General features: G+C 46.4%; 1 protein-coding gene across 1 annotated transcript; it reads left to right on the top strand.

Annotated features, from left to right (window-relative positions):
* The first annotated feature begins 11,072 nt into the window (after window positions 1–11,072).
* HK2 (hexokinase 2) lies at window positions 11,073–70,076 on the top strand. The gene is made up of 18 exons (XM_065891276.1): window positions 11,073–11,139; window positions 30,245–30,407; window positions 45,556–45,704; window positions 50,815–50,934; window positions 51,544–51,639; window positions 52,421–52,520; window positions 52,845–53,028; window positions 55,678–55,833; window positions 57,195–57,428; window positions 58,579–58,883; window positions 60,224–60,372; window positions 60,628–60,747; window positions 63,863–63,958; window positions 64,407–64,506; window positions 64,608–64,791; window positions 66,109–66,264; window positions 67,475–67,708; window positions 69,574–70,076. Exons 1-18 carry the CDS (start codon window positions 11,077–11,079, stop codon window positions 69,716–69,718), a joined length of 2,754 nt encoding a protein of 917 aa, XP_065747348.1. The 5' UTR covers window positions 11,073–11,076; the 3' UTR covers window positions 69,719–70,076.
* Window positions 70,077–71,302: the final 1,226 nt, after the last annotated feature.

Here is a 71,302-nt window from a genome sequence, read left to right as displayed (position 1 = left end):
TTCTCCTTTTTCATTTCTAATTCTATTGATTTGAGTCTTCTCCCTTTATTTCTTGATGAGTCTGGCTGATGGTTTATCAATTTTGTTTATCTTCTCAAAGAACCAGCTTTTACTTTTATTGATCTGTGCTATCGTTTCCCTCATTTCTTTTTCATTTATTTCTGATCTGATTTTTATGATTTCTTTCCTTCTGATAACTTTGGGGTTTTTTGTTCTTCTTTCTCCAATTGCTTTAGGTGCAAGGTTAGGTTGTTTATTCGAGATGTTTCCTGTTTCTTAAGGTAGGATTGTATTGCTATAAACTTCCCTCTTAGAACTGCTTTTACTGCATCCCATAGGTTTTGGGTCGTTGTGTTTCCATTGTCATTTGTTTCTAGGTATTTTTTGATTTCCTCTGTGATTTCTTCAGTGATCACTTTGTTATTAAGTAGTGTATTGTTTAGCCTCCATGTGTTTGTATTTTTTACAGATCTTTTCCTGTAATTGATATCTAGTCTCATAGCGTTGTGGTCAGAAAAGATACATGATACAATTTCAATTCTCTTAAATTTACCAAGGCTTGATTTGTGACCCAAGATATGACCTATCCTGGAGAATGTTCCATGAGCACTTGAGAAAAATGTGTATTCTGTTGTTTTTGGATGGAATGTCCTATAAATATCAATTAAGTCCATCTTGTTTAATGTATCATTTAAAGCTTGTGTTTCCTTATTTATTTTCATTTTGGATGATCTGTCTATTGGTGAAAGTGGGGTTTTAATATCCCCTGCTATGAATGTGTTACTGTTGATTTCCCCTTTTATGGCTGTTAGTATTTGCCTTATGTACTGAGGTGCTCCTATGTTGGGTGCATAAATATTTACAATTGCTATATCTTCTTCTTGGATTGATCCCTTGGTTATTATGTAGTGTCCTTCTTTGTCTCTTCTAATAGTCTTTATTTTAAAGTCTATTTTTTCTGATATGAGAATTGCTACTCCAGCTTTCTTTTGGTTTACATTTGCATGGAATATCTTTTTCCATCCCCTTATTTTCAGTCTGTATGTGTCTCTATGTCTGAAGTGGGTCTTCTGTAGACAGCGTATATATGGGTCTTGTTCTTGTATCCATTCAGGCAATCTGTGTCTTTTGGTGGGAGCGTTTAGTCCCTTTACATTTAAGGTAATGATTGATATGTATGTTCCTATTCCCATTTTCTTAATTGTTTTGGGTTCGTTATTGTAGGTCTTTTCCTTCTCTTGTGTTTCTTGCCTAGAGAAGTTCCTTTAGCAGTTGTTGTAAAGCTGGTTTGGTGGTGCTGAACTCTCTCAGGATTTGCTTGTCTGTAAAGGTTTTAATTTCTCCATCAAATCTGAATGAGATCCTTGCTGGGTAGAGTAATGTTGGTTGCAGGTTTTTCTCCTTCATCACTTTAAATATGTCCTGCCAGTCCCTTCTGGCTTGCAGAGTTTCTGCTAAAAGATCAGCTGTTAACCTTATGGGGATTTGCTTGTGTGTTATTTGTTGCTTTTCTCTTGCTGCTTTTAATATGTTTTCTTTGTATTTAATTTTTGACAATTTGATTAATATGTGTCTTGGAGTATTTCTCCTTGGATTTATCCTGTATGGGACTCTCTGTGCTTCTTGAACTTGATTACCTATTTCCTTTCCCATATTAGGGAAGTTTTCAACTATAATCTCTTCAAATATTTTCTCAGTCCCTTTCTATTTCTCTTCTTCTTCTGGGACCCCTATAATTCAAATGTTGGTGCATTTAATGTTGTCCCAGAAGTCTCTGAGACTGTCATCAGCTCTTTTCATTCTTTTTTCTTTATTCTGCTTTGCAGTAGTTATTTCCACTGTCTTATCTTCCAGGTCACTTATCCGTTCTTCTGCCTCATTTATTCTGCTATTGATCCCATCTAGAGTATTTTTAATTTCATTTATTGTGTTGTTCATCATTGCTTGTTTCATCTTTAGTTCTTCTAGGTCCTTGTTGAATGTTTCTTGCATTTTCTCTATTCTATTTCCAAGATTTTGGATTATCTTTACTATCATTATTCTGAATTCTTTTCCAGGTAGACTGCCTATTTCCTCTTCATTTGTTAGGTCTGGTGGGTTTTTATCCTGCTCCTCTATGTACTGTGTGTTTTTCTGTCTCCTCATTTTGTTTATCTTACTGTGTTTGGGGTCTCCTTTTTGCAGGCTGCAGATTCGTAGTTCCCGTTGTTTTTGGTGTCTGTCCCCAGTGGCTAAGGTTGGTTCAGTGGGTTGTGTAGGCTTCCTTGTGGAGGAGACTAATGCCTGTGTTCTGGTGGATGAGGCTGCATCTTGTCTTTCTGGTGGGCAGGTCCACGTCTGGTGGTGTGGTTTGGGGTGTCTGTGGACTTATTATGATTTTAGGCCGTCTCTCTGCTAATAGGTGGTGTTGTGTTCCTGTCTTGCTAGTTGTTTGGCATAGGGTGTCCAGCACTATAGCTTGCTGGTCGTTGAGTGAAGCTAGGTGCTGGTGTTGACATGGAGATCTCTGGGAGATTATCGCCATTTGATATTATGTGGAGCTCGGAGGTCTCTTGTGGACCAGTGTCCTGAAGTGGGCTCTCCCATCTCAGAGGCACAGCACTGAATCCTGGCTGAAGCACCAAGAGCCTTTCATCTACACGGCTCAGAATGAAAGGGAGAAAAAGTAGAAAGAAAGAAAGAAAGAAAGAAAGAAAGAACGAAAAAGAAAGAAAGAAAGGAGGGAGGGAGGAAGGAATGAAGGAAGGAAGGAGGGAAGGAAGGAAAGAAAGAAGATAACATAAAATAAAAGTAAGATAAAATAAAATAAAGTTATTTAAATAAATAATAATTATGAAGGAAAAAAATTTTTTAAGGAAAAAAACAAAAACCAAAAAATGGAAAGATAGAACCCTAGGACAAATGGTGGAAGCAAAGCTATACAGACAAAATCTCACACAGAAGCATACACATACACACTCACAAAAAGAGGAAAAGGGGAAGAAATCATAAATCTTGTTCTCAAAGTCCACCTCCTCAATTTGGGATGATTCGTTGTCTATTCATGTATTCCACACAGGCAGGGTACATCAGGTTGATTGTGGAGCGTTAATCCGCTGCTTCTGAGGCTGCTGGGAGGGATTTCCCTTTCTCTTCTTTGTTCTCACAGCTCCTGGGGCTTAGCTTTGGATTTGGCCCTGCCTCTGCGTGTAGGTCACCGGAGGGCATCTGTTCTTCACTCAGACAGGACGGGGTTAAAGGAGCAGCTGCTTCGGGGATTCTGGCTCACTCAGGCCGGGGGGATGGAGGGGTCCGGAGTGCGGGGCGAGCCTGCGGTGGCAGAGGCTGTCGTGATGTTTCACCAACCTGGGGCGCACCGTGCGTTCTCCCGGGGAAGTTGTCCCTGGATCCCGGGACCCTGGCAGTGGCAGGCTGCACAGGCTCCCCGGAAGGGGGTGTGCATAGTGACCTGTGCTCGCACACAGGCTTCTTGGTGGCGGCAGCAGCAGCCTTAGTGTCTCATGTCAGTCTCTGGGGTCCGTGCTTTTAGCTGTGGCTCGCGCCCGTCTCTGGAGCTCCTTTAAGGAGCGCTCTTAATCCCCTCTCCTCGCGCACCAGGAAACAAAGAGGGAAGAAAGTCTCTTGCCTCTTTGGCAGCTCCAGACTTTTCCCCGGACTCCCTCCCGGCTAGCTGTGATGCAGTAGCTCCCTTCAGACTGTGTTCACGCCGCCAACCCCAGTCCTCTCCCTGCACTCCGACCAAAGCCTGAGCCTCAGCTCCCAGCCCCGCTGGCCCCGGCGGCGGAGGAGAAAAGTTTCTTGGGCTGATGAGTGCCGGTTGGCACCGATCCTCTGTGTGTGAATCTCTCCGCTTTGCCCTCCGCACCCCTGTAGCTGTGCTCTCCTCCGTGGCTCCGAAGCTTTCCCCCTCCGCCACCCGCAGTCTCCGCCCACGAAGGGGCTTCCTAGTGTGTGGAAACCTATCTTTCTTCACGGCTCCCTCCCACTGGTGCAGGTCCTGTCCCTATCCTTTTGTCTCTGTTTATTCTTTTTTCTTTTACCCTACCCAGGTACGTGGGGACTTTCTTGCCTTTTGGGAGGTCTGAGGTCTTCTGCCAGCGTTCAGTAGGTGTTCTGTAGGAGTTGTTCCACTTGTAGATGTATTTCTTGTGTATCTGTGGGGAGGAAGGTGATCTCCGCGTCTTACTCTTCTGCCATCTTCCCCTCGTCTCTATTTGTTGTCTTTTTGATGGTAGCCATTCTGGTGGTGTGAGGTGATATCTCATTGTGGATTTGATTTGCATTTCCCTGATGATCAGTGATGTTGATCATCTTTTCATGTGTCTGTTAGCCTACTGTATGTCTTCTTTAGAAAAATGTCTTTTTAGGTCCTCTGCCCATTTTTTAATTGGATTGTTTGTTGAGTTGTGTGTGTTTTTGTATATTTTGGATATTAAGGCCTTATCAAATATATTGCTTGCAAATATATTCTCCCATTTAGTAGATGGCCTTTTCGTTCTGTTGATAGTTTCCTTCACTATGCAAAAGCTTTTTAGTTTGATGTAGTGTCATTTGTTTATTTTTGCTTTTGTTTCCCTTGCCTAAGGACACATAGCCAAAAAAAATATTGCCAAGACTGATGTCAAAGAGAGTACTGCCTGTGTTTTCTTCTAGGAATTTTATGGTCTTACACTTAAGTCTTGAATCCAGTTTGAGTTTTTGTATGTAGTGTGAGAAAGTGGTCCAGTCTGATTCTTTTGCATGTAGCTGTCCAGTTTTCCTAACATCATTTATTGAAGAGGCTGTCTTTTCTCCACTTTATATGCTTGCTTCCTTTGTCATAGATTAATTGACCATATAAGTGTGGGTTTATTTCTGGGCTTTCTATTATGTTCCATTGTTCTATGTGTATATTTTTGTGCCAGTACATACTGTTTTGATGACTGTAGCTTTGTGGTATAGTTTTAAATCAGGGCACGTGATACCTTCAGTTTTTTTCTTCTTTCTCAGGATCATTTTGGCTACTTGTGTTTCCCTACAAATTTTAGAATTTTTCATTTTGCGAAAAATGCCATTGGTATTTGATAGGGATTGCATTGAATCTGTGGATTGTCTTAAACTTTGCAATGCAGCACATTCAGTGACTGTTGGGTGTGGTGGATGTGTTGTCAAGCTTTGGGCCTGCCCAGCCCCTTTGAACACCCTCTTAATTTAGGACTTCTCCATGTTGTGACTCCTGACCCCATGGGCCTGTTTCCCCAGCTTTCCTTGCAGCTTGATCCTGGGCATGTGGCCCAGGCTCTGGCAACCAACTGTAAGATGTCAGTTCAGAAGCAAATACCATAAAGAAAGGAGTGCCGTGTAGAATGCCTTCTAGCAAGGATGATGAGAGACAGACATCTAACTGTCAAAGGTGTCTATGGCACGTCCTGGATGTAAAATCCTATGCCCAGAATCAGGAGCTGGGCAGAGATGTCTGAGCCCAGTGGCCACCACGGTAGCATTTTTACCAGTGGAATTTGATGGTATAACTTGCACAACATGCTTGGATGGCTAGCCTCTGAGTCTGAGTCTCTGGCCCTGCTGAAGATCCTGAAAGGGACTATACATTCTTCAGTAAACTCCTTTTCTGCTTAAACTAGCTTGAATGGGTTCAGTTTGCAACTGTGACAGATAAAATTAGATTGCTGTGTACACTGTGGCTTCTATTTTTCAATTTTAATTGCTTCTAAATGCCTCTTTTTCCCAATCCCTCAAATTCATACATTGAACTGTGAAACACAAGGGATTATGCAGATTATTAGTGCCCAGCATTAAAGACAATGCAATACAAGTAGTCCTAATATTTATATTCAGGGCAGGCCCACGCTCAGTCTTAAAATTCTCTATGAAATCCCATTACTTATAACATGTTGCAAACTTGATAAATTCTAATTAGAAAAAGGAATATTTGGCAAGTAGAGGTCTCTTGGCAAAGTGGCCTCTTCCCAGGGCAGCTCCCTGAAGCCTAACAGTCAGGCTCAGGTCAGTCCTATGTGAGGCAAGAGCCAGCCTTGTGTAAAAACAGACTATCCTGAACATAGCAAGGGTTTGTTTAATAAATATTTGCTGGGCTTCCCTGGTGGCGCAGTGGTTGAGGGTCCGCCTGCCGATGCAGGGGACACGGATTCGTGCCCTCGTCCGGGAGGATCCCACATGCTGCGGAGCTGCTAGGCTCGTGAGGCATGGCTGCTGAGCCTGCGCGTCCGGAGCCTGTGCTCCGCAACGGGAGAGGCCACAACAGTGAGAGGCCCGCGTACCACACACACAAAAAAATAATAAATAAATAAATAAATAAATGAATAAATAAATATTTGCTGATTGATTTCTCTCTTGGGGTTGTGGAATGTAAATTACATGGATGTGTTATTACTCTTCAACATTTGTGTGTGTCTCTCTCTGTGTGTGTATGTGTCTGTGAGAGAGAGAGAGAGAGAGAGAGATATCTAAGGATCTATAAATAATAAATTCCAGGCGTGGAGATTGGAGCCAGAAAAGTCAAAGATGTAAGTCTCAGCCTTGAGTGAGTAATACCTTTTAGTTTCCCATGTATAAGTTGGGGCTTATAACAATACGTACTCCAGCCACCTCCCAGGATTGGGAGTTTTGTAAGAGATAATATGAACTTAAATTACCTTGTGATTATAATCCGGTTCATGAAATGGGACCAAAGAGGGGAGTGGGGAAAAGGCTCTAAAATTAGTGTGTGGAGAAGCGATCATAGCTAACATGACCCACTGGGTTTGGTCCCATCTGCCTGCGGTCAACAGTTTGTAGCACTGGACTATTGGGTTTCCAAGTATTTCTAAGCAGTAGGTATCCTCCTTTTCCTCCCCCACTCCTAGCCAAAGCCATCAATTCCACCTCAGACTTTGAAACATCTAAACCTATAGCCTGACTTCCCTACCCACCCTTACCTTTGTTCAGGCCCTGGTCCTATCTTTCAGCTTCAGCCTCTTTCTGCCTCTGGTCTCTGATCTCCTTCCCCTGTATCCACATGGAGGGCAATTATTGCCCTAAAAAAGCAAATCAGATCACATCACTTCCCTAAGAATCTCTGTTGGATAGCTAAACCTATATATCTATGGTGTTTCTATATCTAAAGAGGGAAGCCCAGTTATGAGACTGTTGCAATCAGGTGAGAGATGTTGGGTGTATGAATTGTTATAAAAAATGTGAAAAATGGTTATCTCTAAGATTTTTTCTATTCATTTATCCAACAAATATTTATTGGTGCCATGTGACAGGCACCATTTTAGGCCCTGTGGATATGAGGAAACAGCATAGGTACAGATCCTGCCCTAAAGAATATACGGAAAATCAATAGGAAATCCGAGTTATGTGATAGTGACTTGGGGAACTCCTTGAGATAAACTGGTCAGGGGAAAGTCCTCTGAGGAGGTGATATTTTGCTTGAACGTCAATATGGAGGAAGAGACAGCTGGACACACTGGAGAAGAATATTTCAGAAAGAAGAAAAAGGAAGAGTTAAGGCCCTTGGGTGGGAAAGAGTTTGACATTTTCGAGGAAAACATACTAGTGTGAGTGCTAAGCAGTGTCCTGGGGAAAGTAGTGTAGAGTGGGGTGGACAGGGAGGCAGAGGCCATATCATAGAAAGACTTAGAGGCCATTGTCAGGAGTTTGAATTTTATTCTAAGTTTGGAAGACATTAAACTTGAGCCTGGGAGAGACACAGAATGGTTTATATTTTACAGGTCACTCTGGCCCCTGAGTAAAGAACTGACTATAGGGGTCAGGGTGGAGGTAGGCATGAATGGAAGCAGGGGGCAAGGTAGGACAATGTGGTATTGGCTCTGGCTGAGTTGCTGGTGGCTTGGCTAGGAGATGTCCAAGGACACAGAGAGAAGAGGTCAATTAATAGGATCTATTTTAGGGATCAAACTGACTGCTGATGGATTAACTGGATATGAAGGTGAGTGGTAGGAAGGAATCATGGATGATTTAGGGGGGATGGTGATACAATTTGCTGAGACAACCAGGAAAGGAATAGATTTGGGAAGAAAAGTTGAGTTCGGCTTTGGACATGTTAAGTGGGAGATGCTAGTCACTTCAGTGGGAGATGACAAATAAGTCTGGAACTCTGGGAGAGGTCCTCGCTGTAGATTTACATTTGTGAGTCATCGGCGTGTAAATGATATAACTGTCATGGGGCTGGCAGGGAACACCAGGGAGAGAGTGTAACTAGATCAGAGAAGAGGGTGAAGGACAGCCCTGGAATATGCCAGCATTTACCAGTAGTGAAAATGGGGGTTGAGGAACCTGGAGAGTGAGGTTAGAGGGAAACCAGGAGGGTTAGAGCTTCCCTGGCTTAGAAGAGGATGGTGTGTCCAGATGAGGGATTTGGTCAACTGTGCACAACATCCCTGAGAGGTGGAGTAAGACAAGCGTATAAAAGAGATAGGAATAGATAACCAACAAGGACCTACTGCTGTGTGGCACAGGGGACTATACTCAATATTTTGTAACAACCTATAAGGGAAAAGAATCTGAAAAAGAATACACACACACACACACACACACACACACACAAAACTGAATCACTGTGCCATACACCTGAAACTAACATGACATTGTAAATCAACTATACATCAAATAAAAAATTAAGTTAAATTAAAAAAGAAAAGAGATAGGAACAGAGGATTTGGCACTTTGTAGGTCATTATGGTGACTATGACCAAGGCAGTTTTGGACCCAAGCCTGATTGGAGTAAGGGAGGGAGGGGTGAGAATGTGTAGTTGGCAAGGGTACATAGCTTTCAAGAAGTTTTGCTGAGAGGCTAGATCATGGATGTTTATGTTTTTTTCTGTTTGTATATTCTCATTTTCCAACAATGAACATTTAATATTGTGTTTTATTATTATTATTATACATTGCAGATAGCACCCCACTGTTTATGAGAGAAGGAGAAACTCCTCAGGAGAACACTGCAAACCTTCACCTTCCCTCCCCTGCGACCTTTCCAACCCCAGGCTTGCTATTCTCCACAGTCACCAGTCTCCCATAGGCTGCACTCACTCTTGCTGGCTTCCACCATGTATAAAAGTCTGGTGCCAGCGTATGATCCAGCAATTCCACTCCTGGACATATACCCAGACAAAACTATAATTTGAAAATATACATGCACCCCGATGTTCATTGCAGCACTATTTACAATAGCCAAGACATGGAAAAAACCTAAATGTCCATCTATAGATGAATGGATAAAGAAGATATGGTATGTATATACAATGGAATACTACTCAGCCATAAAAATGAATGAAATAATGCCATTTGCAGCAACATGGGTAGACCTAGAGATTCTTGTGCTAAGTGAAGTAAGTCAGAAAGAGAAAGACAAATACATGATATCACTTACGTATGTAAGCTAAAATACGATACAAATGAACATATCTATGGAACAGAAACAGACTCAGATACAGAGAACAGACTTGTGGTGGCAGGTCGGGGGGAGGGGGGAAGGATTGGGAGTCTGGGGTTAGCAGATGCAAAGTATTATATATAGGATGCATAAACAACAAGGTCCTACTGTATAGCACAGGGAACTAGATTCAATACCCTGTGATGAACCATAATGGAAAAGAATATGAAAAAGAATATATAACTGCATCACTTTGCTGTACAGCAGAAATGAACACAGCATTGTAAATCAACTATACTTCAATAAAATTAGAAAAAAAAAAAAAAGGAAAAAAAGAAAACGTTTGATGCCGGGCATTAGCTGTGGCTGTGGCTCCTACTCCTCTCAGCATCCATAAGCCACCCCACCCCACACACGTCCAGGATCATTTGGTTATGCACTTCTCACCCACCCAGTTGCACCCACGCATCAGTCCCACAGCTGCAGACAAAGTTCTTTTCCTGCTTTTTACTTCCCGGCTCTTACAGTGGCAGGATGGGATAATAGGGAAAAGAATAGGGCCTCAAAGACGGACGTGGGTTTCTTCCCTTACCTGCCACTCGTTAACTGTGTGACCTTGGGCAAGTCTCTTTTAAGGGCTCCGTTTCCTCATCTGTAAAACAAGGTTAGTAAAACTCACGTCCATTCAGTTTTGTGATGCCTGGCATAAAGTAAGCAGCAGTTGCGGCGGCTCACTTTGCATCAGCATTGCGCGGAGCCACAATAGGTGAGAACTAAGATGCTTCAGAAATGTGACCCAGTAGCGGGGGCCCCTCACATGACCCCGAGATGCCAGACAGTGTTTCTCTCCCCGCCCAGGGCGTGTGCAAGTCAGGTGACCCGACTTTCCAGTCACCCCCACACTCCGGGTCTGTGATTATGCCCCCCCCCCCCCCCCCCCCCCCATAGCTGGGCCTGACGCGGCGGTGGCTCATGCGCCTTTCCGCCCCAGCCTGTTGCCACGGACCACACGTCTCATCCATGCTGCCTGGCCCCTCCCCCCGCCCCGGGTGCGCCCCTCCAGCTTGCCGGCTCGGGTGTCTGAGCGGCCGCGCCCGCGGGCCGTCCGCTCTGACTGGCTGCACCGCGGCGGCGGGCGGCCCGTGGGCACACACACCCTCCCCGTGCAGCCAATGGGCGTGCGTGCGTCACTGACCCGGCGGCCCGCGAGCCGGCAACCCCTCAATAAGCCACATTGTTGCACGAAACTCCAGCGCAGGAGTCCCGGACCGCCGCTAGCACCAGCGTGTCACCGAGCCGAGAAGATCCGCTGGCGAGAGCAGCGCGCGTGTGAGCCGGAGAGGTCCTGTCGCCCTAGTGGAGCCAAGCTGCTATTCTTCTCAAGTTGAGCCTTAGTGATTCTGTGGCTGAAGTTAGTACCTTGACAGTGGGGGCATCCCAGCACGTCGCTGGGAGTGATTCTTGGTCCTTCAGCAGTTGTGACTATCAAAACCTGTTTTTAGAGTCCCGAAACTCTCCAGCTGGGCGCGCCATCGTGTGCCTTCTTTGTGTACCTCCCGGACTCATCGCTCCCAACCGGGCCTCCAAGCCCGGACAAAGCGGTCAGACCGCGCCGCCCTCCTCCCCCGCAAGCGCTCCAGCCTCGGTTTCCCATCTCGGCGCTGTCGGGCCGCAGCAGGATGATCGCCTCGCATCTGCTCGCCTACTTCTTTACGGAGCTCAACCATGACCAAGTGCAGAAGGTAAGTAAGAACGGGCGGGGGCGGCTGGCTCGCCTGACAACATTGCTTTGTCCCCTGCCCTCTCTCCGGGGTCCCGGCCGGCTAGGACTCTCCTCTTAGACCCTGGCGGGGACCCGCTTCCTTCCCATTCCGGGCCGCGGACGCGGAAAATATCAGCGCGGCGGGGAAAGTCCTGGGCTGGAGGAGCCACGTCCGCTAAGCACGGGCAGACGTGTGCGCGCGTGCGAGGCTCCGGGGCTCGCGCACCGCGCGGCTCTCCCTCTCTGCGGCCCTGCGCGCGCTCGCGCTTTTTTTTTTTTGGAGGGGCGGGCCACCCGGCACGTAGTCTTTGACTGCTGGGCCCACGTGGGAGGAGCCCCCCTTTCGCTGCCTGAGTTCCGGCCAGAGCACGTGGGGAGAATCGTGGCGGGGGGGAGTGAGTTGGGGGAAGGCTCCGCTGCCGCGCGGGGTTGCCTGGGTTCCACCCGCGCTAAAGGACCACATTTTGGGGACCTACGATTCCCCCTAGCGTTCCTCACGGCCTTGCGGAGGTGGGCTTGGGGAGAAGACCAAGCGGGAAGAAGCTGTGAAAGGGTCAGAGAAACTCCGCCCGCCGCACCCCTTCCCCGGAACTGAGGCGCCCGGAACTGTGGCTCCGCGAGGGGCGTACGCCCCCCCCCCCCCACGCCCATTCCCAGCGCCTGCCTCGGTGCCGCCCTGCCTTGAGTACCCCATCTTCGGGCCCGCCCCCAAATGGGGGGTGGACTTTGGATGTTACTTCTGGTGTACCTAAAAGTTTCTCCGAGAGGACCAACACCCCCTTTTCCCCTCTTTGCCGTCTTCCTGGAGATTTTTGTCCTTCTGAAAACGAGCTTTTCCCTGTCGTGAGCCCTGACCTGTCTGCCCGCTTCTGTCTCAGCAGCACCCCGCCTAAGTCCGAGCTCTTGCTCGGGCCAGGTCTTTTACGTAAGACAAAGCCTCTGGCCCCGCCGGGGAGCCTCGCTCTCTGTGCCTCTGGGTATGGAGAGTGGGTGGGGCTAGGCTGGGCCCCAGGCGCTCTCTGGGGAGAATTGAGTTTCTGAAACGCTCGGGATTTCGGGATTGGCTCCTGGTCCTGGGCCTCAGCTAGGACTTGAGACGAGAGGGTGGGCTGGGGCGGGGGTGGAGGGTGTCCAGATCTGTGAGTCAATGACAGAGCGTTGCTCAATTACATACTTGAAATTTCTGTATCTCAATGGGAACACATTTTTGGGCAAATGTTTTGACGTTATCTTTATGTGGGGCGACCTGCTCATACTCCCATTCTGGAGATCCTGAGAGCACAGGAGAGGAAGGTGGGTTGCCATCACAGTGTTTTCAAAGCCGTGGCAGATGAACCCCAAAATACCATGACATTACTTAGCCTCAGACTGGAGTAGGGAGCAGAGGGCCGCTGGTTTAGTTGAGTTTTAGTCTGCTTGTAAGTGGCTGTTACTTTCTAACTCAATCCTGGGATAAGGCTCTGCTCTGCACTTTAATTCAGTTTATTTAAGAACGTGTCTGTGATCCGGCAGGACCTTGGCAACTTCGTTGGACTTCTTTGCCCAAGAAGTGAGTTAACCCTTGTGACAGTCATCTCTTGGCAAGTCCTAGAATACAAAGCTGGAGGACCATTAATTCAGGAGAGGTCTTCTCAGTTGGTTGAATATTACCCCAGGACATTTAAATTTACTCACCCCTTGTCCAGAGGAAGGAACCTAGGACCACAAATTTACCCTCCCCGAAACCAGAGGATGGAGGCTAGGACTGGAACCTTCCTGGCCTGGAATGGGGAGGGGTCATAGCTTTAGTCCCAAACTGGAAAGAGAATTAACCAGGGTATGTAGAAATGAGTTCTAATCTCTGTTTTGTGGTTTATTAACCACAGGACTCTGAGCAAGTCACTTTGCTTCTTTGGACCGCCAATTTCTTTTTGTAAAACAGGGATGACAACAGCAACCTCCTTCACTTTAGGGAGTTGTGATGATTAAGCACAGCAATGTGAAAAGGTCTTTCTTGTAGTCTTCTCTACATTTGCAGCCTGTCAAGTGTCTCAGGGACACTTGGGTGTATTTCCTCCAAATTACCAGTGGGGGCAGAATTGAGTCAGGCCTTAACTCAGCAGGTGTGGAAGCTGGGACTTGGCCTCCCAGTTTAGGTGAGCAAAGCTGCCTGTTTCCAGCAGCAGTTAGGAAATAGAGAATCAGAGAGAATATCATGGAAGGATCTTTTAAAGTTGCTACTAGAAGGAAGAATTAGGAGAGAAGGTTGAAGCTTTAGTTTTACAGTCTTTTGAAAAGGCCTTGATTTGAACTCTTCTGAAATCCCTATTATTTTACATAATCTGGGTTGTAGTCTGAGGCAGGGAAAGTTTAGGTTCACCTGCCCAAAACCAGCCCCATCAGGATCACTTGTCCCCTGATAGACAAGCCTAGTGTTTTGTGCTGATTGACACTTTGAAACTCAAGAGCAAACACATATAGCATTTACTGTGTACCAGGTGGTTTTAAGCTCTTTACATATGTTAGCTTATTAACATTCATAACAACCATGAAGTAGATACTGTTATCAGCATCCCTGTTTTACTGGTAAGGAGCCGAGGCACAGAGTGACTTGTTCAAGGTCACTAGCTTTTTTGTAAAGGCTGGAAATTGAAGCCATGCATTTGGGCTCCAGAGGCCCATGCTCTTGACCACACCCCCTGCCTCTGGGACCATCAGAAGACCCCATCCTGGCCCGTGTCTGTGTTCACTCTTGGATGCTGGCAGCACCCTCACCCAGCATGTCCAGAAATGCAGGTAGCTCTTCTCTTGGTCAGATTAGTGGCACCAGTACCCTCTGATTATTCTGACTGGGAGCCCTGGACCCATTTCACTGACTTTCCTTTCTGATTGCTTTACCTTGGTCAGCTGGTCTCTGGGTTACTTCAGAGGCCTCCTAGGGTTTGTTTCCAGTCTCTTTCTGGAGCCAGACTGGATCATTTCAGAAGACTGTGTACTATAACTTATATGTGGAATCTAATATGACACAAATGGACTTATTTATGAAACAGAAACAGACTCACAGACATAGAAAACAAACTAATGGTTACCAAAGGGGAAAGGGGGTGGGGGAAGAATACATTAGGAGTTTGGGATTAGCAGATACAAACTACTATATATAAAATAGATAAACAGGGGCTTCCCTGGTGACGCAGTGGTTGAGAGTCCGCCTGCCGATGCAGGGGACACGGGTTCGTGCCCCGGTCCGGGAAGATCCCACATGCCGCGGAGCGGCTGGTCCCGTGAGCCATGGCCGCTGAGCCTGCACGTCCCAGCCTGTGCTCCGCAACGGGAGAGGCCACAACAGTGAGAGGCCCGCATACCGCAAAAAAAAAAAAAAAAAAAGATAAACAATAAGGTCCTACTATATAGCACAGGGGACTATATTCAACATCCTGTAATAAACCATAATGGAAAAGAATATGAAAAAGAATATGTATATATATATATATATGTGTGTGTGTGTATAACTGAATCACTTTACTGTATACCAGAAACTAAGGCAACATTGTAAATCAAATATATTTCAAAAAAAAAAAAGACTGCATACTGATTGCTCCCTGACCCCACCCCCCACCTCAGCCTCATCTTCTCTATCTGCATTCCCGAAGACTTGAATCACCATTCCTCTAAATGTCACACCTGGTCACCATTCCATCATACACTGGAGTTGGTAGTTACAGGGCAGGGAGAATCCTAGCTGTTCACCTTTATAGCCAGTTTATGGCCACTGGTGAGGTGTTCAGTGAGCCCAAGAATGAAGGAGTGGACCTTCCTGGGAGAAGAAGCGGAGCAAGGGCTGCAGGAAGTGGAAGAGGGTGAGAGGCAGCTGGGGGGGGGGGTGCTGGTACTGGGTTGAAGGGGTGGGTATCCAAGGGTGGGGGGACCCTTGGAGGGAAAGACAGTGAGCTGTTCCCTCACCAAGGCCTGAGGCTTGGTGTGAGACTGATCCTGAGGGGAAAGGGAGGTGGGGAGAGAGAGGGGGAGAGAGAAAAAGGATGTTTACTGTCCTCCAGCAATCAAGGGTTTTTGTCCTGTCTGGAGAGTTAGAGGATTCTTTTAATTAATTGAGCTTTAAATAGTATACAAGATACAGGATTTTTGTCTCTTAAGCATGAGAATCAGGATTAACCGTGGAAGTGAAATGAAGTATACATGCCTTCCTTTAGCCATTAACCGATTATTTTAACACACACAGACTGGTGACATACAATCTTGGAATATAGATAGTTCACTTGGGCTCTTTACTACATTAGTGAGGGGTAGCTTTCAACTCTGGAGTTAATGAGAGGGGAGAATATCTTGGAAGCAGAAAGATTCAACAGAACCCCCAAGAGATAAGAGTTTAATGTTTTTTGAGAACCTACTGTGGGTATAGTTACTATGTGGGAAATTGAGACTAAGACACCTTTCAGCTGTCTGGTGAGATGAGGCTCTAGAAATAGATACTTTACATCCACTAAAGGGTCATGGCAGTCATTCTCATGGGATGCGGAATTAGGGACCTCAAGGGAATCTCAACTGATATTTTTTGAGCACCTACTATGTGCCATTAATCTTCAGATAGGGGATGAAAGTATGGGAGTAAAGTACTGATTAAAACCTTAGTAAGATTATTTTTGGCTGAGTTAACTGACATTGACAGGTACAATTTGCCTCATTTGTTCAACTTAGTATCTTAGTACCAAGTCCCTTTCCTGCTCCGAAGACAATTGATGGTAGCAGGAATATTTTGTAGCTTTTACTAATCATCCATTTGTTTTGTATTGTCAAATTTCTATTTCAGAGAGCGGCCAAGAAGCTCTTTTTTCTTTACCCCTGAATGAATTAAAATTCTCTCTGAGGCTCCTCAGACAAAGCCGACATTTTTTTTTTTTAACATCACTTTTCAAAGTTGAACTTTTCTAGCACCCTGAGGAGTTTGAGGGCAGCTAGGGACCCTTTTCCAGGGAGACTCAAAACAACACAAACCACAACAGTTTTCTCAAAATCTGGCAGCCGTAGTAAGGAGATCTGATGTACTAAAAGAGCTCAGGAACCCCAGAAAACTGGCTTCCTTTTTTCAGATACTTCCGGTTTAAAAGGTGGCTCTTGATAACTGGTTCCTCATTATCACTGTTGAGTTTTGAAGTCAGCAAGTTTGGTTTGTTTTCCAACACTGTGTGCCGTCTGTCTTTGACTTTCAAAAGTAGTGGGGGTGGAGGTGTGGCAAATCAAATCGCGGAGTTCGCTGGCTGCGACTTAACATCTCATACCATAGATCACAGGTAGCTGTTCCTGCTTACCTCTAAAGCAGGTCTCTCAACCTCGGTGCTATTGACATTTTGGGCTGGGTAATCTTGTGAGGGGCTACCCAGCCTATCATAAAGAGCAAGAGTTTTTACCCTACCCCAATTTACAGGGGCGAAGCCTGTGGTTTTTTGTTGTTGTTTGTTTTTAACTACTCCTTTAGAGCGGTGGTTTTCAACTATTAGTGATTTCATCCCCCAGGTGGACTTTGGTGGTGTCTGAAGACATTTTTGGTCATCACAGGCAGGTGGATGAAGATGTGTCATTGCATCTAGTAAGCAGAGGCAAGGGATAATGCTAAACATCCTACAATGCCCAGGACAGCCCCCCTGCCAAAAAAAAAAAAAAAGACTTTTCTGACCCCAGATATCTATAGGTTGAGAAACTGCATCAGAAGAACATGGTCTATCCCCCATTCCAGTATTATAGTGCATTGCTAATGGTCATACAGCTACTTAGTAGTAGCTGCAACTAGGACCATAGTTCTTAGCTCTCAGTGTGCCATGTCATGGGATAGTCATGGTGGGGAGTGGCCTTTTACAAAAGATGAATTTAAGGTGAGGTCTGCAGACCACAGTAGTTAGCAGATGTCCATGACCCCTGGCTGAAGTGTGGGTTACCTGAGTAACTTTTTCTGTTCTCAGCCAGAAAAATGTGGGCAAGGTAAGCACTCCAGGAAGCCAGTGGGAGAGAAGTTTGCTCAGCTGACTCCAGGAGAACCTCACCCTGGCTGTTGCTGGGGTTTCTCTGAAAGCCAGGCATTTTCCGGGCTTCTGAACAAGGCAGGCATGTGAGTTGGTGGAACTCCTATCTCAGGAAGCAGAGGGAAGGGGCCGTTGGTACCCACTGAGGGACAGTCCAGCAGTCACTGGGAGAGGCTGTGTGCTGAGAAGTAGAGCCAGGCTCACTGGGGTGGAATCCTGGCTCACCACAAACCAGCTGTGTGAACCTGGGCCAGTTATTTAACCTCTCTAGGCCTCAGTTTCTTCCACTTGTAAAATGGAGAGTGGATAACACCTTAATAGGGTCTTTGTAAGGATTTAAGAGAGAGTGAATATATGTGGAGTTCTTAGAGCTGTGCCTGCTACATAGTCAACACTTTATGTGTCAAATATTAGTACATAGAGATAGACACACTCTCAGATACCTGACTGCGCTATCCATCTGGGCAGAAGCAAAAGAGGCCCCGCTTCTTTTTTCCTAAGGACTTTTAGGGCATATGGTGGCCCACTTATATTCTCTGTCTTATGTTGGATTAGAGCAGAGGACAGGGCAGACAGAAGGATGGAAAGTTCCTAAAGCTGAGAAATAAGGAAGCTTCCTCACTGCTGCATACAACTTCTAAAACCTTCTCTTTTCTGGGCATAGGAGACCCATTTTTGAGCTCTTCCTCTAACTTGCTTTCCTTCTGGTCTTCTGGGAATACAGCATTCCCATTGGGTGGAGGGGGGAGTCTCTGGGTTGCCTGGGGCATTTTGGTACACCTCAGCTTGAAGCGTCCTCCTTGGGAAGTCATGAGAGACAAAGCTGCACTGAATAGTCACAGCATTTGTTCAACCCCTTTTCCCTGTAGAAGTCTAGTCCGCTCCCTGTCGGTACCTCCCCTGGAGGGCAGAATCACAGAGGCTCCAATGGCAGTTGCTGAGGCCACTTACGCTGAAATTGGCCAATGAGATGCTTGCCCACACTTCCTCACATCTGCCCCAGACTCTGGCTTCCCACTGGGGGAACCATTTGAGGTCCCTGTGCTGTTGAGTCACAGGACCGGGTCATGGTAGGTTTCAGTCCCACTGACCCCTGGAGTTTCAATGAAGGGAACAGTCATTCTCACATTTTCTGGCACATTGAATGGAGAGTCCCTGGCCATCTTGGTTCTCAGCAGAGAGCTCTTTGCCCCTCATGTGTAGACTCTGGGCTGTCTAGTGTGGCCCCTTCTGACACTGAGGTGCTTGGGGTTCTTGACAAAGCCGGAGAGGACCCTCAGTGTGGAACCCACACTCTACTCCCCCCATCCCTGTACAGCCTTTGTCTTGTCCAGACTTGGTTGGGAGTCTTGGCCTTGTTTCCATGGGAGCAGGAGCTAGACAATCTCCTTTTCCTTGAAGTGCCATGCTTTTTGCACTTTTGTCTGTGGATCTCTAAGCAATTCCTTAATAGTCCTTCCCTGGGAACCCTCGGTGCCCATCCTCCTCACCCAGCCTTCCTGCCTCTTCTCACCTTCAGCTCAGCATCCCTGCCCTGGAGGCCTGGAGATGGTCTATGTTCTTGGAAGGCCTTGTTCCCAACCTCTTCCTTCTGGCAACACCATATTGTCTGATAAAGGAATGAAACCAGATAAGCCATTGGACAGCTTTGATTTGGGCTGAGTAAGGGCATTTGAAGCTGTCACTTTTCCTTTTTCCCATTTGAGGGACAAAAGTTCCTCCTGCTTCCTCCCATATTTTCCTGTCTCAACCCCTTCTAATGAAGCCTTCCAGCCATGTCCCACCAGTCCTCTTTTCCCCTCAATTCCCAAAGGTCTTAAATTAACAAACATGTACACCACTCACGAAGTGCCGGGCTCTGTCTGTGAACTCTACTACAACTCAGGTCATCCTCAGGCAGCCCTCCAGGGTAGACATTATTATTACCTATTATTCAGAAGAAGACACCAAGGCACAGAAAGGGACAGTACCTTGCTCAAGGGCAAGCCAGAATTCAAACCCAGGCAGTATGATTCCAGAGCCCAGGCACTTAGCCCCAGTGTGGGGCTGCCTGGGGCAACTGGAGATAGCCAGTTGTCTTTCAGTTTCATGGGGTTATCAGTCCGGGGTCAGCTGGGAAGGGACCTTTGAGATCATCTCGTCCAAGCCCTTTATTTTGCAGTTGAGGAAACCAGGTGCCATGTACTAAGGGACCAGCCAAGAACCCAGTTTCTCCACCATTTCCTGAAAGGAAACCCAGATTCCTTTCAGCACCATTGGCATAGAATGGGCTCTTCTCATCATTCAGGTGTGGGCTCCCTGAGAACCATGAGCAGGATTTGATTTGTGGCCTGTACCTAAGGTGACCCTATAATTTATTGTCCAAACCGGGCCACTTTTGAGAGTAAAAGGAGACACTGTTAACAGTTATGCTGCTACCACAGTGTAAACATTGTCCTGGGCAACCTGGGATATATGGTTGCCCTGCTTATGGTGGGTGTGTCTGGGGTGGGTAGAGCAGACTGGGAAGGTCTGGGGCTGGACATGGTACAAAGAGACAGACCCAAAGTGGTTTGGTCCAGCAGGTGGACAGTTGGCAGCAGACAAGAGTGGGGAGTTCAGATGCCCCTCTGGGCATATGGGCTCAGGGGCCGACTCTGGTCCCCGACATGGGGCTGGCCAGGGGAGGCAGAGGTTGACCCCTAGGGGATCTGGGGTACTGGCCAGGACAGCAGAGAGGAAACTCTGCTGCTGCCAGGATCACCTGCGGTGTGGGCCCAGGCCTGAAGTAAAAGGCCAGGCTCTGAGCACCTGGGCAGTCTGCAGTAGCCAGCTCTTCCCCTTTACCCAAGTTACTCTCTCACTCCTCTCCTCGGCGTTTCTGTCACCCCTTGACGTCACCATAACAAATATGTCTTGAGCATCTACTGTATCTCAGTACTGAGAGAGCTCTGGCATCACAAATATGAAGTTGGGAACGTGTAGTCAGTGCCTTTTAGTCCTCTGGGACCAGTGAGAGCAAGAGACACAAGTGTCAAAAGTGTGTTAGTATAACCAGCTGGGAACTCGGGGGAGGTATTTGGGGAGAGGCCGTTTGTACTGGGCCCTGAAGGACAAGTGGGAGTTTGTTAGGCCAGAGTAGGAGAACATTCTAGGCGTGGGGTCAACACATACGTTTAACCTTTTCAAGACAAAAAACTCCTCAGAGTTGTACTGATGTATGTGATTTAAGTGATTGTAAATCTGTCTTTTATTATAGTGAAAGAAACTGCTTACTCTCTGTCCTTACTCCTTCAGTTTATAATAACTTGTGGACCTATTTGCCTCCCACCAATAGACTGGACACTTGCAGGCAGAAGGGTCTTCTTTATCCCGATATCCTCAGCGCCTGGTGCTGGCACACCCAATTTAGTGCTCAATCATTATGTGCGGGCGAATGGGGACATATTATTCCTTTGCACTGCTGCCCCATAGTCTGAGGATAGGAGGGTCCCGGGACAGGCGTCCCAAATGCCTGTCTCCTGGACCCCAGACAGGTGCGCTACTGCCTGAGGTCTGTCTGGCTGTAACTCGATGCAGCCCAAGAACTGGAAGAACAGGAAACCCAGTGACTCACGGTGCAACAGGATCCTGGGGGAGTGGCCTGTAAGCCTCCGCAGTGAGCTCCACACTCACCCTGCACTGCTCCAGCCCAGTGAGTACGCAGTGTGTCAGCTGGAATCTCCCTGAGGTGGCGCGCCGCCCTAGTGGGGGTCCGCCTTGTCCCATCTGAAAAAAGTGTCGAGGCAGATCTGTCACTTCGTTAGCTGCGTTTCAGAGAACAGGAGCCTTAAAGAATCTAGGATCTGCTGTGTCTTTTCCTCCCCAACTCATCCTTTTTTTTTTTTTTAAATCTTATCGGAAACATCTGGCCTTGGCTTGGCAACATTACAGGATAAACTTGCTGCTCTTTGCACAATCTTGGTCCTCCCAGGAGGAGTCTGTGAAGACATTATTATTAATGAGGCCACTGACAGCAGTTACCTAGCTTTCCCTGTGTGGGCACACCTATGCCCCAGGTTAGGGCACTCATCTGGCCACTGGATGTTAAGGGTCCTGTCAGGGACTTTGGCCTGTGGTTTGGGGAAGCTTCCTCAAACCTTGGTTTCCTTGTCAAAGATTTGCAGTAAAACACTGGCAAAGGAATAATGGAAGATATGAAATTCTTTTGAAACTAAGTTGCAAGCATGTGTCAGCACATAGAGTCACTGGAAGGCTATGTATGGCTGCATTTAGGTTGTGGCTTTCCCCTCTGATTTGACCTCTTTGGCCAGACCATGTGAGTAGGTAGACTAGGGCCTAATCAGTGCCTTGTCCTTTTTCCTTCCTATGTTTTTAAAGTGAAGTATAATTTATGTAGAGAACTGAACACACCAGGTAACTACCACCCAGATCCAGTAACAAATTATTACCAACAATAGCAGGTATACCCCCCACTAAATATAATCACTATCCTGACTTCTACCGGCAGAGATCTGTTTCTGTACTTACTATAAATGGACTCATATGATCTGTTCCTTTTTGTATCTGGTTTTTTTTACCCAACTTTATATTGTGAGATTCATCTATATATGTAGTTGCATGTGACGGTAAGTACTGCCTTCTCATTGCTGTATAGTACCCTGCCCCTGCCTCTCTAACCCTGTTTTGACTATAGTTGAATTAAAGCAGATGAGACTAGTCAAAGCCCTTCACTTCAAGAGGGTGTGGTTCTTCCTAAATTTCTTTCTAGGAGGCTAGTCTGGATCCTTGGAGTCTGGTCTACTATATATATATACATATACACACACACATATATATAATATACATAATATATATATATACACCTGATTGTATCTTTAGGACAAAAACACGAGTGCTAGGAAAGCTAAAATTCAGTCAGTTGGTCTGCTTGAGGTCCAGAAGCAGCTAAAATGTAGGAATTAGCTCGAGCTCATTCAGCACCTCCTGGAGAGAAGGTTCTAGGTACTAAATCAGAAATACCCAAAGACGGGCTTCCTTGGTGGCGCAGTGGTTGAGAGTCCGCCTGCCGATGCAGGGGACACGGGTTCGTGCCCCGGTCCGGGAAGATCCCACATGCCACGGAGCGGCTGCACCCGTGAGCCATGGCTGCTGAGCCTGCGCGTCCGGAGCCTGTGCTCCACAACGGGAGAGGCCACAGCAGTGAGAGGCCCGCGTACTGCAAAAAAAAAAAAAAAAAAAAAGAAATACCCAAAGACGCAGTGCAATAGTGCCTCAGGGTGTTCCTGTGTCCTTGGCTCTGACTATGCTTATGGAGTTGCTGTCTTATCTAGTTTGGTCACTTGAATTCACCCTTCTACCAGGAGGGTGGGTTCTGTAGGGATGACTGATGAGCATTTGCTCGATTATGTATTATTTCTGCCTACTTATTAAAAGAATTAGGTGATATGGGTGATATGGTTCAGCTTTCACTGAAAGGACTTCTAGAATAAGAGTCATGGAACAGGCAGAAATGATTAGCAAAAAACTTAGTTCATTAAAGTCGAGTACAGAGCCCTGAGCTTCCTGATAGTCAAGGCAAAAAGGACAGCTCTCCTTTTTTTAAATAAATTTATTTATTTATTTTTGACTGCTTTGGGTCTTCATTGCTGTGCGCAGGCTTTCCTTTAGTTGCGGCAAGTGGGAGCCACTCTTCTTTGCGGTGTGTGGGCTTCAGTAGTTGTGGCACATGGGCCCAGCAGTTATGGCTCTCTGACTCTAGAGCACAGGCTCAGCAGTTCTGGTGCACGGGCTTAGTTGCTCCGAGGCATGTGGGATCTTCCCAGACCAGGGCTCGAACCTGCAACCCCTGCCTTAGGCAGGTGGATTCCCAACCACTGCGCCACCAGGGAAGCCCAGGACAGCTCTCCTTGAGTCAGTTGTTTTAATTTCATTGGCCTGTAGCAGGAAGCACAGTGACTCTGGGCAGCCAGACTTTCTCCTGACACTAAACCCTACAGAGAATTGACTGATCAGTGAACAACACAGCAACTTTACACAGTGGGGTGATCTTTATGATTCTTCCTTCCCATGCTTAAAGGTGATAGGATTAAATCATACTAATATAGAGGCATTGCAAAAGGGAGCTAATGCAATGTAGTGAGGTGAGTGGCTTTCTGGTTCTAAAGTTCATAACCTCCTTCTAGGATCTTGGGCTTGCCCACACCTTCTGAGCCTTTTCGCATGATCTCCCTACTGTCTCCACGTCAACATACATCCAGTGACATGTGTGTTGGATATGTATGTTCTTATCCCGGAAGAACTCTCTCCTGAATGCCAGTCTCACAGGCCACTTGCTCATACATGTGACACTTCCCATGGGCTGCTTTGCATTGTTCTTGCCTTTCTTATCTCCTAAGACCCATCCCTCCATTCATTTCAGAGACATTTATTGAGTCTATAATGAGTTGAGCCCTGTGCTATCTCGTAAAGTCCTAGAGAACAGGAATCCTGATTTCTTAAAAAAATTTAAAAAACATTTGTGTGTGTGTGTGTGTGTGTGTGTGTGTGTAAGTTGACCCTTGAACAATATGGGTTTGAGCTATATGGATCCACTTATATGTGGATTGTTTTCAATAAATATATTCTATGGTACTACCATACTGCATGATTTGCGGTTGGTTGGATGCGTAACTATGTATAAGGAGTGCCGACTGTGGATTTTCCACTGTGTGAGGGTCGGCACTCCAACCCCTGTGTAGTTCAAGGGTCAACTGCATATATATTTAAAGTGTACAATTCAGTGGCATTAAGTACATTCACATACAACTATCACCACTATCCATCTCCACAACTGATTTCTTTTTAAATTATGCTCCTGTATATTACAGTGCTTTGCATGTAATTGGTTTTCAACATAGGCTGTAAAATGAGAGAATCTGGGGTCAGCGATTCAGGGGTTGTATGATAGGAATCTTACAGATTTAGATGTTGAAATTTAAGGTTTCTTCTATACTTTCCTTTGAGACCTCTTAAGGTATTCAAGGTAGGATTTATAGCAGTTTATATAACAAAGTCTGAACGTTGGAATATTGTTCTTTTCTGGATGTAAGTAGTTTGATTAGGACCATTTTCCCACTGGGACCAGATAGGGTGTCCTCACAATCCAGGGAAGGTCACTAGCCATTCAACTGAAATTGGCCTGCAAGATGATATAGGCCCTTGGGGATGATTGGGGGTAGGATTTATCATTTATTGTTTCTGACAATAGAGTAAGGGATCTGGGTGATCCCGATTCTAGTGTCAACTCTGTGACCTTAGTCAAGGCTGTTACCTCGACCTCAGTTTCTCTGAGGTTCCTTTCTAGCTCTCACCTCCAGGGTTTCCTTTCTGGGCTTCCTCATACCAGGCTGGGGCTGTGTCTGCCACACCTGAGCCACTGCACTCTTTGAGGTGGAGCCTCTACAAGGGTGATCTTCTGCTTCCTCCATTCCTTGCATCATTGCTATGACACAGTTTCCCCTCTTTAGTGCTAGTCTGGAGGAAACTGTGGGCACTTAAGAAGATGGGCTTTCCATTTGGAGTGTTATGTTATTTCATAAATAGTATGGGGTTAATTTTGTTGTTGTTCATGTGCCCGACAAACGGTGGGGCCAAATACACTGAAATGTTGGAGTTTGGAACAGAGAAAGGTTTGTTGCAAGGGCCATGCCGGGAGAACGGGTGGCTTGTGCTTAAAAGACTAGAACTCCCTTGATTGTTTTCAGGGAAGAGTTTTTATAGGCAAATTTTGGGGTGAGGGCTGCAAGGTATGTGACTTTCTTCTGATTGGTTAGTGGTAACTGGGCGGTGCTCCAGGAATCTTGTGCTGAGCCTTAAGTTCCCATCCTCTATCTGGATGGGGGCCTTAGTTCTTGCAGAAGAACTCAGGGATAATTGTTATGTGTATCCCTTGAGGAGGAACCAGGGCTCTGCTTTATCGCTTCACTGTTGTTTCTTGACTGCTCCTCCTTTGTTTCTGCATTCCCTCCCTTCCCTAGTTAGTAACTGTTTGAATCTGACCTTTAGAACTCTGCGAAAGTCTAGGAGGCTGAAGCCTTTTTCCCACAAACATGAACCAGGACTCGGAAAGGCTTTTGTACCTGGGAAGGCCCTAAAGGGTCCTGCTTGTTTCCAGTTTCTCTTTAGAACTTCTCCTGCCTGTACCCACAGTTCTGTAGAGGAGGCAGGCGTGGACTGGTACGTTATGGGAAGAAAGAAATTGACCAGAATTGCTCAATGAGGAAGTTCTAATCTCGAGATTGCGATTGCTAAATAGATGTATCTAAAAGTACTATCTCTCTTTAGTCCCTTGTTTCTGGATAGGCAAGTGGCCTTCCCATACCTCAGCCAGGCTTTGCTTCTGGCCTGCCTCTGTTTCCCCAGCCTGGAATGCCCCCTCCTTTCCTTCTTTATTCCTGATAGAGATTTAAAGAGGAGCAGCCCAGTGTGATAGGCCACACACCCACTGCAGAAAGAGAGGGAGCAATTTGGGGAACCAGCCCCTGTTTTGCTAACCCCAATATGACTAAATAGGGTTAAGAAATGTCCTTGATCCTCTGAGGGTGCCACTTGTCAGAGATGAGTCTGGGAGAAGAAGAGGAAAATGGGTAGCAAAAAAGGTTAGATAGATGGAGAGCTTTACATATGTCACCTCATTTATGCCAGCGACTCTGTTGTGAGCGCTAGTCCTCCCATTTTAGAGGGAGGAAACTGGGACTCAGACACCTGTACAAATGCTAGAGCCAGGATTTGAACACTGACTTTTCTGATGCCACAGCCTGTACTTCACCACAACCAGCTACTAAATAAGGGTTGGCTTGAATGTTTCTACTTTGATAGTTTCCAACAACTGAAATTTGTTTTCAACAAGTACAGGGTTTGTCTCTCCAACTCCCAGCACCCAGGATCAACACAGGATTATTTCACACTTTAGCCTAATGTCTTAAGTAATGACTTTCAAAGATCCCAGGCCGAAAGTGGTAAAAATGACCTTGAGCAGTGTTGACCAGAACATAGCCCATCATTATTACATTATTGACATGGTGGATACCAGCCAAAGGAGAGGGGGAGATGTTTGAGCACCCAGACAGACCTAAAGGTGTCAGTTTGATTAGTCTGGAATAGATCTTTGGAATTCTTAGTGTGTCATTCTAATGTGTAGCCAAGTTTGGGAACTATTATCCCAAGTGGCAGAATAGAGAATAGATGGGAATTATCAGAAAGTAGATTTATGTCAGATTGAGGAAAAGCTTTCTAATAACTAGAGCTGACCAACAGTAGAAGCTAACCAACTTTGAGAAGTGGTGAGCCTGTCGTGCTTGGAAGCATTCAAACCTAGGCCTGATGACTATCGGGGTGAAAGGGACAAACTAGATAAACTCAAATGCTATGTTCAGTGGGATTTTGAACTCACATTACCCCAAGATCCCTTCTAAGAGTTAGTATTTTTTAGCCATAGTCTTACTATGCTGTTTACATTTGGTAACATTAACGACATTCTCCCATGACTTTGCTCATTCCTTGTGCTCCCTCCTTCCGGCTGCACTGTGAGTGAAAGTTGGAAGGATTATGCCAAGTTCATTTTCTTCCTTCCCAATCCAGGAAAAAGGTCTTTGTATGGAGACTGCTTCTTGTTTCTAACTTCGGCTTCCCTTGGCTACCCTTCACTCAACACAGCGGTTCTGACCAAGGCTAGGTGGGCCTCAGTGGTGTGTTTAGGAAGCTGTAACATCAGGTGATTAATCATCCTTTCCTGAGTGGCCCTAAGAAACTCAGGGAGGATACATCGTCATGCCCATCATCACGGCCCAAAGAGAAGAAGTTTGGGCCAAGGTGCTAGAGGTGCATTTTTCATAGCTGTCCCATATCCTTTCTCTTAGTCTCATCTGATGGAGAGGAAATCAAAGCACTGAGGTTATCCAAGAAACTACAGGGCAGAGAGCGCTCTCCCGCACTAAGAGGGTCCACAGGAAAGGTGACGGTGGTGGTCCTCAGGGCCTGGCTTTAGAGCCAGACACGTCGGTTTGAATCCTAGTTCTGACTCTCACCAAGTGATCTGTAAAACAGGGTTGTAGAAGTATGACAAAAGAACAAAGGAAGTCAAGTCAGTAAACCCATAGGATGGTTTCTGGCAGGTAAGAAATGCTTGGTAAATGTTTAGCTACTGTAACGATCATCGTCATCATCGTTGTCATCTGTCACTGAACACTGAAATATGATTATAATCTCTTGGGTAAAGGGCAACATGATTTGAGTAAAGTCTGACTGTTTTAACTTGTTAGGTTCTTTGAGAGTTAAGACTGGATTTCCAACAAGGCTTGTAGCAGTTTAAACATCAGAGTTAAATTAAGCATGGCTGCTGTAGAATTATGGCCATTCCACATTTGCTCTTTTGTGCTCGTGACCTCACACTCCAAGAAGTGACAGTGCAGCCTCTTAACGAGGCAGTACAGGCTTTGCTTTCCCACACAGGAACTCTCTTGCTTCCTTTGCAACATCCGGAGCCATCCATGGAGGTGGGGGTGGGTGGCAGTGAGGCCTCTGGACCTCTCTTCTCTTTGGGAAAGTAGTAATGTGGAAGCTCCAACTTAGTCATGTGTCAAACTCATGATAATGTCCAGAGATATGTCTGCTGCCTTCTGATCTGCCAGGGCAGCCCCATGGGCCATGCCCTCCACCGTTTGCCCTTCATATCTGTGTAGTAGGATGACTGGAATAGAAGATGGCCTTTTAGTGGACATGGCCAGCCTGAATGTGCTGTAGTGCCATTTGGCCTGTATAGACCCTGCTGTAAAGCAGAGAGGGGCGTTCATCAAGCAGAGCAGACAAGAGCACAGATGAGCTGGGCTGCCCTGTCCAGTCCTGGCTTAGCTTTTTGCACCTGTGTGATTTTGGGCATGTTGCCTTTCCCTTTTGGCGGAATGGAGGAGATAACACTACCTACCTCACAGGGCTGTTATGAGGATGAAATGAGTTAATGGGTACAAAACCTTGAAAACAGGTTTTGCTGAAGGGTTTGCTGTTATTACTATTGCCTCTGAGGGCATCTCAGGCTGTACCTGGACGTGGCTTGGCATTAGCCTCTGGTCTGGTGGCTGGGACTTTGTATGCTAGCACTGAGATGCGTAAGCCATAATGTAGTGTTCCTGGGCCAGCCCAGGCATCATTGGGTTTGGAACAGGAGGCCTCTGGGGTGATTTAAGTTGCCTTGGGCTCAGAGTCTCCAGCAATTTGTCTCCCACTGCACCAACAGGGAGAGAACTTGTCTGAGGCTGTATGCTTTTTCCTCCTGGGAGCCTCAAATATCATTAGGGGGGAGGCCAGCCTCCTCAGGAGCACCCTGGCTCCCCAGGATTGTAGGAAGCCCAGATCAGTGACCCAGCTTGGGGTGGGGGCTGGTGCCCCACAGCCCTAGGAGGCTGAGGCAGACAGTGGGCTCAAGGCAATCGAGGTGCCAGGAGCCTGAAACCAGGAAACAGAATTGATGGTTGGAGTCGTCCTGGTTTAGACCAATGGAGTTAGGTGTCTGCTGTAGCTCTTTTAAAAAAGCTGGCAGCAAGGGAATTTGGGGAAATCCTCATTTCTGCAAATTTAAAACCCTGCATGACAAGCAGTGGTAGTGGTCATCAGCCAAGCTTTGCCCTTGGGAATCCTGGAGTTTTGAAGCTGGGAAGACCAGGGTCCCTTCTGGTCCCCCAGTCTGCTGATGAGGCTGGGAGTGCCAGGACCACCACCCTCATACCTTGAGGGCACAGCTGTGACCTGGTCCAAGGGTCCTGATTCTACTCCTACCCTTTGTGGCCAGCAGCCTTACCTGTCCTGGACACTGCTGCCGAGAACGGGGATGTTGTGGAAACTAGTGCGCCTCCTTGGATGGATTTCTATCAGACCTTTTCCTTTTAGGAGAAAACTGGGAATATCCATAGGCGGGGCAGATGAGAGCTTTCAAGAAGCAGACTGTCTGAGGGGGACTCCTGTTGTTTTTCCTTCTCCTGGTGTTAAATCTGGGAAAAGTTCTTGTAAATTTAGGTTGGAAGCAAGATAAATGAAATGACTAGGGAGAGCTGCCTCTGCCTCTGAGGATGGGGGAGGTTGCCTTACCATGTGTATCGAGCCTCTGTTAATGTGTCAGGCAGTGTGCTAGGCTCCAGGGATGCAAGCGTGAACAAATAGTCATGGTTCTTCTTGCCCTTGGTGCTTATGATTTGGACCCTAATAAATATGTATTTCCAAATTGGAGATGGTGTTGTGAAGGGAAAAGTCTGAGTTTGCAGAAAAAACAGTGAAGCCTGATTGTTTTATTGGGGACAGTAGAGAAGGCCTCCGTGCAGAGAGGCCTGAAGGATTGGTAAGGGATCCGCAGATGAGGAGCAGGGTGAGGATCTATGGGGCCTGCGTGAACAGTCTTCTAGGCAGGGAAGGGCAAGTTGGGTGAGTTGGGGGACTGAACCAAGGCTGATCTGCACAAGGAGTGCAGAGGCACACAGTAAGATGGGGAGTGGGAGAGGCCTGGCTATATAGGTAGGGCCTTGGAAGGATTTAGGGTTTGGCGCCAATGGGAAGTCACTGAAAGGCTTTAAGCAGGGGAATAGTAGTCTGTCTGGGGATGGAAAATGGATGGAAGAGGGAAAAGTATTGTAGAACCGGGGATTTTATTAGTCCAGGCAAGAAGCTATGGCCGCTTGGCCTGTGGTGAGGGGTAATAGGGTTGGCATGACTGGCCTTACGAGTGTGGGGGAGGACAAGAGATGAGGGCCAGTAATGAACCCCAGCTCCAGGGATGTTGTCACAGGCATTTAAACTCAACCTTTCTGAAAAGAACTCTTCTTTTCCCTAACTGGCCTTTCCCCTGGTCTTTAACATTCTCCAGAAATAAAATTTAATTTTAATTTGTAGTTTATTTATTTTTTAAAAGACAAGTCCTGTCATAGAGTCTGGTTAAATGGTCTTTAATAATAACCTTCCGTACATAACAGATTTTATCCTTTTGAGGAGCTGAGTGATGTTCCATGATGTAGATGCGTACCGTAATTCATTTAACATATAGGTTGCTACTCTCATTTTCCTCTCTTTCAGGTTGACCAGTATCTCTACCACATGCGTCTTTCCGATGAGACCCTCCTGGAGATTGCTAAGCGGTTCCGCAAGGAGATGGAGAAAGGGCTTGGAGCTACCACCCACCCCACTGCTTCAGTAAAAATGCTGCCTACCTTTGTGAGGTCTACTCCAGATGGGACAGGTATTATACCCCTGGGAGAAGCCTCTGGGTGCTCCATTGCCTGGGAGAGATTTGGGTGACTTTGCCCAGGGACCCAAAGAACTATATACAACAGTGAAGGTTCTTTGGTTTCAAGCCTCAGAAGCCAACCCTTGTTAACTTAAGCATGCAGGGATTTGAATGGAAGTCCTGGCAGTCAAGGAGAAGTAAATCTTTGTCAGCCCTGCTGGGGTACTGCTGTCAACCGTTTGTTTCCCATCCATGTGCTGAGAAAGGCTGTTTGGCTCAGTTTGGGATTTTACAGCTTCACTGAGATTGCACACAATGAAAGTGATGAATAACAAACGTGCCTAATATGGTCACAGCCATAGGCCATGTCAATCACTCTCCGGGCCCATCTAACTGGCACGTTCCACAGACTTGTTGGAGAAACAGTGTGGTATAGGTTGTTCTAGACTGTGTTTTGAACTCCATGAATAAAGACTACTAGAAGTCCAAATAAACTTGGAAGAATGTGAAAGAGACATGGTACACATTAAGGTATTAAAGGCTCTGAAACTGTGCAATTAGAACCTGTCAAGCTTTGTGTTATCCCCTCATTTGGATACAGAGTCTATTTCATGATGCACTGCCCAGCAAGTGATTGAATTAAACTGGAGAAAAGGGACATGATGGAGACTGAAGTTGGAAGGTGGGTTGGGGCTAGATTCAGAAGGCCTTGCATGCACACCTGAAACACTGAGTCTTTCTTCAGTAATAGGCATTGGGGAGTAACTGAAAGTTTTTGAGGGGTGTGAGCAGAAATGTATCGGTAATGCACATCATTAGCAGTTTATGCAGAGCGGGGGAGGAGGGTGGTGATGGGTGGATGGTAGAGCACAGGGGATGGCCCTGGTGGGGTGTAGTGGGCGGAGACCAGAGAGGATTCAAAGGTGATGCCAGGGTGTTGAGCCCCGCTGCCCAGGGGTGGCAACGTCCTCAGAGAAGGGAAGGGAACTAAGCTGTGCCAGCACTTTCACACAGTTTGTTTCATTTAATCCTCATGACAACCCTCCAATTTTAGAGATGAGGTACCTCTGGGGCCACGAGGGGTGAAGGGTGTGGGATGGCTACCTATATATAGAGGGTGAGAGAAAGAGCCCCGGGGCGGCCGCCAGGTTGATGGAGGAACCAGGAAGCACAGAGTCTGAGAACCGGAGGGAGGACAGAAGTCCAAAGGGCTGGCTGGTTGCTGGTGAAGCATCTGTACCTGCTGAGAAACCCTGGGGAGGGGTGGGCGGGGCAAGGCACAGGACAGGGCTTGCTCGTTTGTACCACACGCCTTCAGTGTCTCCATCACGTCTGTGTCCCTGAGGCTTACTTGCGTGAGAGCCTTTGGGGACCCGTTCCTCTAACAAGATTTTGTACCTTTCTACAATTTCTAAAATAAGTATGTTTGCTAAAGCCTTGGAACCCAACGTTGAGGGTGTGACCTTGTTCAGGATTGTTCTGAGTGTGTGTGTCTCAGCCCTTCAAAGAGCTTCTTGAGGTGAGGGGCCTCCTCCAATTCTCGGATATCCCTCATGTGCCCTCTAGAATGGCACATTTACTATACCTACCACTCCCTCTGACTGGCAGCCACACCTGCTTTTACTGTTTTTATGACATTCTGTTAAATTTACTAGCTCCTTAAGACCAGGGACCTTGTCTTTATTTCAGGCACTAGCACTAAGCAAGTATCCTAAATATTTTCAAAATATATATTCTGGGCTAACAGCTTTTCTGAGCATCTACATGTAGTAACTTATTTACTTTTCAAAAAACCCTCTAGGGTAGGTACGAATTTTAAGTACTTTTTTTTTTTGTTTTTTTAAAGATGAGGAGTTGGGAGCCTGGATGGTCAGATAACTGGCCTAAGGTCATATAGCTAATGAGAAGCTGAGTCAGGATTCAAACTCATATATGCCAAACGCCAGGCATCAAGACTGAGCTTGATATATTATGTGTGTATGTGCACGTGTGAGCCTGTACAGTCAGCACCAGAGGACGCATATGCTCAGTGGAAATTTTTTGAAATGGGTTTGGGAGTGGATGTCTGGCCTGGATTATAGGCAGGTGAGTAAGTTTGTTGGGGAGAACTAGGTATGGGGCCAACTTTTTCTATTCTCATTGTTTTCCTGAGATTGGAGCATGGAGACCTCCCACTGCCTCTTAGAGTTTGCATCCGTTGCTGTATTGTGTGGTCATTAAGTCTCTTTCTCTGACCTCAGGCCAGAGTCCTTGGAGCCTGTCTTTGTCCCACCTCTACCCACAGTGGAGCAGCGGGCATGATTTTGGCTTCTATGCATTTGAGTTGCCTGGACTGAGGACAGGAGCCAGAGGCTGACTCCTGTAGGCTGCTTCTTGGGGTGGGGGGGTGTCTGGTGCAAGACTTATCTGCCTGACCTTCTTTCCACACAGAAGCAGGGAGATTTTACATGACTTTTGTGATACCCAGAGTACCTCTTTATAACCTCAGATTCTACAGTGTAAACGGAGACAGTGTGTGAAAGGAATACTGTGTATTGGGATGTTTTATTTACTTAAGCAGAGCAGGTGCCCCCTAGAGTACTAGAGACCAGACTGTAGGAAATGGGGTCCCCAGCCCTTTCATTCCTCATTTGCTGGGGGGTCTGTGGGCCAGCTCCTCATCCCGGTTCTCTGGGACTCAGCCTTTTCTCCTTTGTAAAAATAAGAGGTAGATCCAGCAGTCCTGGTCTGTTCTACACATGTCCTGGAGCTAGTGTGTCAGTGTATTTACGCACAAAGTTCCTTGACTTACTGTAATGAGGGAAAAACCCTTTAATGTCCATCAGTTGGGCACTGGTCAATTAATGCAGAAAACAGTCCTCTGCAACCCATCATAAAGCATGAGATAGATTTATGTGAATTCATATTCTGTAAAATCACGTGTGTGATTTTACAGAATATATATATACACATATAACTATATATGTGTGTACAGGTGTGTAAAGTCTCAAGGATACGTACTGAGCTATTGGTAGTGTTTCGCCAGGAGTGTGAGGTTGGCAGTGACTAGTTAAGTTGAAAATATATGTATATGACAACTAGCAATTCTACTTCCAACTATACCTTGAACAGATTCCCATATGAACCCGAGGAGACACGTCTAAGAATGTTCATGGCAGTGCCGCTTATAATGACAGCATATTAGGAACAGTTTATAGACTGTGCATGTGAAGGAATACAATATAGCATGTCACAAAAATGACCATGTATAAATATGGATACATTTAAGAAACAAAGAGTGAAAAATTGCAGAAGGACATGTACCTCATAGTAGTTGAATGTTATTTTAAAAAAACCTCTCCAAGTAATGCTATATGTTGCTCATGGACACACACACATCCTAAAATTGTTAGGATATAAGCTAGAAAATGTGTACCAGATACATGATAGGGGTTGCTTCTGGAGAGAGAGAAAGAAAATGGAACTGGGAGGGGAACATGAGGGAATATAATTGAAAGTGTTCAACATCAAGGTTTTGAGTTTTATATTTCGTTAGTTGGGCTGTGTGTTATAGAATGTGGCAGCGAGGACCAGTACCTCTTCACTAGATAAAGCCTGTCAAAAGTGAACATTCTTCTTTTTATTGGCACCCCAGTAAAGTGCTGAGAGGAGAAACGAGAGAGCAGTTGTGTGCAGGGACCACTGCCTTTCCCCTGGACGGGGTCACACAGCCTGTGAGGCTTGGCTAGGGCATCTGCTTGCCGGCCAAGGCCGCAGTCCCGGCACTGTTGTCGCTGTTGGTGACTGTGCTTCTCTTCTATAGAAGGCTAGAGGCCTTGCTCACGTGGTGCCTGCACCAGGCTAGCCTTCCTCAGAACCTTGCTCAGCCCTTTCCAGTGTTACTTTTTCATATCTGGGAAGTTAAACCTCAGATCTAAACCTCTGCTCTAAAGGGACTTAGTCAGTGGCTCTCTAACTTTTTTGGACTACATACTCACAGCAAGAAACACATACATATGAATGTTGATATACAACCAAAACAAGTTTCAGGAACTAATGTTTATTCTTGAATGTGACAGATCTATTATCTTCTTTTTTAAAAAAAATTCATTCATTCATTCTTGGCTGTGTTGGGTCTTCGTTGCTGCATGCAGGCTTTCTCTAGTTGCGGCGCATGGGGGCTACTCTTCGTTGCGGTGTGCGGGCTTCTCGCTGCAGTGGCTTCTTTTGTGGAGCACGGGCTCTAGGCGTGTGGGCTTCAGTAGTTGTGGCATGTGGGCTCAGTAGTTGTGGCTCGCGAGCTCCAGAGCTCAGGCTCAGTAGTTGTGGTGTACAGGATTAGTTGCTTTGCGGCATGTGGGATCTTCCGGGACCAGGGCTCGAACCTGTGTCTCCTGCATTGGCAGGCGGATTCTTAACCACTGCGCCACCAGGGAAGCCCCAGATCTATTATCTTCTATACTTTAAAACTGTCTCTAGTCAGGTCTCACTAATCTCTTTTTCAGCTTGCAGTGTGAAAGCCACTGTCAAATGCTCCTTACCCAGTTTTGTCCTGGTCAGACCTTGGTAAAATTGGCTATTTCTTGTCAGGGGTGAGAGGTGGTTTCAGGGCAGTGTGTGGTGAGGAGTGAAGATCAGAATTCTAGGTTTAAAAGGGTTTGAATTCAAGCTGTGTGCTTTAGAGCAGTTCATTTATGCCCTATTCCTCCATTTTCTCATTTGTAAAAAGAAGAAACATCAGAGGGTTGGCTCTCTGAGAATTAAGGGGGAATCGGTTATGTTACCTTCCCATGTGTGTTGTAAACCCAGTCCTATGCAGCCACGATGGCAAGACTCACAGCCAGCACCGATTTTACTGAGAGAGGGTGAGTGAATCTCCCCGGTCCTTTTGATTGGAGGGAGCAGGTGTGAGGGTTCATCCCCATCGTTGGAGGCCCTCCCTGCATTTTGGAGCAAGGACCAGGTTCCAGCTTTCATAAATCAGGTCTCAGCTATTTAATGGTAATCAAAGACCTGGTAGAGAATGTGGGAGAGACTTCAGGAAGTTTCAGGCCATTTGTTTATGATGGAGGCTTCCATTACACACATGAAATATGAACTTCCAAATTATGGTTTGAGTTCTCTGTGGAAGGAAGAGAATGTCAACAGTCAGAGCCCTGTGGGGGCTGATTTTAAAATATCTGTGCTTTGTAAACTGTGTGGACCATGCAGTGCAAAGAAACATAGTTGGCACAGATAAAAATGAAAATGTAAGTGGTTCAAGAATATCTTACTTAGGTAACTGAATTTGGTGTCAGCTGGTATGTATATAAAAAATGCTCCTTATTTGTTTTTTTCTCTAAGACAGTTTAAAAAAGTTAAAAGAATTGTATAATGAACATCCATATACAGACTACCTAGAGTCTACATTGATATTTTAACTAGATTTGTTTTATCACACTCCTCTATCCTTCCTCCCATCAGTCCCTCTTGTTTTATTTGAGGCATTGCAAAGTAGATTGCAGAAATCAGTTCCTTTCAACCCCAGAACTTCAGCAGGCCCATTATTAACCAGAGTTCAATCTTTGCTCTTTTTTCTTTTGATGTAAAATTTCGTACGAGATGCAAATCTTAAATATCATCTGATGAGTTGACAAATACGTATACCTGTTTAATACAACCCCTATCAAGACAGAAAACATTATCAGCCCAGGAAGCTCCCTGCGGCACCTTCCCAGGCAGTCCCTGTCCCCAACCCCCAGAAGTAATCACTGTTTTAAATTTTCCACATGTATTTGTTTTGCCTGTTCTAGAACTTCCCATATATACAATCATATAGTATTTACTCTTTATGCAAGGCTTCATTTACCCATCAAAATGTGGGCTTTATCCGTGTAGTGTATATCAGTAGCTCCTTTTTGGTTGCTGATTTCGTGGTGTGATTGGAATCCTATATGACAACGAATTCTATGGCCACCTGGGCTGTTTCCAGTTTTTGATGAAAGCTACTATAAACATTCTTGCACAAGCTTCTTTGTGGACATATGTTTTTGTTTTCTTCCTTTTCTTGAGTAAACAACTAGGAGTGGAATTTCTGGGTCATAGGGTTTGGGATGTGTTTAATTTATAAGAAACTCCCAGACCAAAGTGGTTTGAACTTTGGTTTCCAAAGTGGTTGAACTATTTTATACTCCCACCAATGCTGTATGAGAGTTCCACTTGCCCCAATAATTATTGTCTGTGACTCCCCCCACCCTTTTTGTTTTGGGCAGTGCAGAGTTGAACAGAGAAATTGTTTATTTGTATCTGTCGGGAATCTCACCATCTTGACCTCTCCGTAGGCAGCCCTAACCTAAGCTGGACTATGCATGTGATTGCAGTACCAGCCCCAATCACAGCCCTGTCAGGGGGCCCATTACACACATCACAAGGCATCTGGCTTTCAGAGGACAGTTCCATCTTAAGAGGAAATGCAGGAATAGCTGATATCATTTCATGAGCACCCATGATATCTGTTTATGGAAACAATCTGTTTTACTCTCCATGCAAACTCTACAAGGGAGACATTTCCAATTTAAAAATAAGGCACCTGGGGCTAAAAGAGATTGCCAAGGTCACCCGTGTACAGTTAGTGGCACAGTTGGACTTTAAGCATAGGTAGTCTTGACTCCAAGGCCATAAGATTCATGCTTTACATTGGCGCATGTTGCCGAACAAAAGTTTCTGGAGCAAATCAGATTATTACCTTTTAAAACTGACCATAAATATGGATTGACTTTGTACCATTATAATAACAAGCTCAAGTAGACCCGACTAAAAATCTACAAATATTCCAGCATTCCAAGTGATTTATTTATTTCATAAATAATTTACATTTTTAACAAATTTTTTTCTCCAGCGTTCCAATATAGAAAGAAATTATCTTTGTAGTATCCTCATTGCCCTCATTGTCTTGGCGAGATTGTTCAGATATAAGCATGTCTTAAGGCAGAGTGAGATGAAGCCTTTGCTGTATCGATCTTTTGATACTTCCCCACTTCCATGAATTGTGAATTATTTTTTGCAGGTGAATGTATCTCTACCCTCTAGCTAGACTTCGTTCCCTCGAGAGCAGGGAATGACGATGATGACGATGATCGCCATAGTTTTAAAATGTAGGCTTATAAATGCCAGGTACTATGCTAAGCACTGTATCTGAACCACCTCATTAATTCTCACAGTGATGCAGTGGTAGACACCATAAACCCTGTCTTAGAGAAAAAGAAACTAGATTTAGAGAGATTAGGCAACTTGGCCCAAACTCACATAATGGGCAAGTAGAAGCATTGGGATTTGAACCCAGCCATCTGTGTTCCAAAGCCTGGGCCCTTAGGCAAGGATATCATTTATCATCATAAAGGAAATGATACTAGGTCATATAATGCAAGTACATGATATGATAGAGAGAGACTAGGCTGGTGATAGGGTGCATGGAGGCTGGTAAAGGGGCCCTTTACCCTGAAAGAGCCCTTATCTTGGTTGCTCAGCATTGTATCAACAGCTGTGTAGTGGGGACATAGATTAATAGCTTGCATACGTGCAAATTAATAAGTGGATTTATATGGTGCCTACAATATAAAATGAAGATTGTATTGATAAGTAGCCTCCATATAGTGGTAACTGGAGTTTATTCAACATTTTACATATGCCAGGTATTGTGCCAAACACCTTATGCATTCATTGCATTGATTCTTGACCAAAAACTGTGTGTCTGTGTGTCTGTGTCTCTGTGTCCTGGCGAGTGATGGGGAGGTGCTGGCTAGACAGGAGGTTATTACTGTCCCCTTTTAACAGATGATGAAATCTGAGTATCAGATTTCTAATAATTTACCTGTATTTATATGGCTAATACATGTTAAAATGGGATTTGAACCCATGTCGGCCTGCCTGAAAATCTTCACACACTCAATGCCTACACAGTATTGAGAGATAATCATATTTTAATCCTTTGAAGAGTAGTTTCACATCTGTGGAGCTCGTATAACATTTCTCTGTGAGTGGCACGTATTTTGAGCTTAAGAAACATTTCCTGAGTATAAAAGCAGCAGGGTGGTGCTTTCTGATGGTGTTTTGGGAGTTTTGGGGGGCACTTACAAAGTGGTATGTGCTCCAGGCCCCTCCCTTCAATTGAAGCAGCTTTATGTTTCTCTGTTTCTACATCTTGGCATTCAGCATCTTGTTGTTGTACTATAATGGAGTATCCGAAATCTTGGAACTTAAAAAGGGGCTGCCAGAGGTGGTAGTGACTGTGGTGTTTCCAGGTACTTGGGAAATACGTGCCTTGAAACCTGTGTCTGGCAAAGTTAGTTTTGCTGGATTACCTACTCAAGACCTAGAGATTTTTAGTTGTCCTCTCAATTGGAGTCCATGCCATACATTCTTAGCCATCTGTCGCGGAGTGCTAGCAGGCACTATGGCACCTTCAAGGATCCTCAGAGCTCTGGGAACGCTGCATCAAAGCTACTTGTTTAAAGGAGGCTTCCAAAGAAGTCCATTTGATCACCTGAAGAAGCCCTGCCCAGGGCGAGGGACTGGGCTCCGGCTCTAGCCTTAACAAGGCAGTGCTCTGCCACTTCTGAACACAGTTGCCTTCGACAAAAGGGCACTGCTGCTTAAAAATGCAAAACAAAACCAGACCTGTTCTGTTCCCAAGTCATCCTTTGTGCACTGGTTGGCACACTGCTCTGAGCTCCTGATGGGAGGAACAGGTGGTGATCTATTTTAATTAGTGGCAAATACCTGGTGATTGAAAATAGACTGTTGGGAAATGCGTCTGGCCCTCACCCCTCACAAATTGCTTGGACATTGTGGGTGGGTGACTTGAATAATGCTGGAGTTATGGCCTGCTCAAATACATTACTGATGTCCCATCAACCGAGATGACAGTGACTATCACGTTCAGGTGGTTACTTACTTAGATGCCATTTTAGTCCCCTTTAGCCTTTCCCTGGGACAGGTGAGTTCCCAGGAGAAACTGAAACCCCTTTATCTCGCTGACCTTATGTATTTGATAAGAACCTCACTGAGAGTGGGCAGAGTGGTAGTCCAGGATGGGAAATGAGTCAGCAAACAAACTCTGCCAGAGGGAACAACTTGAATCCTTTTTTTAAAAATAAATTTATTTATTTATTTATGGCCGCAGTTGGGTCTTCTTTACTGTGCACAGGCTTTTCTCTAGTTGTGGCGAGCGGGGGCTACTCTTCACTGCGGTGTGCGGGCTTCTCGTTGCAGTGGCTTCTCTCGTTGTGGAGCACGGGCTCTGGGCACGCGGGCTTCAGTAGTTGTGGTGTGCGGGCTCAGTAGTTGTGGTGCGTGGGCTCAGTAGTTGTGGCTCGCGGGCTCTAGAGTGCGGGCTCAGTAGTTGTGGTGTACAGGATTAGTTGCTCTGCGGCACGTGGGATCTTCCTGGACCAGGGCTTGAACCTGTGTCCCCTGCATTGGCACACGGATTCTCAACCACTGCACCACCAGGGAAGCCCAGCAACTTGAATCTTAACCATTGGGTAATTCGATGGAGGGTGGCAAGACCTAATACTCCTATCGCCAGTTCCTCTTGACTATGAGTCCTTATTTCCTTTTCTTAAAAAAAATTTATTTATCTTATTTTTGGCTGTGTTGGGTCTTCGTTGCTGTGTGCGGGCTTTCTCTAGTTGGGATGAGCATGTGCTACTGTTCGTTGAGGTGCATGGGTTTCAGTAGTTTTGGCTTGTGGGCTCAGTAGCTGTGGCTCACAGGCTCTAGAGCGCAGGCTCAGTAGTTGTGGTGCAGAGGCTTAGTTGCTGTGTGGCATTTAGGGATCTTCCTGGACCGGGGCTCGAAGCCGTGTCCCCAGCATTGGCAGGCGGATTCTTAACCACTGCGCCACCAGGGAAGCCCCGTTATTTCCTTTCGATAGAGGGTTGTTACCTCTTCTTTTGTCTGCTTTTGGAGGGGGATGTTCTTAATTAGGAGAACCTTCATCAGAGAGAGATTGGGGAGTGTCCAGTGAGGTGGGAACGGAGGTTTGGTATAATTATATGAGACAGCACCAATTTGCGGCTACTGAAAAAACCTGCCTCAAAAAGCCTTAGTAGGTCCTGGGTTCCTTTGGGCAGAAGGGTGTGTCACCTCTTGCCAGTGGATGTGTGTCTGCCGCCTCCCACTCAAGTTTGAGAACATTTGGCCCAGAGGGATGGGCCAAGTTACTGATAAAGATTAGGGCATTTTTGCTTTCTTTTTCATCACTTTATGGCTTATTTGCTTCCATCCTGGATTCTGCGTCAGGTAATCCTCAGCTTCCAGGAACCAGCACCACGAGAGATATGGGTGAGGTGCATAGGGACTGGCACGGGTGCTGGGGTCAGATGAACTTGGGGTCAAATCCAGCAGTTATCTTAACTAAGTGACTCAGCTTCTGAACAACAGTGTCACTTCCTTTGCCACGCAGGCTAGCTTAGAGCCTGTGGCAACCTTTAGGTTTTATGCTCTTGGCATCGATAATGAAGAATTCCTTTTTTTTTTTTTTTTTTTTTTTTTGGCCACACCACGCGGCTTGCAGGATTTTAGTTCCCCAACCAGGCGCTGAACCCGGGTCCTCAGCAGTGAAAACGCGGAGCCCTAACCATTGGACCACCAGGGAAGTCCCAATAATGAAGAATTCCTTATTTGAGGATTTACAACTTTCTCATGAGCAGCCTTCTTGCTCACTGCAGTAGAAAACTTTGCTAGAGAGCTAGACCTGGATTTAAATCTTGGTTTCAGTTACTTGACCTGAGCCTTAGTTTTCTTATCTGGAAATTGGGATCACGATGTCCAATAAGGTTGTTGAGGATTAATGAGATAATGTTTATGAATATCACACAACATATTTTTCTTCTTTTAAAAATATCTACATGGTGGGCCTTAAATTAACTAAACCTCCTCCACACCTGCCTCTGTCTTTCCATTGTTTTATTGCCACAATAATCCAGATGCAAGTGGAAAAGTCTGAACTGTGTCCCAGAGACAAGAGAGATGAAGACAGGGTTCTGGGCTTCATTTTTTTCAAAAAGTCACATAAGAAAATATAAGATGAATTTGATCTTTTAAATAAACCTATGGTGAAACCTTGCTTCTTTTATGTTAGCAGTGGTGGTGACAACATTTAGAAGTAACTGGAGAGATTTAGAAAGGGCAGTGAAGACAAATATCCAACTGGAGAAAGATAATTGCAGATATACAACCAACAAAACTAGTTTCATTAATATGCAAAGAGCTCTTTTACGTTATTAAGAAAATAATAAATATGTATTTTTAAAAGACAAAACATTTGAGCAGAAAATTCACAGAAGAAAGAATTCACAATGCCAGTCAATAATTCAAAATGTCTAACCTACACAAAGGAAAGAAACCAAGTTTAAAAAATGAGCTGCCACTTTGACCTGTGAGGTTGGCAAAGATTAATTGTACATAACATAGGACACTGGTGACAGTGACACCCACCTGTTGGTTTATGTGGAATTTGGAGAGAATTTTTAGGAAGTTAATTTGCTAATATCTTTGGTAATCAAAAACATAAATCCTTAGAACCAGCAATTCAAACTCTTTTCTTAGAATGTGTCAGTTAACAGTCTTCCCTGTTTTTATAATATAAATGTATCTAAGGACACTCAAGAAATGTTAATAATGGTTACTTTTGAGGCATGGAGAAGAGAAGAGATGTTTGCTTTTCATTTTTTCCACTTTTGTACTGTTTGAACATTTTAAAAATCACATTAAAAATGTTTTCTAGACATAACAGCGTGCTTAACAATAAAAGAAATCTTACCTCTGGTCTTATGGTCTCCTCAAATATTTTGTTTAATAAATGAACCATCAATAAGCAGATACAATATGAGATGTTTTCTTAATACATTGCCTCAAATACCAAGTATACTCATTCAGCAGAATGATCTCGCTGGACCTTACTGGGCTGTCTGCCCTGTGGCTGTGTACTTAAGAAACCTGCCGTAGACATGTTCTCCTGCCCCAGAGCCTCACTCCTGCCCGTCCAGTCTGACTGTCCCAGGCCCATAGATGCCATCCTCCTTCACACCACATCACACACTCTCTGCTCTGGGCTTCTGGGGTGTCCCGGAAGGTTGACAGTGTAGGTAGGACCTGGGCCAGGAGTAGGATAGGAGTAGGTAGGGATACGAGAGGAGCTACATAATCAAAGGAGTAATAACAGTGACAGCAGCAGCTGTTTATTGATGGCTTACAGTATACCTATATATTCACATAATGTGTTCTGTATTTCATGTAAGCGCATGACCCCTGGGAAAGTCAGCATTATGAACCCTGTTCTGCAGCTGAGGTGACACGCTCAGAGAAGCCACACAGGTAGTGAAGCAGCTGAGCTGGAATTCAAAGCAAAGCTTGCTGCCTCTCTGTGTGAGGGCCTCTCATGGGTGGTGGAGAGGCAGGCACTAGGGTAGGGGTCCATCCACTGTCCCAAGGGGTCCCCTTAGGATTTAGCTCCAGGAGTCATGATGCTGGGCCTGCCTCAGAGATATTGGACTCTGGAAGGAATGAAGTCTTTGGCTATGGTAGTTGTGATCATGTGTGTTTGTGGAGGGAGCATCAGGGAGGAGGGATGCAGAGGAATGTCTGACCTGGCGCAGTCTGAAAAGAATGACATTCCTTCCTGGGAACGGAGTTATCAGCAGCACCGTATTATTTGTGGTTTCCCTTCAGTCCATCAGCAAATACTGCAAACGCACCATTCTTGATGGAGCTGTCCTCCCCAGTGAATCCAGCTGGGCTGGCCTTAAATCATGACCAACCAGGGGCAGCCTCGGCAGCCTCAATCCCCCACGGTTGCCGATTCAGCACATTCATGTGTCCCGGGGCAGAGTGCTGATGCAGGCAGTTCATCTCTGATTTTCCTTTTCATTCCCCATGACAACCACACACAGTTTTCCCTACAAACTGGCTGACGTCCCACTACCAGGGGAGGCTCAGAACTGAAGTGCCTGGAAAAGTCATCCATGGCCACAAGAGGGGCAGTCTCCCCAGATGGGATTGAGGTTACCCAAGCTATATAGCGACTGTAGCTAGAGGGCTGGGGGGACCTCCAGATGCCCCGGAAGGGACGGAAAATTAGTACCCCTGAGGAGGAGTGCTAAAGTCACCGGAGAAGATTTCAATGGCTTTCCTTGGACAGGTTTCTTCAGTCTCACCTGAAGAAACATTTTTCAGTCTGAGAGGCAGTCCTAATACTGGGCCTGGGAGACTTTTAAGTGTGGGTGTCAGGCAGTGTTTGCCGAGAGCCTGGATGGAAAGTTTCTAGTACTTATTTAGTGTGTCCTGAGTTCTTGGCACTGTGCTGGTTACCTGAGGCACATTATCTGCTCTTCCCCTCACCTCAACCCCATGAGGTATGATGTTCGTCCTCTAGAGATGAGGCAGCTGAGGCTCAGAGGCTCAGGCATTTGCCACGGCCAAAATGTGGCCGGGGTTCTGATGCAGGTAATGTGGGCTCCAGAGCCAGTCTCTGTATATTGTTACCAGCAAGCCATTGTTGTGTGGAGGCAAGTCCCCACGGAATGTCGGGTGAGTGATGCCCACCCCAAGTTGCCCCTCTGGACCGGAGGGACTGTGTGGGTAAGTGCCCTCAGGGAGCTGGGCAGATACAGCTTTTCTCAGGGCCAAACAGTTATTGCCGCTGAGAGGAAGTGGGTCAGAATAAATCCTTGTTTCATTTAGTAAGAGCGCTTCCCTGACCATCCGATCCATTCTCCCTTACTTCAGTGGCAAGTCTCCCATCAGGAAAGTGGCAGAGTGTTGACAAACGTGCCAACAAGTGAATCCCCCCGGAAATAATCATGTATCCTTCAAGAAGGTGTGCGGCAGGACATTGGAAGACTGGTGGAGCAGTACTGGTTGAAGAGGCTGCTGAGGGGACGAGCCCGCCTTGTTCCCCAGTCCTTGCCTGCCCCGCTGGGCCCCAGCACTGGCTCTGGCCTCCGAGCCTCTTCAGCACTTCCATTCTGTGCTGTAAAATGGCGTGTGTCCCTGTAGCCAGTATTATCGTCTGGAATCTGGACGTTTCCTATTCTGCACTGCTTATTTCCTGGAGAGACTGGACTGTGCCTTCCTGGTGACACCTGAAGATCTTGACCCACTTGTGTCTGTGGTGTCTCCTTCTCCCCACTCTGCCCCAGCCTTGTGGCTTGTCTGAGTGGCCTGACTCTTGTCTTATATACTCTTAAGTCAGCACCTGGGATCTTTTATTGGTGGGGACACCTACTTGACTTATTTGCTAGGCCTCTTAATTTATAGCCAGCTGGAGCCCATTCCACTCCATCATGTGACCCTCATCCTGCCGAGAGATGTTGCTGTCACTGTATACAAACATAAAAGAGTACATTTTGTTCAGGGATTGCAATTTGGCAAAAGGCCCAGGGGGCCACAAGCTTGTAGCAGCGTGCTGGGTGTCCTGGGGCCATGAAGAACAAAACTGAGGCCTGGGGGACTTCCCTCATGGCGCAGTGGTTAAGAATCCACCTGCCAATGCAGGGGACATGGGTTTGAGCTCTGGTCCAGGGAGATCCCACATGCCACGGAGCAGCTAAGATTGTGCACCACGACTACTGAGCCTGCGCTCTAGAGCCCGAGAGCCACAACGACTGAGCCTGCATGCCTAGAGCCCATGCTCCGCAACAAGGGAAGCCACCACAATGAGAAGCCCGCACACCGCGACAAAGAGTAGCCCCTGCTCAATGCAACTAGAGAAAGCCTGTGCGCAGCAACGAAGACCCAACACAGCCAGAAATGAATTAATTAATTAAAAAAAAAACAAAAAAACCCCCCAAAAACCTGAGGCCTGCTCTTCTGGTGCAGGACTTGATGGGCCCTGTGAGTTTGATGGGGACTTGGCTGAAAGCCCTTGGGAAATAGCTCTTGTGAGGGGGTGGGCACCCTATCACTGGATGTGAAACTGTCTGATTCTTTACGTGAATTCTGAAAGTAATATAGAAGTGTTTAGCATTAAGAAAAAGAATCAGACAATACATAAAAGTGTGTAGAAAAAAGACCCGCTGGCCACCCCATCACCCAGAGATGACCAGTGTTTATGGCAGGATTCTTGGGTTTTAAGTTTTGGTCTCTGTGAAACAGTTATAACTTGTCTTTCCCGAACTAATAGTGGTCCTTCTCGCTGCAGAACATGGAGAATTCCTGGCTCTGGACCTTGGAGGGACCAACTTCCGTGTGCTTTGGGTGAAAGTAACAGACAATGGGCTCCAGAAGGTTGAGATGGAGAACCAGATCTACGCCATTCCCGAGGACATCATGCGAGGCAGTGGCACCCAGGTATGACCCATCTCTTGGGGTGGCCACTGGGGCTCTGGGCCCCACAGGAGCAGATACTGCTCCTTCTCTGTGGTCTGGAGGGAGGAGATCTTGACTGAGGCTCAGATTCCCTGTCCTCTCTTTGCTGGGTGATCCCTCTCCATGCCTGGAGGCTAGGTTGCGGCGGGGGGGCTCCATCAGGAGAGGTGCACATGGCCAGAGGGCAGGGAGTGTGTGCACAAGGCCCCAGGGTCTGGATGTGCTTTAGTGGGAGGGATTTTGATTTTCCATCTCATTTGGGGTGTGCTTGCATGCACTGGTTATTGAGGAAAGCCTGCTGCCAGGAGGCTGGGCCAGTATACCTGGACACCTATGGTTAGTGTCAAGAATACACGGCTGTGGTTTGACACTGCCACCTGCCACAGTGGTCATTCTGTAGCCCTCTGACTCACAGTTGCTAGCATAGCATTGCATGAAATGGAACCTGCCTCTTTGCCTTTTTGGTTTTTTGCTTTCTCAGCCTGTTGAGAAAACACTAAAATACAGCTTCTGGGAGTCTGTTCTACCTGGCACTGCAGTGGGCTCCGTGTGCTTCCACACTGGCCCCAAATTACGCTTCGTCATCCCCATATCTCTGTGACCTCTAGAGTCACATTTTGTACTCGGCACATACAATAAAAAGAGTGGATGGAGAAGAAATGTGAAATCCAAGTAAGAGTCCTCTCAGTACTACCTAGAAGAGAACAAGCAAGGATGGAGATGCTGTCATGATAGTGTCCAAACATGTTTTGAGCATCTACTAGACACTGGGCCACTGATCCTTGCTGGGAATCAAAGTCCTGGTCCTCCCCCTCCGGGGCTTCAAGTCCAACTGGACCGCCAAGACACACATATCATCCCACAGAAAGTAATACATGTTGTGTTGAAGTAGATGAGCAACCACCAAGAGGAAGAGCTGACAGGAGTCAGGCTGAGTGAAAGCGCTTTGTAGAGATTTCCTCATTTTATCCTCACACTAGCCCTAAGGCTGGGTGCTCCTACTATCTCCATTTTCTAGACGTGGAATTGGGCTTTGAAAGATTGAGTGACTTGGCCTTAGATTACAGGGGTGGGAGGGGCCAGAGGCAAGACACAAAGTCAGATTCATATGACAGGAGTCTGTGTTTGTCCAACTCTAGGAGGCTCCACTTTTTAGGCCACATTATGTAGTCCATGGGTGCTTCCTGGAACTAGGCAACATGGTGGTCCAGGGTCCCTACTACCTGCCCCTGCTTCCAGAGTAGGAAACACTCTCCAAAGGGGCTGGTGCTCATGCAGATGTGAGATCCTGCGGGGCAGGCCCTCTGGGGCTCTCCCTCTCAAAAGTTCTCCCAGGAGAGCCTTCCTACAGAGGGGGCACTCATTGCTACCACACCAGAAGTATCTGGCTTGTTGGTGGGTGATGGCCACAGGTCCAGCCATTGTTCTCTGCTCTTGGGTATCCCCTTTCACCTGCTCTACAAAAGCTTCCTTGGGATGTTCTTTCTACTACAGCTGCTCTCAGTCCATGGAGAGGAATCACCAAAGACACTCATAGCTGTGGGGATCACTCTTGAGTGCTGGCTATTCCTGCTGTATTTTATTATACCTAATATGTACTCAATAAAAGAGTGAATGGAGAACATGAAATCTGAGTAAGGTGCTCTTCCTGCATGGTCATCTCCTGAGCCTTAGAGCTTGGAGGAGGTGGAACCTTCTCACTTCCAGTGCACTGTTCTTCCCACCACAGCAGGCCACCTGGGAAAGGAATTTTGGACCATGAATAGGACACATGGGGGAGATATCTTTAGACCCTTTTATGTCCTTGGGGGTGGCCCTGAGGATAAAACTGTTTTCCTTGTTTTAATGCTGGGGTTGGACACGGGAGGCTGAGTCTCTGGGACAGTGGGATTTGAGCTGCGCTGAGGTTGTCACATGGCTCCAGTATACTGAAACAAAGTGTGTTAGTCCAAAAGAATCTATCAGACCCATCTGGAAGAAACTATGAATCTACTGTGATATTAAGAATCCTTCAAATAAATGGAAAAAAGTGCTATATAAAAATGAAACAAAGAAACCTAGAAAATATAGGTGCTTATTCCATCCTAAGAAAGGGAAAGAATGTTGTTGTTCTAAAAGCAGCAGAAAACACTTGGTAAAAAGATTGGAAGGAAATTCATTGTTGCTATTTTAGTGGTAGAATTACTGATGCTTTTTTTCCTATCTTTTCCTTTTTCTTTCTTTCTTTTTTTAAAATATTAGGTATCAATCTTTTAATTAACTATAGGAAAACAAATAGATTTAAAAAATAAAATTTAGTTAAGACCAAGACCAAATAACCAAACTCAAAACTTGCAAAAGTTTTTGAAGATCTGTGAACCTGGGCAGTGTGGGTCCCTGGACAGAGTCTGTCTTCTGCCACATGAACTTCCACATGAGAGCAGTGGATTACAAATGGTTATAGCAGCCACTTTAGATTTTTAAGGTGTTTCCTGTGGGAAAGGGAGTGAATAGATTCTCAGACCAATAAGGAAGAGGAAACCTTTCCACCTTCATAAAATGATGCTCTTTGAGCCTTTTTATGGCAGGAAGGTGTTAGCTCCTTCTCCCAGTATCTTATCCTTAGATCATTAGCTAACCAAAAAGGATATAGTCTTCCTTTAAGTGAAGCAGATGGTCTCCTTTTACCCTCTTTTAAAGAGCTGTAGGTTCTTCTAACTCAGAACTGTCCAATAGAACTGTTCATGGTGATGGAACCATTTGATACCTGCCCTGTCTAGTGAGGCAGGCACTAGCTACGTGTAGTATTGAGCACTTGAAATATGGCTAGTGTGACTGAGGAAGGGACTTTTAAATTTTTTAAAATTCTGATTAATTGAAATAGCCACAGATGACTAGTGGCTACTGTATTGGGCAACACATTATTTAATGCCTCTTCACTGTCTCTCTCTTTTTTTTTTTCTGCCTTCCCTGTTGGTAGTGCAATTGGAAAGAGAGCAGTGATCAGGGCTGGATGAGGGGAAACCATTTTACTTTTTCCAACCCCTCCCCCCATCTCTGATGATTGGCCTTATCTCTTTGCACAGCTTCTGCAACTTCCTTTTTTTAGATAAAAACTATTGTACTAAAGATCATTTTGACTAGAGTACCAGGAAGAAGGTGCTGGGAATTTGTTTAACCCTATTGTAAACTTTGTCTCTGATCAACTTCCCAACAGAACAGAACTCGCTGAGTATCTGTCTAGAAACCCTATTTCCACATTAAAATACTTGATCTCTGCTCAAGGGAGTTGGCACTTTGCATTGGGGATCCTCTTAGTGGGAGAGCCCCGTCATTGCCCAGTATTTGCTCTTGAGAATGTTTTGGTTTGGAAATTGAGAGTTTCAGCATCAGCTGAGGTTCATTTTGCACATGATCAGACAGAGAGACAGGATCCATGTGGGAAGTTCAGTTAGAGCTGGCCCTTTTCTAGGAGGGGCTTGTCTTTCTAGCCTCTTACTGAGCATACCCCAGACATCTGGGGAGCCAGTGCATCTCTCGATCTACCCTGCCACCCCAAGCCTCTCAGTTCCTTTATCAATGCAAACACTTTTTTGGTTTAGTGCAGTGGTTCTCAAACCACTGCTTCAGGATCACCTGGAGCTCTACCACACCTTCTGATTCAGGAGGTTTAGGTTTGGGCCCTAGAATTTGCATTTGTAACATAATGGTGATGCTGCTGTGGACCACACTTTGGGGACCCCAGGTTTAGTGGAATCTTCCTTGCTTCTGCCTGGAGAAGGAAAGGAATGTTGTCCACTTTCACCTCCTTTGGCTTTTAGATTTTGCCATCTGATCAACCTGGGCCTTGGAACCTGCTCAGTCTTTTTTTTTTTTTTTTTTTAACATCTTTATTGGAGTATAATTGCTTTACAATGGTGTGTTAGTTTCTGCTTTATAACAAAGTGAGTCAGCTATACATACACATATACATATATCCCCATATCTCCTCCCTCTTGTGTCTCCCTCCCTCCCACCCTCCCTATCCCACCCCTCTAGGTGGACACAAAGCACCAAGCTGATCTCCCTGTGCTATGCAGCTGCTTCCCACCAGCTATCTATTTTACATTTGGTAGTATATATAAGTCCATGTCACTCTCTCACTTTGTCCCAGTTTACCCTTCCCCCTCCGCGTGTCCTCAAGTCCATTCTCTATGTCTGCTCCTCAGTCTTTTTGACCTTTGCTTACTTTTTGTGCCAGAATGTTCCTGGCCTCAGTCTCCAAGTGTCTGGAATGGTCACCAATTTCTCTTTGGGGATGCTGAGTGGGCAAAAAGGAAGCCATGGGGCTGCGAGCTTCGGGACAGATTGAAAGTCTGGATGCTTTCTTAGGCTTAGGATTTTTCTTACGGGCCTTGAAAAAGGCCTCTAAGAATAGTCACGGTTGTGAGACTGCCCACTCATAAAACCCTATTTATTCTTCAGTGCTCTTTGTGGACTCACTTGGGTGTTCCATACTGAAGTTAGAAAACAAAACTAACTTCTTGGAATTGCCCCCAGGAAATTGGTTTTCTAGAGTGGAGGAAAAATATAAAAGTTACTTATTTTCGTTAAGTTCATTTACAGAATGCTAACAGAGAATGTCCCATCCCCTCCCCCAATCACAAGAGACAGGGATGCTAAAATACTTCTTGGCAGTGAGATGGGCTGCCCTTTCTGGTAAGATAGTCAGCTGTGCATCCACGTCAAGGGAGGTTCTGACAGAGCCACCAAAGGATATTCCGTTACCAGGGCTTGCGATGACTTTCTGATTAGCTTTGGCTATGATTCACCCTGCCTAATGCAGTTATTTTGACGGTGGTTTGGATAAATGGTTTAAGTGGAAGACAGTATTTAATAATCACTAACTAGTGTTAAATCCTTATATGTATTGACTCATTTAATTCTTTTGGTAACTCATGGGCAGGTACAATTATCACCCCCATTTTATAGATGAACAAATTAAAACTTCAGAGGGGATACGTATCTTGCACACATTCAGCTAAGCTAGTTCCTTTCTGAGCCCAAAGTCCATACTCTTAATCTCTAAGCTATTCTGCCTCCCTGCTCATCTTCCTGTGTTGTGTGCCCTTAGCTGTTTGACCACATTGCTGAATGCCTGGCCAACTTCATGGATAAGCTACAAATCAAAGACAAGAAGCTCCCTTTGGGTTTTACCTTTTCATTCCCCTGTCTCCAAACAAAACTAGACGAGGTAAGATGAGTTCTTCAGACACTTTTGTTGCTTCATTCTTTGGACTGGGAGGACTGGGAAGAACTCTGAGCCACCTGCTACCTTTACAATGGAGGTTGTAAAGGAGGTTGCTGTGATGGATCGAGTGGACAATGTTTGAGTATTGGGAGTTCTGTCCTTCTGGGAGAGTTTGTGTAGGTATGTGTGAGAGTGATGGTAGAGGGGTATCGGAGAAGAGGGGGTCTTTATCACTGTCAAACGGCAATTTGCAGGACCATATACATTGCACATTATCCTTATCCCTCTTAGGGAAACAGGAGTGAGATATTAGTCTGGGACTCCCTTGTTCTAAAGTGTTATGATAGACATCGTTGAAAGTTAATGACGTTAGGATACAAGTGTCTTATTTTGGCATTTCTACAACCTGCTCTTTCCACTTCTTGGGGGCAATAAATCATTCATTGAGTCTCCTTTCTTGGTCATTGACAGAGTTTCTCCTTCCTAGACTAGCCAGGAAGAAATATACAAATTCAGTCATGACTTTAGTTTAGCCCCATGGACGAGGTCTCCTAATGATGAGGAGTGTGGTTGAGTTTTGTGGGGAATCAATATTCCTTGGTCCTTTTCCAGAGTTTCCTGGTCTCATGGACCAAGGGGTTCAAGTCCAGTGGTGTGGAAGGGAAAGATGTGGTTACTCTGATCCGGAAAGCCATCCAGAGGAGAGGGGTGAGTAGGGCAGCAGAGATGGGGAGGCAGGAGCTTGGGGTCTGGAGGCTCTTTACATTCTTTTGGGTTCACTCTGAAGTCTTTCCCTGTCTGTCCTCAAATCAGCATGAGAATATTTTGTGGTTCTTAATGAGAAGTTTTCTTTTCTTCTTCTCTGCTTCTCTGCTATGTTACTCAATAATCTTTATTTTTTTCCAGTTTTACTGAGATACAGTTCTGTATAAGTTTAAGGTAATGACATACCTATATTGAGAGAGTTAGCACGCCAGTGATCTTATATATGATCAAATGCCTTTGGGGTCTTCATATTAGCATGACGGACAACTAATCTTAGCCTTGGTACAAGAAAAACCCTTTAGTTCTTAATCTGAAGAAGACTCGAATATCATTTTCAAATGAGAAAGTTGGGATGATATTGATATCAGGGTGGAACAAGTAGAGAAAGGACATGATAAAGGTCTTGTCACAGAAGGACAAGACCTTCTGGGAGGGAGGGAGAGAAAGAAAAGATAAAAGAGAATGAGAAGAAAATGATAAGACGGGCTCTTCTCAGTGCAGTGATGGCTGTGAACTAGACTGCAGGGCTGCTGTCAGCGAAGCCCTCCAAGATGAGGACCAGCAGGGTGGGAAGTGAGATGCTGCTGTTAGACTGGATCTGGACCCAGTTTCCAGCTCTAGCCTTGCACTTGAGCTGTGTGTCTTACTGCTCTTTCTCTTCATCTTCACATCTGTAACCTTTCTGTGACAGTGCAAGTCAGAAGCCCCCCTTTTATCCCTGCAGGACTTTGATATTGACATTGTGGCAGTGGTGAATGACACAGTTGGGACCATGATGACCTGTGGTTATGATGACCAGAACTGCGAGATTGGTCTCATTGTGGGTGCGTGAGCACTGGGTGTGAGGAGCAGTGCTGGCCGATGGATTGCGGGGGTGGGCTGCAAAGAGAGGAGGGGTCCATGGCCTGGATGTTCCTTTGTACTGACTACTTCATATTGGAAGATAATGGTGCGGTCACTTTGGAGGGCTGAGCCAGGACTTGTGGAGTTGTGGGTGGTAGTGGGTTGGACCATGTTGGGATGTTGGGAGTCTGCACCGAGGAATCCCAGCCACCCTGGGTGGTCTCAGGACGGAGGTTTAGGAGACATGTGGGGTTTGTGGGGAGGATGGTGCGGGTGGGTGCCGAGCAGTCCCTTGTTTTGTCCAGGCACGGGCAGCAACGCTTGCTACATGGAAGAGATGCGCCACATCGACATGGTGGAGGGTGACGAGGGCCGTATGTGTATCAACATGGAGTGGGGAGCCTTTGGGGATGATGGCGTGCTTGATGACATCCGCACGGAGTTTGACCAGGAGATCGACATGGGCTCTCTGAACCCCGGGAAGCAACTGTAAGCAGCCGCCCTGTGTGCGGTGGGCTCAGGGGGTGGGCGCCAGAGCTGAGGTGGGGGCTGGCCAGCTCTGGGGGTGGTTCTCATTTTTACTTTACAACCTTATAGCCCCCAAAAGTTGCCAAGACACCCACTGCTTCATGGGAACCTTGCGCTTCCTAATACATTGTGACGATCAGTTGCTGAGAGAGCTCTAAAAAAGATAGGACAAGCGGACAAAACAGATTATGGGTAATGATTTGACTGGATCTCTCAGAGCAGTCATTTTAGAAGGTCGTATTCTTCGTATAAGTGTGCGGCCCTGCTCTTTCTTTCCACCTTAAGTTTGTGAGCTGTCCATAGAAACAGTTTGTGCACCACGTAAGAAAAGTCACGTTGAGATGGCAAAGATTAGGGATCTGAAAGCTCCTTTTGTAGTTCCCAGCTCTGTCACTGCTCAGGGGATGAAGCTGTGAGAGTTGGCTCCAAATTACTGGCTGAGGTTCTGACTCAGACTCCTGCAGCGTTGCCTATGATGACCTAGGCTGGGTCGCAGCAGTCCCAGGGCCTCCTGCTCCAGCCGTAGCCAGACCCAAGGCATGTAGAAAAGTTGGTTAAGGAGCCCATTTGGCCACCTTTCCTGGACCTGTGGTCCAGCCAGGATCCTGGAGTGGCCTGGAGGAGGTGCTCTAGCATTTTGGACCCCTGAAGTCTCTCCAACCTGGTCAGACTTGGTTTTTAGTTACTTTTTTTTTTTTCTTTTTTTTGCGTTATGCGGGCCTCTCACTGTTGTGGCCTCTCCCATTACGGAGCACAGGCTCCGGACGTGCAGGCTCAGCGGCCGTGGCTCACGGGCCTAGCCGCTCCATGGCATGTGGGATCTTCCCGGACCGGGGCACGAACCCGTGTCCTCTGCATCGGCAGGCAGACTCTCAACCACTGCGCCACTAGGGAAGCCCTTTAGTTACTTTTGATTCTTACAAAACATTATTTCACTCTCACAAACATTTGCCCAATGTCCTTATTAAAGATCTTGAAACAGGGATTGCTGCAAGTTCTGAAGGCAGTTACAAAACGTCTTGAGCAATCAGGCCCTCTCTGGTCTTTTTTCGAGGCTTGCGGGATCTTAGTTCCCCAAGCAGGGACTGAACAGGGCCCTCGGCAGTGAAAGCGTGGAGTCCTAACAACTGGACCACCAGGGAATCCCCATGCCCACTCTGGTCTTACTGGTGTTGTGACTGTTGTAGGAAATCTTCTAGTACCAATCCCTGCTTGGAGAGGAAAATCCAACCTATAAACCAGCTTTATTAAAAGAGAGTCCTTTTCTTTACAGGGGGAGTCCTTGCTTCCTCAAAGCACAGTCTATTTAAGTCACAAGCTTCTCTCACACGTTGAAACATGAATCCATTTCACAGACTGGCTGTGTCTGCCATGGCTGGTGAGAAATTCATGGACTGAAAAAACTGCTCAAAAAGAAAAAAAAGAAATGCTGGGAGGACATGTACCAACGTGTCAGCTGTCCCTGAAGTTATTACTGGGCTTGAGGGGGAACTTTTTTTCACTCTTTATATGTTTCTAAATAAATATTTTCCAAACATTGACTGAAACAAAGTGTTTTTAAAAACTGAAATAAAAACTTTTACCGCTCACACTTCAGAGCCCCACCGGCCCCCTCCCCTCTCTGTCGTAGAACCAGCTATGTTGGAGAAGGTGCCTAGGGCAGTACCTGTGAGTTCCTTACTGTTGAAGCTGGGCTGCCTCCCAGGCAGCGTAGCGTGCCTGTGCTGGTGCTTCAACATTTCAAACATACCTCCTGCTCAGGCAGTTTTGCAGCTCTCCACTTAGCTCCGGTTCTGCCATACCTGGCTTTGGGTCTTGAGCAAGTCACTTCCCGAGGGCCCGGCTTCCTCTCTTTGGTTTGCACCAGGTGACGTTGGAATCCCATCCACACCCCTGCTCTGGGCCTCCTCTGAAGGTCTGCGTAGATTAGGGCCCCAAGGCCCTGCGTGCCTCCTCTCTCTAGGACCTAGATCCTTTCTAAGATACCAAGAAAGGGCCTTTTTTTGCTAGAAAGAATTGTAAGGGCTTGGTTTCTCCTGTCCCATATCTAAGCCAGAAAGACGATCTTGTAAAGAAAACAGTGTCACCTAGTGTTGAAAAAATAAATTACCCAACTGCCCTCTCAGCTATCCCGTCACCTTCCTCCTCGGAAACTTCCAACATGTCTCACTCCCAGATTCCCAAGACCACCTGACACTTGGTACTCCTTCTCACCTGTCCCGACCTGTCCTTCTACTCTTTTTCATCATCCTCCCACCCCAGGTTGCTTTCACAGTTTTCTCAGGAATCCACAGATGGCCTGCAAGGGGAGGGACAGTGTGAGGTGATGAGTTGCTGGCCCTGTGCCCCAAATTTAATCAGATTGACCTTTTTTTTTTCCTCTTGTAAATAAACATTGAGGTTCTACGTGAGATTTCATTTTAAAAGAGCATTTCCTTGCTAGAGAAGGAAATACCGTCACTTCTCTACATCTCTCACTCCTAGTCGGTGACACACAAGTTAGTGCTTTGTCCTGCATCAGCCCCATGTGTGTGCGTGTTGCTTCCACAAGGAAGTTGCGAGTTCATTGGCAGCAGAGACTTAATTTTTTTGGTGTGTCTCTCCCTGCAGATTTGAGAAGATGATCAGTGGAATGTACATGGGGGAGCTCGTGAGGCTTATCCTAGTGAAGATGGCCAAGGAGGAGCTGCTTTTTGGGGGGAAGCTCAGCCCTGAACTCCTCGCCACGGGCCACTTTGAGACCAAAGATGTTTCAGATATTGAAGGGTAAGCTTCGGGTCCTTCTCTGTTCACTGGGACCCCAGAAGGGTGGACAGGTGGCCGGGGAATGAGGAAGACGCATGGGCCCTTGATCCTTCAAATGTGGATGGCGGGAGGGTCTCGCCCAGTGTGAGGCCTGGGCCTCACATGGCAGGCCTGTGGCTAGATGTCACCAGCCAGATAGTCTCCACTCTTGTCTGTTTTGAATGTGCTGACTACCATGGTGCTGGGGACAGCTGGCCCCCATGCAGGGACTCGTGCTTTTGCACTTGTGTTCCTGCCTGGCCCAGGGACCTAAGCTTAATCCTGGGGGCTCCCTGTGGGTCTTTTAATGACTCACTTGCATCTACTTCCTTTCCCTTCTCCTGAAGCTCTGACATTTCATTCCCTATTGGTGATTTTCAAAAAGGGCTCTGTCCTGACCCCTGCTTCATAACAGAAAAATAGGTCCTTGGATGGCCCTGAGATTGACCCATTTATTTCCAAAAGGTAGGGCTGAGGCCTACCTACATCTTCACAGAGTGGCAGGAGTGGGAGTGAGGATGGCCTGATTTTTGTTTTTCAGTTAACAATATCCAAAGTGTTGGGCCTGGTTTCCTGTCCTTGAGACTTCCACTTGTCGCTTGATGAGGCCTTGTCTCAGTGACCAGATGGTGGAGAGGAGGTGATTTTGGTGCTGAAGAGAGCAGTTAGACAGTTCAAATGACTTTGTTTTAAGTGGAATTCTCGAAGGAACTGTACCTACTTGTTAAAGTTGGAGGGGATGACAGTATTCATATTTGTGTGGCTCTTAGTTCCCCGAAGAAGAGGGCTAATCTCATAGCATCAACCCTTTATCGCCATCTTTAGATGCAAGGTAAAGCAGTGCTGACTCCATTGTGAAGTGCAATAGACTCTGACTGCCTTATAGAGAGAAAATAGGATGGGTTCCACAGCTGGCTTCCTGTGGTCAGAGGGAAACCATTCCCACTAACCTGAGAAGGGCAAACTCACACACACACACAACTTGGTGCGTAACGCCCCAAGACCAGGGCCTTGTCCTCCCATAGGATGTTAAGAAAAATTAATTGCTCTCACTGGGGGAAAATTGGGCACCTGAAGTACTCTGTGTGTGTGTGTGTGTGTGTGTGTGTGTGTGTGTGTGTGTGTGTGTGTGTGTCTGGGAGAGGAACTCAGCTTGTGCTTCCCTCTCCTCCTTATTCACTGCTCACCGCCCCCCCATAGGTGGACAGAGCAGTGAGGTGGGTGTCTGCCCTCCCTGGGACATAGTGTTTGCTGGAGCCGAGGGCTTTCTATGTCGGCCCACATACCCCGCCCACTGGCCACAGTGAGTGGACCCCTGCCCACACGCTGTTTCTGTTTCCCAGGGAGAAGGATGGCATCCGGAAGGCCCGCGAGATCCTGGTGCGTCTGGGCCTGGACCCAACACAGGAGGACTGTGTGGCCACTCACCGGGTCTGCCAGATCGTGTCCACACGCTCAGCCAGCCTGTGCGCGGCTACGCTGGCAGCCGTCCTGCGGCGCATCAAGGAGAACAAGGGCGAGGAGCGGCTGCGCTCCACCATCGGGGTGGACGGTTCTGTCTACAAGAAGCATCCCCAGTGAGCCAGCATTCGGGACCTCTGATAGACCTGACTCCACAGGAACCCGGTTTTGCACTGTGGGGTGGTGGAGATGGACCACAGAGTTGAGGTTCTTTGTAGAATAAAAGCTCCCAGTGGGGCAAGCGGGAGCTATGAGTGTGTTTTCCTTGGCATGGGTAGAGGCTATTTCTGAAGGCTGCCAACTAGGGCTTTACTCAGAGCTCTCCTGGCTTCTAGGGGCTCTTTTTCTGCACCCTCTTATTTCCAGCTTCTCTGGCTCACCTGGGTATTGATGTGATCCTGCCCTGCCCTCCATGTTTTGATCCCTTGGTCATAAGTGCTGAAATACTCAAATTTCAGTTGGGACCTGAAGGATTTCTCTCAATTGTGCCCACTTCCTATCCCATCATTTTCACCTAATATGAGTGCCAGGTCAGTGGGCCTTCATTAACTGAAGGTAGATGTGGAAGGTCTCAGCCATTCCATTTCCTAGGCTCCTAGTCCAAAGCTCCAAAAACTTTAAACTGTACACGAATTACTCGGGGATCTTGTTAAGAGGTGGATTCTGATTCAGAAGGTCTGTGTTCAGCCTGAGATCCTGTATCTCTAACAGCCCCCAGAGATGCTGGTGGCCTATAGGCCACACTTGGAGTAGGCCCTGGAGACCATGGCTCCAAGTAGCCACCACACAAGAATTTCTGGCTGAACACACCTATTATCTTTAGCTGTTCAGAACACCTCTAGGATTGTTGGCAGAAATGGGCCAAAGAGAGGCCAAAGTCCAGAAGAGCATTTTGACTTTTTCCTTTTTGGGTCTTTCATAAGCAGCATCTAATGAAATGAAGGAAGAAACATGAATAGTAGTTGGTGTCAGAATCACCTGAGGCCGATAAGTTGGGCAAAGGAACTGTGGCCTATGGGAAGGGAGTCTTCTGTGAGTGCATGCAGGCGACACTGGCTTCCCAGAAGGCCACCCTTCCTTTTAGCAGGGTGGTCGCAGTTGAATAGCTGAGCTTTTATACAGTGACCCTTAACTTGGGAAAGAGTAGGGAGAGGATGTTTATAAAGGGTGTCACTTGGGCTGAGGTGGTGAGCTACTGCCCCAACCATTTGTACCATTGACTCTAACTGTGGACACCCACCTCTTACCCCACGTCTGTGACTGCAGTTTCGCCAAGCGTCTTCACAAGACCGTGCGGCGCCTGGTGCCCGACTGCGACATCCGGTTCCTCCGTTCTGAGGACGGCAGTGGCAAGGGGGCAGCCATGGTGACAGCAGTGGCCTACCGGCTGGCCGATCAACACCGAGCCCGCCAGAAGACCCTGGAGTCTCTGAAGCTGAGCCGTGAGCAGTTGCTGGAGGTCAAGAGGAGGATGAAGGTAGAAATGGAGCGAGGTCTGAGCAAGGAGACTCACACCATTGCCCCCGTCAAGATGCTGCCCACCTATGTGTGTGCCACCCCTGATGGCACAGGTATGTGGCAGGGCTGCCACCCAGCTCACCACAGGGTTCAATCGCTGTGGGAGGACTCCCTTAGCCTTAGCATTGGGTGTTCAGGCCAGATTGTTGACCATGTTTCTTCAGCTATAGTACTGGGAAATTCTAGTGTTCGGTGGTCTCAACCAAGGCATTCCTCTGCTAAAACTGAATGGTGATAATAGTAAACACTTAATGAATGCTTACTATGTGTCAAATGCTTCTCTAAGCATTCTACAGATATTAATTCATTTAATTTTTAACTGTTAACAGAGATTAGTAGTTAATTTTGTTTGTTAACAAGCTATTACGTTTTGCACAAAACCTAGGCACAGAGAAATTAAGAAATCTGCCCAACTTCACACAGCTAGAAAAATGACAGAGCTGGGATTCAAATCAGGAATTTTGGTTCCAGGGCTAGCTCTTATAAGGCCAGGGGTTGGCAAACTGAGGTCCATGGGCTAAATCTGACCCACTGCCTATTTCTGTAAATAAAGTTTTATTAGTACACAACCATGCCCATTTGCCTACATGCTGTTTATGGCTGCTTTGTGCCATCATGGCCAAGTTGTATGGTTGCAGCAGGGACTATGGCTCATAAGGCCTAAAATGTTTACTGCCCAGCCCTTTACAGAAAAAGATTGCTGACCCCTGCTCTAGGTCTTGCAATCTAAGAAATGGAGGTCTTTTCCCAATTCAGAAAAATGATCATTGACCAGTCCAGTGTGGTACAGCTGGTACAGGTTCCAGAGCTGGAGACTGGGACTCAGTCCCAGCTCTACCATCTTCTGGCTGTGTGGCCCTGAGCACAGCCAGATCTCTCTCCTCCGTAGAGGGGAATGCAATGCCTCCCTCTTAGGGCTGCCTGAGGGTTGCATGGAAACTGTGTGTGACACACGTAGTGCGTTGTGACTGTGCTAAAAAGGAGGGTTTTCTCATTCTAGAAACATTTCCCTTCAGTTTCCTTTAAAGAGTTGGACTCTGTTGTTCCTTCTGTATTCTAGAGCCTTATATGAGGTGGCCTTTGATTTAGTACAAGTGGCGTGTCTGGATATTCTGGAGTATATACTGTGTCACCATTTCTTTCCTGTGTTCTGGAGCTCTGGAGCTCATTGTGACTCCTGGGGCCCCACAACTTGAATCCGTTTGAGAGCCTCTAAGGAGCCAGCAGGGTTCTGGCCCCGGATATCTTATTTTCTTTATCATTAGGTGGGGCTCACAGTCCATCACCCTGAGGTTGTCCAGGGCCTCCTGGGAGAGCTCCCCATTAGGGGAAGGTGTTTAGACTGTCACTCTCTCCAGCCCCAACCCACCATCTTCCTGGGCTTATTTTCCAGAGAAAGGTGACTTCCTGGCCTTGGACCTTGGGGGTACCAATTTCCGGGTCCTGCTGGTGCGCGTGCGGAATGGGAAGCGACGTGGAGTGGAGATGCACAACAAGATCTACTCTATCCCGCGGGAGGTCATGCATGGCACAGGGGATGAGGTGAGGCAGGGTGGCACCTCTGGGAGGGGACCCCAGGAGACACCCACTTCTCACCTGGGAGGGCAGTGCTTTCTCTGCTCACCCGTGGTCCTGGGGAGGGCTACGTGGGCTAGGGCCCTGGGCTGGCCTTTGCTTAGGTGCGTGCCTGAACTGGCCTTTCTCCTGGGTGGAGGCCTCGAGCTGGTGCTCAGACCCTGGTGGGGCAGCACTCCCGGGCCAGGGTTCCTCCTCTCAGAGCCCAATTTCTGCTTGCAGCTCTTTGACCACATCGTCCAGTGCATTGCCGACTTCCTTGAGTACATGGGCATGAAGGGCGTGTCCCTGCCTCTGGGTTTCACCTTCTCCTTCCCCTGCCAGCAGAACAGCCTGGACGAGGTAATAGTGCCTTCCTGGAGGACTCTCCTATGGGCTGTACTGACTCTGAACCAGCCAGAGTTTCGAGCAGGGGAGAATGCTGGGCTGAGAGGAAGAAAACAAGGGCATGAGTGACAAATCATGGGGAAGGGCTTGTTGATGGGAATGGGCAAGTCAGAGCTGATAGAGGTCAAGCAGGTAACAATCTTTGGGATAACGATGATGATGCTAGTAATATCAACAACTGACGTCTTTAAAGCATTTTATGCGAGGTACTCCTAGGCTTCCTGTGTGCGTAACCTCATTTAACCCTTAGAGCAAGGTAGGTGGTAGAAGGTAGATGTTTGTATAGAAGGTAGGTGTTTGTATACCCGTTTTGCAGAAAGGAGAACAATGTCTGCGGAGATGCCAACTATCTTGCAGGTCATATAGCTTGGGAGCGGCTAAGTCATGATTTCATTCCGGTTTCCTGACACCTGAGTCCGTGCTGTCAGTTATGCTCAGCTGCTCCTGAGGCTCCTGTTTTGGGCTCAGGACATTTCGCTCCATCTCCCTTGGCTGCCCTGGTGTTTCTCTAGTGTCACCTTTGCTTTTCATTCCCTGTCACCTTGCCTCAGATGAATGAAGCAGGTTGTTGAAGAGCTGGTGCTCCCACATATTCTGGACATGGGTGTGTTGAAGTGTAGGAGAGCTGAGTAGGCAATGCCTAGGCTTACTCAGGGCAGATGACTGGTATGTTAGATATCAGAATACTCTTATTTAAGCAGTTGTTTCTCTCTGTCTCGATCGGTGTTCTAGAAGCTTACATGCTTGGTACAGGTGGACATATGCTGTGGATGGAGTTACCAGGGTACAAAGGGCATGGTTCCTGCTATAGGTGCCTACAAACAAACTGGATTGAGGAAGCAAGCTCAGAAAAGCGAGAGCTGCTCTTTGGAATGTGGCAGCAGTGGAATGATGAAGCCCCGAGGATGATGTTAATCTGAGCACATACCTGGAGGGCATGAGGAATACTTGGTCAGAAGAATGAGCTGCTGAGGAAGAAAGGCCAGCAGGCCCGGCAGTATGGAGAAAGGCATGTAGGTGGGAACAGTCATAGGTACAGTGGGCTTGGCCCAGTGGCGGGAAAAGACCTGCGTTTCCAACAGCGTCCCTGGAACAGGAGGCCTTACGTTGCTCGGCTGAGTTTTGTAAATGCCTCCCACTCCTCCCTTCTGAGAGTTAAATTCACCACGTGCACTAGCACGTGCACTTCCTCAGGTTTTAGGAAGTCCCGCAATAAAAACCCTGCCTAATCCAGTATTTCCCAACAGCTGTTAACATTTGTCCAGTGTTAGCTAGTCCAGTATTGCTTTTAGCTTTTCCAACTTCTTTGTCTCAACATATTATACTTTTTCAGTGTCCATACATTGGGTTTTAAAGCCTTCACATTTGCATCAATTTACCAAAAGGACTTATCAAACGTGTATAAATATTTACGTGATATTTAATGAAACACTGCTTATTATAACAGTCATTAGAAACAAACCAAGTTGTCCAACAGTGGGAAATAGTTAAATCATGAGTCATTCACTGCCTCATATCAGCCAACTAGTTTTTTCAAGGAATTTCAATGATTTGGGAGAACACTGGTGGTAAGACTAAAAAAATATTTTTAATCGAAGTATAATCTCTATAATATAGAGATATACAAAACGTGATTAATAGGAAGATAAAAACATAACATTCCAGTGTACATGCTTCCAGACTTTTCCTACTGAAATATTTTTAACAGACACTATCTTACTTTTCAAGTATAGCAACATGTATACATGTTTATATATTTATCTAGTGGCTCCCAAGGCATGTTAACTGTTTCTGTCAGTGCTTGAATTGTAAAATTCCAGGTCATTGTATTGGACTTTATACCGTATGTTCTAAGTTTCTGTAAGGAGCATGGATTCAGTCTAGAACTGTGAAAACTAAGAACAAATGAAGCAGAAGCCGGGTTTTGTCTGTTGTTGTCTGTAAGCTGGATTCTGCTCTGCTGAGATCACCCTGTTGATGGGAAAACCAGCAGGTACTGAGGTCCAGAGGCCTCAAGCTGCCTGGGTTAGCTGGTGGCCACGGGCAGTTCTCCTCAGCTGTTGGGGCCTCTCCATGTCTTATTATTAAGGGACCACCTGCAATAATGTAATTTGAACATTCTGTACGCTTGAAAGTGCCAAATACAAAATTTCATCAGAGACGTCAAGCTAATCCGTAGACAAGAAAATCAGGTGGAGAGAAGTACATAGTTGTTTGGATGTGGGTGTGTAAACCAGGCCACTGCTGAGATTGTACTTTGTTTTTCCGAATTTCCTGGGATCTGAGCACAGCGGGACTTGTGAGACCAAACTCCTGGGCCATGAAATGCCAAGCGGGCTGGTATAAACAACCAAGCAAGTCATGGAGAAACAATACAAGTGGGTGGATAGTGAGCACACAGCCCACTTATAGGTTCTGACCTCTCAGGAAGGGGGCCTGGGGGTCCTTGATGCTTGTTCCCTGATAGGCTATGGCAGCAAAGAGCGAACGAGGGAACAGTATATGAAACAGTCCTCCATATTCAAAGCCACCATGTATCTGCTCCTGGAGGGCCCTTTGACACAGCGAAGGGTACTTGTTCACTTCGTACTAGAGTTTGAAATTTTAGAGACACAAACCCGCCCCTCTGTACGCTGTACGGGGCAAACTGCTTTTCCCCGTGAAAGAAACAAGCGTATAGAACTTAGTTCCTTGGCAGGGGCGGTCGTATGGTGCTTATGAGCCCATCCATCGGAATTGGTGGGCCTGGGGGGTGAGTCCTCCTCTCTTGCAAGCTGTAGGCCTTGGGCAAGTTACTCCAGAGCTACAGTTACCTGTAAAATGGGCGTGATAATGATAAACATTCCACAAAAGTGCTGTGAGGATTCAACGTTGTAACACATGGGTTGTGCCTAGCCCAGTACCTGTTGCATAGTAGGCACTCCTAGTAGGTGAAACAGGTTTAGAATAATTTGTGGGTGAGATGATTGGTTTTTAAAGGGCATCTGTATAACCTGTGAGGTTGTGAACTAGAAAATGACCCGGGAGCCCTTCTCTGATATCCACCTCCCCACCCATGTGTGATTTTTAGAGCATCCTCCTCAAGTGGACTAAAGGCTTCAAGGCATCTGGCTGCGAGGGTGAGGACGTGGTTACACTGCTGAAGGAAGCCATCCACCGGCGAGAGGTGGGAGAGGCGCGACATGAGGCCCGAAGTGATCTGGGTGTTCAGAGCTGGGGGAAGTGTTAAGTGCAGTTGTGTTGGTCAAAGGGAGAGTTAACCTAGTCCTTCAGCAGCTGGTGAGTGTACACTGTGTGTCAAGCCCTGCTCTTGGCAACTGGGGATTCAGGAACGCCCACAGAAAGCTCTTGTTATATAAACAATCCCATGAGCTAATGTCAGGTGCTCTCGAGCTATGAAGGAAGATGAAGTTGGGTGAGGACAGAGTGAGTGGGCTGGGGAAGGGCAGTCTTTTAAATAGCATAACCAGGGCAGGTCTCTGAAGAGGTGATATCTGAGCAGAGAAAATGAGCCCTGCCTTATAAGTTTTAGATACATTTAAATCTCCCTTGCAAGGGTCTGAAGGGAGAATATTGTGGTTCATTTGTGGATTGGGATCTGCTGTTGCTCTCAGGAGTTTGACCTGGATGTAGTTGCTGTGGTGAATGACACAGTTGGGACTATGATGACCTGTGGCTATGAAGACCCTCACTGTGAAGTTGGCCTCATTGTTGGTAAGGACTCGGGCTGTCCTTCCTGTGTGGGGACACACAACCAAGGGTGGGAGGACGGAAAGTGCAGAGTGAGGCCCTGACTGACATCTCTTGATTGGCAGGCACGGGCAGCAACGCCTGCTACATGGAGGAGATGCGGAATGTTGAGCTGGTGGAAGGGGAAGAGGGGCGGATGTGTGTCAACATGGAGTGGGGGGCCTTTGGGGACAATGGATGCCTAGATGACTTCCGCACAGAATTTGATGCAGCTGTGGATGAACTTTCCCTCAACCCTGGCAAACAGAGGTAGGTGCCCAACTGCATGTAGGCCCTGGTACGTTCATCTCAGAGCTGAACAGTGATGAGTGATCTGGTCCTCCACAACAGCAAATCCCGGGACACTCATTCTCTTGAGATGTTAATGGAAGAGATTTCTTTGGAAAGGGCTTCTTGTCAAATACATCTGGAAAGTTCTGGGTTAAGTCCTCTTCCCCCTGCTGGACTGTGATGCTCTTGAAGTCCAATTGGGAAAACAAATCACAACAGTTATGTTGCAAGAATTTCATATAGGGAACTGGTCACACAGGTTTTAGAGGGATGGAAAGACAAAAAGGGGATGCTGAGGAGCAGTTAGTACATGTAGCAATCAGCTCCTACCCTGAGGACTAGGAGAACAGGTGGGAGAGAGTATTAAAACGTGGATCTGGAACCTGAGGAAAAACAGACAGTTGCACCACCTGCTGCCATCAGGGTGAAGAAGCATTGCTGGGGTGAGGCAGATAGGAGTAGGAAGCAATAGAAGCAAACTTCTTTCTCCTCCATCCATCCAGTATATGGCACCCTCTACTGTCATACTGGACGAGGGGGTAGCCCCAGCATCACAAAGCCCCTGGTATGGTGGGATCCCATTAGGAAGAGGTTGCACGTAGTGTTTCCTAACTAGATTAATCAGGGACCATACTTCTGCAGAATATACTTTGCAAAATATTTGTTTATAGTAGAGGTCACAGGCTAAAATGCCTCCAGGAGCCAGGCAGGCAACATTAATGAAAGAAACAGGCTGGAATAAGACAAGATTGAATGATGATGGGGTTTTGGTTGAAACTGAGAACACTGACTTTTTAAAGGCACTAGGTAGAGCCAGAAGACCCTCATGCCATTGAGTAGTCATGTTTCGTTCTAGTGGCCAGAACAGGGGTCTCCAGCTGGCACTAGTTACTTGAGCAATAAGTGATTAGCCTGAAGAGAAAGCATGCTAAATTAAATTCTCAGCAACGCAGGGGGTTAAGACAGCATCTTACCCTTCTGGAAGTGTGGTGGGGTTTGGGTGTGCGTTCCTTCTTGAGGAGTTGGGAATAAGCCTTGGAAGGGAAATGAAACCACAAAATGGGGTCAATCTCAGGGAACCCCTTGGGCCTCAGGACACGTTTTACTGAAGGCTATGAGTCAGTATGTGTGGATGCCAGGAATCCTGCCTCAGCGAGTCAAATAGCATTTCCTTCCCACGAAGGGGAATTTGTATGCCTTCTACCTTCTAATGCAATGAGGGTGACGGGGCTGGTGTACCTCAGCACATCCCACCACCTTCCTTCTTAACCTCCATGAACATTACCTGCATTGCAGGTTCGAGAAAATGATCAGTGGCATGTACTTGGGCGAAATTGTTCGTAACATCCTCATCGATTTCACCAAACATGGGCTGCTCTTCCGTGGCCGCATCTCGGAGCGGCTCAAGACACGGGAAATCTTTGAAACCAAGTTCCTGTCTCAGATTGAGAGGTGAGAATTTAAGGCCTGGAACAGGATAGACTGTATATCCTCCTTTTCACGGACAGACAAGCTGGGATTTCCACAGTTCAAGTAAGATCAGGGTGTGGCTTACGTAAAGGTCAGTTTAGTAGCTCCCATGTTTGTATCTATATAGTGTTGTTTTAAAGTACGTTATGAACAGTTGGCATTTTAAGGGAAAATATATAATATTCTCATGAAAGATCATGGTAAGCTGGATGAGCCTGTGCAAAGAAGTATTGTTGGGTTTTAGACCAATTTCAAAGGTAGAAAGAAATATAGCTGCTCATAGAATGTAAATTGGAATGCACGGAGGAAGATAACCCACTAAAGCACTTATGCTTGGCAAAAGGGTTCTTCTTAACTGCTGGCTGCAGTAATAAGGCAACCAGGATTGAGTGAGGTTGGCATGTCAGGCAATGCAGAAACATGCCCTGTGGCGGCTCATTAAAGCAAAGCCTTCTTCCTCCAGTCTAATGGTGGAGAAGTCTGCTCCAAATCAGAATACTGAATTTCAGAGCCTTTTAAAAATTAATGCTGTGTCATTATTACTCTCACACATATAGGAAAACAGGAACTGGTTGGTGTACATGAGTGGGGCCCTAGGGCATCTGCACCAGTGAATAGAATATTGTTCTGGTTTGCATGTCTGTTTATTTTCTTCTTATAGTTATATTTATCTTTGTTTCATAAATAGTGCACAAGTAGATTTCAGACAACCCAGAGTGGGGGAGTAGAAATAGAACAGGCATTTAGTGTTGGTGGGTGACGCTTGTCCTGCTGACCTGTGAACCATGAGAGATTGGACAGGAAAGGGCTTTGCAACTGAAAACTGTCGCATACGAGGATCATCACTGTCTTTACTGTCAGTATTTCCAAATAAGTGGAATACATGGACAGTGAATTTCCTTTTGTTTTGAGTGTCAGTTTTGTAGCAGCAGTGCTCTACCTTGCCTGGGCAAAGTGGCATAAGGAGCTGTTTCTTCGTGTTCTCTCTGTGAGGGTCAGTGAGATGAGCACTAGTTCCTGAACTGAGTTTTAAGAATGGAACCACCTCTCAGGGGCAGTGGCTTTTGCCCCCAGCTCTCGGAAGGCCAGGTCCCCCAGAACCACTTCTGATGAAGGAGCCAGGCCCCGGAGTGGCAGGCCACCATGCCCTCTAGGTATGTGACTGACCACTCACTGTCTCCTCCTGGCCCAGTGACTGCCTGGCCCTGCTGCAGGTCCGCGCCATCCTGCACCACTTAGGGCTCGAGAGCACCTGTGATGACAGCATCATTGTCAAGGAGGTGTGCACTGTGGTGGCGCGGCGGGCAGCCCAGCTCTGTGGTGCAGGCATGGCCGCCGTGGTGGACAAAATACGAGAGAACCGTGGGCTGGACACCCTCAAAGTGACAGTGGGCGTGGACGGGACCCTCTACAAGCTACATCCTCAGTGAGTGCCTGATCTCCACTCTTCCTGCCCATCTTTCTCCCTCTTTCTCACCATTCTTTCCTTGCTCTCCTTTCTCTCTCTCTTTATTTTATGGCAAATTATCAGATATTCCAAAGAGTGTATATAATATATATATATATTATAGTTTAAAGATTAATAACTAGAAGTAGGTCTGTGTTTTACCACCCAGCTAGGAAGCCCCCTGTGAGCCCCTCCCAGTTGCACCCTTCATTCCCCCCTACCATGAGTGAGTGCTGGGGTGATTAAGTCTATTGCTTTCTTTTCCCCCTCCATATATCTACGTATGCATCTACATTGTTTAGTTTTACTTAATTTTGAACTTACCATATGACATCTTTTCTTTTGTGACTGGCTTTTCTCACACCACATTTATGGTTTTGAGATGCATCCACATTGAAGTCTGCAATCACAGTTGATTCATTTTCAAGGTTGTATAGCATACCTTTGAATGACTATACTATAATTTATTCTAATGATGAATATTTGGGTTATTTCTAGGTTTTGACTATTACAAGCAGTACTCCTGTCAACACTCTAGTAAATGTATGCTGGGACTCTGGATCAAGATTTTTTCCTGCAGTCTAGGGTAGGGGTTGGCAGATTATAGCCACAAGTGTTTTTGTAACTAAAGTTTTACTGGAATACAGCCACACCCACTTGTTTATGTGTTGTCTATGGCTGCTTTTGGTTATAACAGCAGACCATATGACCTACAGAGCTCAAAATACCTATCGTCTGGCCCTCTGTAGAAGAAGTTTTCCACCCTCACCCGTGGTATGGAAGTACTGAATTCCCTTTTCTTTTTACTCTTTTTCCTGTCTTTCTCCATCTCTTCTCCCTTTTCTCCTCTCATCACTATTTCTCTTCTCCTTTCTTCCCTCACTTGCATACGTTGAAGAAATTGTTTTAAAATTAGGAAGTGCCTTAGTCCCTCTCCCCTAGAAGCTCTTCAACTAAAAGTTAAAAGAATAGAGCTGTGCCCCTTGCCTGGACATGAGGTAGGATGGAGAGACTCATCGATTGAATTGTCACCTGCTGTCACCATGATTGTTTCAGGGAGCTGAGAAACTTGCCCAGAGTCTACACAGTTAGTGAAAAGACTGGACCTTGAGAAGTTCCAAGTTTCTCTTGTTGATGATCAGTGTCATTGTGAAAATAGGAACCTTAGTCCCAAGTGAGGGTCGGAAGGGGGACAGAAGTCTAGCCACCAGCACTGGGGCTTGGTGTTAGGAGCCTCTGTTCTCAGCTCTGCAGATGGGGAGGAGCAACTCATCCCTGCTATTGTGGGGAGATGATGACAAACGGTTTCTTCCTCTAGTCCCATATCAGGAGGAATCTGTGATTTCTGTTCTCAACACACCCTCCTAAGTCTGCTCCTTTTGCCTTTAATGACATTTTGGGTTAGATATGAGTCTGATGTGAGTTAATACCTCTGGAAAATAGAATATCACACATGTGGCGCTTCATCCTTCCCTCCAGAGTTGATGAACAGGTTATATATACACTTCTGCAAGGTGTGCTTGTGGCGTCCATGACTGTTGAACTTCTCTTTCACTGCTTAGTTTTAAGAACACAGCTTGCCAGAATCTCAGACTTTTGTCCTAGAGTTGAATCTTAGCTTCCCACTTGCCCACTGTGACACAGAATTTGGGCATGTTGCTAGTCTCTCCAAGTTTCAGTTTTCTGAAACACAATACATAATGTTTCCTACATGGTAGCTGTCATCCTCTCTCCCATCTCAATTATTCCTGGGTTTCCAGCATCACTTCTTAGGGTCCCATCTCCGAGGACACAAATCAATTGTGACTAAGGTATTTTTTCTGTCTTCTTCCCAACTTTTCCAGCTTTGCCAAAGTCATGCATGAGACGGTGAAGGACTTGGCTCCAAAATGTGATGTGTCCTTCCTGGAGTCGGAGGATGGCAGTGGGAAGGGGGCGGCTCTCATCACTGCTGTGGCCTGCCGCATCCGAGAGGCTGGACAGCGGTAGAGCCCCTGAAATTGGAAGGACTTCCTCTGGTTTCCCTTCTTTCCTGCTTTAAATTATAAGTCGATCCCCTTGTGTCAGAGACAGACCCCTTGGCTTTTCCTTGGCAGAGAGGACCTTATTGGACTGGGTTTTGTCTCTGGCTACTCACTGTAGAGTTTGGTACCCAAGGCTTAGCCCTCCTGAGATAAATACAATTTGAAGTAAGGATTTGTTCCCACTTGTCACAACCATTACCATTGGTTCTCTTAAAACTTGAAAAAAAATTTAACCTTTAGTAATCCCCCTGGCCAAATTCCATGTCCCCGTATAATCCTACAGGGTGGGGACACTAATGAAAAAATATAGTTGCTTCACCTTGGAGCCTGAACATGACATTTCTAGGTGGAGAGCATCCCCCAGCATGGAAGTTGATGCTGTTTCTCCTCTCAGAGATCTGGGAGGTCTCCACTGACTTGAGCCTGATTCTCCCATAGGCAGGGAGGAGGGGCGGTAATGTAGGGGAAACCCACGGACAGCCATGTGGCAGCCCCTCTTCAACCTCATCTTTAAGCGTTTGCCTAGTGGGTTCCAGTGGATGCTGTTCCTGGAATCAAAGCATCCCGAGTCTGAGCAAGCAAAACCAAAGCCAAGAGTCCTGTGAGTGGGCTTGTTGTCACATCTCCTTGTGGGTTCACAAGTCATCCATAAGCAGTGGACCTTTGGGGGAGGGAAGACTTTTTGGTCTGTTTAAAAATTTTTTCCTGCAGAGGTGGAAACACTGTATTTTCATTTTAATTTATATTTGAAATTTATTTAGTTCATGAAGTACATCTGCTCCTTCATTTTGACACTGTACGTAACGATCGGTTGTATGTAACGTATTTATATGTTAATTTGTTATGTCTGTAAATACACAGGGTCTCATTAGTAGATCAGTGTAGTTAAAGGATGGAAGATGAAGATACTGATTGGTTCCTAGAAATACCTCATTCATCTTCAGGAAAAGAAGGAAAGCCTCTTTAGGGTGAGCGAATGGCCAAGCAGCTCCTTGCCAGCTCCTTTCCCTGCAGACTCAGAAACTTGGAAGGGGGCTGGGGACAGAGTGAAGGAGGCTGGGGCTATGGATTGAAGACACCACGCTAACTGGCTGCTCAGTCTAGGGGCTTTCCTGGAGCCATATTACATGAGATGCTAACAAAGGAAACAGGAATCATTTCAAATAGACTCTGCTTAGAAATCTTCATCCTTAGGGCAGTTATTAGTATTTTAAACCTCTCTAACAATATAAAGGAAGCCACCAAAAACATTGAAAAAATTGTCTAATTGTTGATAGCAAACCGAACCAAAACAAACAATCAAACAAACGAAACTTCAGGAACAACACTTTTGGTGGATTTGTGCCCTCCTAGCAAAGTTCGCCTTCAATTTGTTTTGTAAATGTTCTACAAGAGGTGTTGTCCACAGACTTCCTTACACTGAGCTGTTTTTACAAGAAGTGTTTATTCCAAACTGCTTGGTGCGGGGTTGCGGGGGTGGTGAGGGGAGACATAAAACCTTCCTTACCCTGCTCTTTAGAGTGCAGTTAATTCTGAATCTGAAAGCCCA

The sequence above is a fragment of the Phocoena phocoena genome, chromosome 14 (genome assembly GCF_963924675.1).
Source record: "Phocoena phocoena chromosome 14, mPhoPho1.1, whole genome shotgun sequence".
In the NCBI taxonomy this organism is placed as follows: domain Eukaryota; kingdom Metazoa; phylum Chordata; class Mammalia; order Artiodactyla; family Phocoenidae; genus Phocoena; species Phocoena phocoena.
The sequence above is the reverse complement of the archived record's forward strand: the minus strand, read 5'-3'. Positions and strand labels throughout refer to the sequence as shown.

Coding starts and splice junctions, on each gene's coding strand:
- HK2 (XM_065891276.1), top strand. CDS start 11,077: ATGATCGCCTCGCATCTGCTCGCCTACTTCTTTACGGAGCTCAACCAT. Junction 55,834..57,194: donor GATGTTTCAGATATTGAAGG/GTAAGCTTCGGG, acceptor TCTGTTTCCCAG/GGAGAAGGATGGCATCCGGA. Junction 60,748..63,862: donor AGCAGAACAGCCTGGACGAG/GTAATAGTGCCT, acceptor TGTGATTTTTAG/AGCATCCTCCTCAAGTGGAC.